Source organism: Callospermophilus lateralis, chromosome 6 (genome assembly GCF_048772815.1).
Source record: "Callospermophilus lateralis isolate mCalLat2 chromosome 6, mCalLat2.hap1, whole genome shotgun sequence".
Classification (NCBI taxonomy): Eukaryota; Metazoa; Chordata; class Mammalia; order Rodentia; family Sciuridae; genus Callospermophilus; species Callospermophilus lateralis.
In genome coordinates this window covers 158,313,957-158,386,045 of record NC_135310.1, presented here as the reverse complement: position 1 = coordinate 158,386,045, position 72,089 = coordinate 158,313,957, and positions in this window count along the sequence as shown.

Below are 72,089 nucleotides of genomic sequence, written 5' to 3'. Positions count from 1 at the left end.
GAAAGATGAAACGAGTTCAGTAGAAACAAGGTGAATCACCTGTATATTCCTATTTAAGGCATTTCTAAATTTAGGGGATGAGAAAGTGAAAAATATAGAGGATGTAGTGGAAAAAATGAGAGATACAAACCTGCTTTAGTCTTTCTTTTCACTTCCTGAAATCCATGTTCATTTTGTATTAATTGGCATTATATTAATCGTACATATTTATACAGCCCAATGTGATAATTTGATAAGTGTTTACAATATATAATGATCAAATCAGGGTAGTTAGCATTTCCATCTCTTTGAACATTTAAAAAGCATTTTGATTAACATGTAAAAATTATCATATTTATGAGGTAGAGTGCATTGCTTCCGTACAAGCACATGTTATATGCTGATCAAATTAGTAATTAATGTCTCCATTTCCTTATCCTCACTTTGTGTTTGGAGCGCCTATATTCTTCATGTTCAATTTTAGAAAATATATAATAGCAATAAAATGACAGCATTAAGCAATCAAAAACAATGTTAACCACACTGGTGTATCAGAATAATTGTATTTCAATGCAGGAACATTTATTGATAGATTAGTATAACGAATGTTCTATGAATATCCACTATTAAATTAGTGCAGCAATGCTCTGTGACCAGAATTTGGACGATATCATGTGAGTGAACTCTCTTTTATTTAAATATTCCTTCAATACACAACTTATTGCAATATGTCTCTAAAATAAATACTAGTGTAACTAATGTCTTTGTTCATAATTCTGTGTGGCCGATCTGATTATTTCTTCACAGTTACCTCCTATAGTAGAGTTATTTGGTAAAACAAGAACAATATTTTAAAGACTTTTAAATGTCTAACATTCTTTCACAAAGGTTTCAACAATGTGTAATCTCAACCATATATGCTAATAACAGGCCTTAGTACTTTTTCACGTCTTGCTAGCCTAAAACCTTTTGATTATGCTAGTTTTACTTAGTTTGATTAACTGAAGATAAATGTTTTCTGTATTATGTCATTTTTTAGTTCTTTATAATTTTTCTATTCCGGTGATGTACAACAGAAATAAAAATAAAGACCCATATTTAATTTTACAATTTCTAGAAGTCACATTAAGAAGGATATAAAGAAATATGGGATCATAATATTAGTAATATAGTCCATTTAGCACAATCATCATTTCCACATGTAATCAATATAGAGCTTGTTAATGAAAGGATTCAAAAATGTTCCTACTCAGTGTTTGAAACCTGCTGCACATTTGACACCTGTAAACTTATCAGTTAACATTGCTCAGGCTTGCAGTGATGGGTAATCACCGTGCCCACGGGAGCCCTTACCGGCGAGGCAGCTCTTGAAGGGATCTCCTGTCTTCCTTAGAGTTGCCCTCTGAAGTCGAGGGTGTGTTCCCATGAACTCATTTTAAGTTGAAAATACCGTGAATTCTTTTAACACCCTAACCTACCAAGCATCAGAGCTGAGCCCAGCCCCACTGACACACCCCCCAGAACACTTCTGTTAGCCCACAGCTGGGCAGGTCACCTGCACAAACCTTCGTCATGGTGACCCCAGCTGTGCCTGTAACTGGCTGTGTACTGCCCTGGAGGGGAGGGTGGGTGGCCCTGGGTTTGCTTTTATGCCATCATAAGCCTAAACACCAGAAGCCAACCCCCCTGAGTCAGAGACAGCACAGCCAGTTCAGAAATGTCAAGACAGGAAGAGAAAAGTGAAGAACTGTGCTCAGCAGTTGTGAGCCCAGGATTTCCTTCCCCCATGCCAGCATGCTTGCTTGTTTCCAACTCATGGTCAGGACAGATTCCTCTCTCAGTAGAAGGATGGGGAGCTACCTTGCACAGAAGGTTGAAGATGGAACCATCACTAGAGAAGGCCTGGCTTGAGCTCTGGGTAGTGCATACACTCCCCTCAAAGCACCTGTTTAAAGTTCGCTTTTGCTCATTTTAGTTGTACATAATGTCAGAGTTTATTTTGGCATGATTATACAAGCATGGACTATAATTTGCTCCAATTCAGTCCCCAGGACATCCCTTCTCCTCCCTTCTCCCCTCCCCTTCCCCTCTCTCTTTCCTCCACTCTGATCTTTCTTCTATTTATAGCCTTTAATTAGTGCATCGTGGATGTGAAGGTGAAATTCTCTGTGGTCACTCCTACAAGTACCTAGGATCTTTCCTCATTACATTTACTAACCAGGGCAATTCAGCTCTCCAACGCACTAATCCATCCTGCACTCCCAAGGCATCCTGGATTAGGGGGTGGGGAAACCTTTAGCACAATCAATCCACTAACAAAAGCGTTTGGAGTTGTTCATAGAAGTAGCCTTTGCCTGTTTTGAATCACACTTGTCATCGGGGATTCTTAATTCTTTTTATCCACTTTGTTACATTTCATTGAAGTTCCTGTTGGGTTCTTTATATTGTCAAAACTAATGGAGTCATTTTCATTGAATTATGAGCACACTTATGCACTATATTGGAAGTCTCTGTACATATGCACATACATAAGAAAAATATATACATTAAATGTTTGTATGTTGATTTATGCATATGAAATATGTGAATACAATAAAAGTCTAGAGCTCTATCTATATAAATATGCACCTGTGTGAGAATAGGAACTTTGATCTCCATTTGAAGCTCTGCCACGTTCAACCTCCCTGGAAGGTTGATCTACTCTTTCCTGAAAGTTCACTTGCAAGATTCTTTGCATGTCAAAACAGTCACTTGAGAAATATGACAAGAGGAACAAAATTAAATAACAGTGTGCTGGGTGCAAGCCTCGGACCCCCTTATCTGATGCACGACCTGCTATTTCTAAACTGACATCCACAGCTCTGTGGACGGCAGAGGAGTCTTGCCTCACAGAGATGCGGCTGTGGATGAAGGCCCCATGTAGTCAATCTGAGCTTAGCCAGATGGGTGCCTCATTAAAAAAGAGCGACCCCTCTCTTGAGAATGCAATTCATACCCATGCTACAGTACAACATGGAAGAACCTTGTTGTATTGTAGCATGGGTATGATGATTGCTCTATGAATGTTTTCCTCATTATTCCCATCTACTTTCTAACCTTTTACAGGAATTCCTACCAGCCTTCTATATGCTATTAAAAATGACTAATGAGAACCACTTTCCTTGATGACTTTTGCATATCTACTTTATCTCCATATATCAGACAACCATATGACGACGGAGCTGTGATGTTCACAGCTTCACTGTCAAGGTTAAAAGGTGCTCAGGTTAAGACACCATGTTTTCTAACTTTGTTTCCTTTCACGTCCTTTCTTTTCCTATTTTCTACACCAGCAGCCACTGCAGAGACCCCCACACCTTGGGGACAGCCACTTCAAGCCCACACTCCCTCTTTCTACCCTTCCTTTACCTGAAGGGCTATCTGTAATCAGAGAAACTGCCTTAACTATCCCCCTGTGTCTTGTAGTGCCCTTTGTGGACTGATTACACACTCAGCTGGTGCTAAGGGCCCCAGATCCACAGGTGCAAAAACACCCTACAAATTTGGTGCAAAATAAGTTCCAGAAAAGAATTTCAAGGTGAGGAGAAGAACTAGGACAAATGTCCCATCCAATAGAGTCTCCAAAATGTCATTATCATCAAGAGAAGGCTGAAAAAGGCTGAAAGAAAGGAATTGAAGATATAAGAGCAACAAAATGGTATGGGATTCTACTGATTCAGGGTCCAGAGTGGCAGAAACTGGTCACATGTGGCTATTTTAATTGGAATTACATAAAACATAGATTTTGATTTCTCAGTTACAGTAGCCACATTCCAAGTGCCCAGGGTCCAGCTGTGGCTGGCATTCCCTGTTTCACACAGAGCAGGGGTGTCCATACATTCCTCACTTCGCTCTTGGAGTCTGGAACTCTGATGGAGGAATTCTTGGGCTTCGATGCCAGCTACTGAGGAAACACTTCATTCACCAACATGTCATTGTAGCTAAAATCTCCAGTTCTCAAACATTTTTTTCCTATACCTGCTAAATTTGCAAAGTCTACTCTTGTAAATATTTATATAAGAATGACTATATGTATTTCAGTGGTCTGTGAATGGTAAGGGATTTAAAAACACTGGGGGTTTTGACTGTAAAATGCAATTTTGCATACCACTTTAGCATGGACCCTTTAAACCGCTGAAAATCATTGGTTGGTGAGGAGGATAAATATCTTCCCAAATTCATCAGTTTGTTGGAATTTTGAAGTTATGGTTTATCAACAAAAATAGAATTTAAGTTTTATATTATTTAAGCCCTCCTGATATTCTTGAGTGTTTTCATAATATCAGTTTCTATGAAAGGATCTTGTTTTAGCAGGAAAACTAAGGAGCATCCGTAACTGAAAATGTGGAAACGCCCTTCCTGGGAGCGTGTTGAGAGCAGTGCTGTGCTCAGTGTTCCTGGGCCCAGAAGACTATGGTGGTGTTGTGCCAGCAAAGGGCCCCGGGGTTAATTTTGAGAAGTAATTTCCTTCCTCCCTTCTTTTCTTCCCTTTCTGCCTCTTCTTATCCTCCTTTTTTTCTGCTTCCTTCCTCTTCCTTTCCCATCCCCTTCGGTCCTTTCTCCCTCCCTTTCTTTCTTCCTTTTCTGGAGATTAAACCTAGGGTCTTGCACATAGTAAGCATGTTCCCCATGTTGAGCTACTCCTTCCACCAACTTGCTGAAAAGCAATTGCTCCTATGATGTCACCTCAGAGCCCAGCACAATGCGTACCTAGAGCTGTCGGTAACAGAGAAATAATTTATTTCACACATACACGAAAGAACTGGGGTAAAACTCAACAAAAATCAAAGCGATGTTGGTCTGGGCTTCAGGAGAGTGTACTTCTTCTGGCTGTGTCTCTTCAGCATTTTGAAGGTGGTTACTCTATTGGGTTCTTTGAGAGTTTCCTGACTAATGACCGAATATGCTTTGGGAGAACAGAGGAAGAGACCCCCATTATTGGGGGTACTGTATCATCCTGGTACAGTCAACTAGCTTTGTTCTAGTTCAGATTAAGCAAAATTTGTAGGGAGTTCAAACTGTCAGAAATCATGGATTTTAATTAGAATAATGGATTTGTTAATTAGGGGAAGGATACATTATTCCCTATCTTGGAGCCAACTGAATTTATTTTGGATGCTGTGTAGATTTCAACAGAGGTATGAATGGATTTTGATGGATTCTGCATTTTTTGTTGTTGGGCACCTAGTATTAAGCCTACCATATAATAGTTGCTCAGTAAATGTCAAATGTGCAAATAATGGATTTTTAAAAGTTTCCTTTGGGTTATTACAAATGCACTCAAACCTCCTCGTATGCCTGTAGTAGCAATTTCAGCACAATACCACACGATGGGGTTGCTAATCTATGAACAAGAACTTCTACAAGGACAAAGTCCCTGCCTCGTTCCTGAATAAGGTGGAACAACTTAAGGACCAAGAGGAAAAAAAATTAAAGTCTCAAAAAGGTCTACCTTCCTTTTTAAACAAAATGTTACACAATTATTTAAAAGGAGTTACTTTTAAAAATAAACTAGAGCAGTAGCTCTCAACTGTGGCTCAAATATAAGTTGCCCAGGGAGTAAAAAGAAATAACAGATTCTTCGTCCTCACTTTGGGTCTTCTGAATCAGAAATGCTCAGAGAACTTCAGAGGAACTGTTTTGGAAACCTAGGTGAATCCTCATTCTCAGTGAGAATCGGGACTTTAGGTTAGTGGGCATAGTAGCACGTTATTTAATCTTTGCCGATTTGAAACAGAGTGTTAGAAGGATGTGAGGAATTATTTGATATAAAAAAAAGAGGCTTCTATGAAACGAGAGACAAGAAGGAGGTGGCGAGAGCAGACACTAACAACTGATGGGGTCCACTGTGTGTGGGCCATCAGCTCTGCCTCGGCCCACGGTCCCTAAGATCGTATTTCTTTTAATGCACACTGCTTTTGTGGACATCTGCAATGTCTCCTCTTAGTCATTTGTTTCCAGAATGCTGTATAAATACACTCTCAGAGTTCCTTGTAAAAACAAAACCACCACCACCACCAATAAAAAAGAGACAGAGAAGCTTCCAGAGAAGAGTCCTCTCTTCTACCCTGTAGAGTTGTAATCACCGAGCGGCCTCTTGATAGTCCTTTGTCGGTGGAGCTTCTGGAGTAAATGGAGTCTGCGTTCGACTTCACGGTGTGTGTTCACACATCCAAATACGCACGGCAGGGTTTAGGTCTTGCTCATCTCGTTCCTTACTTTTCTTCATTTGGGCATTTTATTTAACACAATATTTCCCCCCACGTAGGCATTTGATTTGTTTGACTTCACGTTAAGTTCTGACAGCTAGAAAATTCACTCATGCCTAATTGTCCCAGAGTTGTCTAAGAATTGAGGCTTGTCCTCTGACTGTATCATGTTTTGTGAAGAGGAGAAGAGTTTGTGTGGAATGGCTTCCCGGGGAGGCGGGGGACTCCTGGCTCAGTGTCTTTACTGTGACTCAGTGGTATAGCTCCACACAGTAATCCTTGTCAACTAAAAAGAACAAAATATCTTCAGAATAAGTCAAAGAAGAGTTTTGGTGTTTGAGTCTAACCACAGCACTAGAGGACCATTTCCAGAAGTTCTCAGAGCAATCTGAATGGGGAAAAAAATGGTCGTCTTTCCAAATGCGTGAACCTAAGAGGAGTCACAGTGTGTAACGTTCTCCATGAGGGAATGGTACACTAACACTCTGAATTTTTGAGTGGAGCATTTTGGGTACAGTATTTTTACCCAGATAGAGAATCAAAAATATTTATTTTCATGATGATTTTCTCTCATTTTGCTTCTAAGGATATCAAAGTTGTGTGGAGACAGGGATTTCAGTCAGGTTTAACTTCTGTTGCAGACCATCCGTGCAGGAATTTTGCATGATTTGTGTCTGTCATATAATTAGCATTGGGAAAAGGGCACTGGGCAGGGGACAGAAGAAACGCATTCTGTTGGCTTATGGCTATTTTTTTTTCAGATGGTACAGGGTTGTACATTTTAGGTTCATTCCACCAATCTGTTATGTTGTAGACTAAACTTGTGATTGTTCAAATATTTTGTTTCATTGCCTTTAATTAGATCCTACTTTATGATAGTCTATTTGTCATGACCTCAAAATGTATAAGACAAAAATGATAGTGCTCATAAAACCAAAAGAGTAGAGGAAGGAGCGGGTGGGAAAGACGGAGAGGAGGGAGGGGGAGAGCAGAGGAATGGATTGGAGCAAATTATGTTATGCGCATGCATGAGTACGTCACCATGAACTTCAGTATTACACATGATTATAATGCACAGATAAAAACATGAAAAAGAAGAAGAAGATGCCTGCTTTTAAAACATTAGCATAGAAGCTGCAACATTGTAACAAACATTAGCAAATAAAGACACTGAACCATAATTTAAAACAAGTGAGTGTTACGGTTTAGATATGAGTTGTCTCCCAAAAGTTCATGTATAAGACAGTGCAGAAGTTCAGAGATGATTGAGAGATGACAGTTTCAGCCTAATGGGTACATTAATACCCTGATAGGGATCAACTGAGTGGTGACTCTAGGCATTTGGGGTGTGGTTGGAGGAGGTGGGTCATTGGGGATGTGCCTTTGGGGTGTAAATTTTGTGAGCTGAGCTTAGTCTCTCTCTGCTTCCTGATTCCATACCCCCAGCTGCCTTTCTCCACCTTGACCTTCCACCGTGGTGTTCTGCCTCACCTTGGGCCCCAAGGAATGAAGTCAGCCATCTAAAGACTGAGGCCTCTAAAACCGTGAGCCCCAGATAAACGTCTCCTCCTTAATTATTCTTGTAGGGTCATTTGGTCACAGCAGTGAAAAAGCTGGCTGACAGAGTGGAAACTGGTGAGCAAAGATGGCACCAAGATAGCCACACACCATGGTAGTGGTCTCAAGGATTTTTATCTCCTCTGAAATTTAGGTGGAATTCCCATATTTCCTGGATAATAGATACAATAGATTAATAGATACAAGTCACCATCTAAGTCTTTGACTCAGCCATATGTTCAATTTTTTTGCTGACTTTATATATATGCTTGTGATGTGTGAATTAAAAATGAAGTACTTTTCTGATATACCACAATCTATGAACTAAATAATTTTAATAGAGGGAGGACTCAGAACTACAGATAAGGTCATTGCAAGTGTATATACCTGCTGGGAATTCATAGGAAAACCTGGAAGATTGCCACCCAAAATTCTGGCACAGCCTTATTTAGCTCTCAATTTTAAGATAGATCAAAGTTTATATGACGGTTGTAATGACGTACAGTTACTACGATATCTAAAGACTACTCTCTCTATTGGGTCCTTCACATATGTTATCACACTTAGCTTTCAAAATGACATTCAGGAGAAGTAGATATTATTTTCTCTTTTAAACACAATGATCACCTAAATTGTCAAGGTAGAAGAACTTTATTTGAGGTGTTAGGAATTGTAGTTTGGGAGACCCAGGTTCAGATAGCTTCAAAAGTTTTCTGAGAAGGTAGGGGAAGCTCAGCTCGTGTGGGAAAGCAGCGCTGATTTATTAAAAATTGGTAAGAAACAGTTTGTGGGAATCTTCTTTGAGAAAGATCAGGAACTGCTGGCAGGTAGAAGATAAAGAATGTATATGCTTAGTGAAATTGTCCGTAAAACAAGAGCCCCACAACCCTTGGCGTGCATGTGGACCCCGACAGGAAGTGATTTCCTGGGCAGTTGCAGATGCTATAGTCAAAGTTCCCATTCCCAGGCAGCAGTCTGAGACGGGCCAAGTCCTGCTTCTGTAATGGCGTTCCATTCCATTGGAAGGCTCTTACAATGTGGCTTTCATTGGGATTTTTCCTTTTATTTTCACAGGCCAAGTTTTAAAAAATTAAGCCTGTTCAAACTCTCTCCTCACTCTTAAGATGCAGGTTTGAACCCCACTCTTCCTGATTTCTGAGCTATTCTTTTGTGTGTGCCATGCATATGCATTTATTTAGAGATCAAGATAACATGCATGTTTTAACTTGCAATTCTGACACAGCACTGGATAACAGAGCCAAAGCTTGTCTGGTGCAGGGCCTGTTGCACGCTGTGTGGTGAAGCCCAGCCCATAGGGGAACACGCCTTGGAGGTGGTGCCTGTCATCAGACCTCAAGATCACCTCCATGGCTTTGCAAATGAGCCTTGGCTTCCGTGGATAATGAGAGAGGGGCATGATTCGCGAATCTCCAGCCCATGGTCCAATTCCTCAGCTCTGTCTTGGGAGAGAGAGAAAAGATGTGGAGAGGAGGCAGCACATAAAATGATTGAGACACTGTTCAAAATTAATTTGATGGGCTAATTAAATATAATTAGATAAGTTGCCAGACACACCTCGAAATGAGCTTTTCCTTCTTTCCCGTCTCTCTGAACCTGCTCAGACATCCTCCTCAACAGCCCGGCCTCCCCTTGGCCACCGCAGCTCAGAGAGCTGCATTTAATGTATCACCGTGCTCCTTTGGCACTCTGTCTCTGAATTACGCTGCAGAAGGGCCACCAACGTTATAAAATCACAGTGAGAGGACCCTGGGGAGCTGGATCCTCACTGTCAGGGAAACATCACAAAACTGAATCTAGTTCACTTTTAAATTCAGTCACATCTCTCCAGATGTCAACTTTCCTCTGCTCTAAGACAATCACTTTGGACGTTCTGTCACCCAGGAATATTTTCAGTGTGTTTCTGTGACTATCTTCATACCTGCTTCTCATTGCCCTTGGATTTGTTATAGGTCTTCCAGAGTTAAGGCCCTAAAGACATGAATGACAGCTGTTAATCACCTCCGTGCAACACATAATGAAGTATTTTTTAATGTAAGAGCTTCTCTACAGATAATGCAAGAACGGCATTACCTCAGTGATTCTGTAGTTCTTGCTACAACAAGGTAACAAACTATCCCACAATCCAGACCCTTAATGCTAATCTCACCCTCCCACCTATAGTGGGGATGGGTGTTGGCTGGTCTGGCCTGGGTTTGTCTAGCTGGGCCTCCAAACTGCAGATGGCCTCAGGTTGGCCCCAGATGTCCCTCACCCTCCTGGGACCAGCAGGTACACCAAGGCATGTCCTCATGCAATGGAATCACAAGAGGTCAAGCCCTGGAATCCAAACACATTTCCCCAACAGTTCATCATAAAAAATTCAAACATATAAAGAGATGAAACAGGTGGACAATGAATACCCTGTATGTGCTACCTATACTATTAATATTTTTCTACACTGACTTTACCATATTTCTATCATCTGTCATCTACCTTTATTCAACCTCATACCTCTCTGTTCATTCATTAATCCATCTTCAAAGTAAGTTGCAGGTAGCAGTAACTTCACATTTAAATATGCCAGAATGCATATAATCAGTAAGTGCTTAATATTTGTTTACACTTTAAGTGCGATTTCCATGCAGTGAAATGCACAATGATTACACATTTTCTGAGTTTTGAGAAAAACAGACACTAGAGTAGCATAACCTTATCAAGTTAAAGATCATCATAATGCACACAGATGGTTCTCCCAGGCCACTTCTCAAATAGCCTCTCCTCCCAGCCACAGGAGACACCGTTGTCTTGATTTCATCACATAGAGCAGTTGAGCTGTTCTAGAGCTTCACATAACACAGATGCAGATGCAGGAGATCAACTGTGTGAGGCTTGTTTACTCTGCATAATATTTTTGGCTTTCTTACATATTTGCACAATCCATAGTCTCTATTGCTGAGCAGTATTACATTGTATGGACGTACCGTTGTGTCTATCCATTCTCCTCTTGATTAACCCCTAAGCTCTATTCCAGATTTGTTTTTTACTATTTTTTTATATTGATTTAAAAAAATAAATGACAGTGGAATGCATTACAATTCTTATTACACGTATACAGCACAATTTTTTATATCTCTGGTTGTATATAAAGTATGTTGACACCAATTTGTGTCTTCATACATGTACTTTGGATAATGATGTCTATCACATTCCACCATCCTTACTAATCCCCTGCCCGCTCCCTTTCCCTCCCACCCCTCTGTCTTATCTAGAATTCATCTATTCCCCCCATGCTCCCCCTCTATGAGTCAGCGTCCTTATATCAGAGAAAACATTTGGCATTTGGTTTTTTGGGGATTGGCTAACTTCACTTAGTATTATCTTCTCCAACTGCATCCATTTACCTGCAAATGTCATGGTTTTGTTCTTTTTTATTGCTAATATCTGTTTTTGTATACTTTCATTTGAGTAAAAATATAAGAGTAGTATAACTTTTCATATTTCCACAAATTCTTTACATTCTTTAAAAGAAAGAGACTAATTCTGAATCTTTTTAAAATTCCATTGTATATATATGCCACATTTTTTTAAATCCATCATCTATTGAAGGGCACCTAGGTTGGCTCCACAGTTCAGATATTGTGAATTGTGCTTCTATACATGGATGTGGCTGTGTCCCTGTAGTATGATGTTTTTAAGTCTTTTGGCTCTAGACTGAGGAGTGGGATAGCAGGGTCAAATGATAGTTCCATTCTCAGATTTCCAAGGAATCTCCACACTGCTTTCCATGTCAGTTGCACCAATTTGCAGTCCCACCAGCAGTGTGTGAGTGTATCTTTTTACCCACATCCTCTCCAACACTTATTGTTGTTTGTCTTCATAATAGCTGCCACTCTTATTGGAGTGAGATGATATCTTAGAGTAGTTTTAATTTGCATTTCTCTAATTGCTACAGATGATGAACATTTTCATGTATTTACTATTTTTAATAAAAAAACTAAACAGTTGCAGTCGATCTCAGAGATCTGTTTTTGTATACTTTCATTTGAGTAAAAATATAAGGGTAGTATAGCTCACCATATTTCCACAAATTCTTTATCTTCTTTAAAAGAAAGAGACGAATTCTGAATCTTTTAAGAATGGACAGGTCTTAGATTCCTGCTTCTAACAGATGTAATATCAGAGAAGAGAGATTGGATAATTTCAAGGTTAGTTCAGGATATACTCTGAAAGAGTACCACAGACTGGTGAATTATAAACCACAAAATTTCATTTCTCACCTTGCGGGAGGCTCATAGTTGAGATCTGGGTACAGCAGCGTCCCATATTGGTGAGGAGCTTCTTATGATAACCACTGCCTGTTCTCCTCGTATCTTCACATGGCACAAGGAGAGCCAGCTCTCTGTCGTGAGGACACCGTAGTACCTCTTCTGAAGGCTCCACCCTCACACTCCAGTTATTCCCCAGAGGCCTTGCCTCCTCATACCACATAAATTTGGGGGGGCACACACACATTCAGCCCATGACACATGGCCTCAAAGACTAAGTCGTAAAAACAGTGCTGTCACCGTGCACTTGCTCTTTCTCTCAAGTCACTCTGAGACAAATCCAGATGACACATTGTAGGGACACTCAAGTTCCACCTTTACGACCCCTTGCTTATAGGCCTGGGTATAGATTCAGGTCCAACAAGGCCCAGAAGGTGAGATTAAAGAACATAAGGATGTATACAACGAAGAATTGCATGGTTTTCTTGGGAAAAGAGAAACTTGGGAATAAGGATGTGAATGGATTTTAAGGGACTGAGAGTTGTTTTTAAGTCTCTTGTGGCTGGTAGAGTTTAATGAAGTGATTTTTATGTACTATACTTATGTCCTGCAACTTGGACAATCCGTTTACTCATTATAACCTCTTGAGCCAGTTCACAATCCCGAGTCCCTAGCAGGAAAGAGAGACCTGGTCCATTGAGGGAGGACCCCACCACACTGCCCAAAATGATGCTGCTTGTCCTCCTTCTCACCACTGAGGGGGAAGGGAACAGCCAGATTTCTGGGGCTCTCTGGATCAGGCTGGAGCATTGACGAACAACACGTTCCAGGGTGAAGGGGAAAGGGTCGGACTTTTCAGTCAGTGCTGGACACTGCTGTGGTTCATCCGTCAGAACGCTGACTTGCAGAGGTCAGGAGGCCACTGGAAATTTGACTCATATCCATCTGGAAGCAGGTGCGGGGGGTCCCTGATCCGTCCTCTGGGCATTGCTCCTGTCACTGAAGGTGCAGTTGGAACATTCATCCTAGCAACTGGCAGAATTGCAACATTTGTTCCTATCAAATTATGGCAGGAAAGGCCAATTAGAAGGAACTAGAAATGTTTCTACTTTCAAAAAGAGTAAACCCCAAATGAAACATTCCTGGGGGAATTTCAGAAATCGTGCCATCGTGAAGACACACTACTGGTAACCCCCACATGTCCCCATTCAGCTCAGCCCTTCACCCTGCGCAGAAGGCAGAAAGATGTTAGAGAGTAAAACGCACTCGGGTGGCAACTCCAATTACAGCCGCTGTTCCACAGGTGTCCCTGTAATTGGATCAGATCAACATATCCCCTAGCATCTTGTGTGCAGCGATTGGTATAATTAATTCTTTTCTCTTTATATCTATCAGGAAAGATGTCAGGACAGGTGAGCTACCAGGGCTATGACAACCCTTCAGTCCTGTGACATCTAGTCCCTGGGCCTGGTTACTTGTTACACATCAAATTAGATCACTATATGCTGATACTCTCCTATAGGATCCTGTAAGCAGCAAGTGGAAGCTCCTCTAGATGTCTGCATTCCACAAAACATTCTGGGGCTCATCACCTTATTGAAATTCTGAAAGTTCCAGCAATTTTGGGTATGGTGTAACATTCCTTCTGAGGTGAAAGTCAAGTTGTGTCATCGAACCTGTCCAATTATTTAGAAAGGGACGTCACTCTCAGATGACATCTGTGGATGTTGGAGGTAATGTATTTATGCTTTGAACATGGCATTCGGACTCAGTTCACAACTGATGCAAGAAGTTGCTAGCTTTGAGGGGGCCAGGACAAGAGAAGGCTCTTGGGCAGGTCCAGACCAGGATGCGAGCTGTTACGTCACTTGCATCATCGGACCCAGTGTTTCTGGTGGGTCCTGAACAGATCCTTGGTGACATGGTTCTGGCTTACTGTAGAATCTTACAGAAACTGAATGCTTGATGCAGATCACTAAGTTACCAGTCCCACATTTGATTTTTTTTTTTTAAAGAGAGAGTGAGAGAGGGAGGGAGAGAGAGAGAAGTTTTTAATATTTATTTTTTAGTTATTGGCGGACACAATACCTTTGTTTGTCCGTGGTGCTGAGGATGGAACCCGGGCCGCACGCATGCCAGGCGAGCGCGCTACTGCTTGAGCCACATCCCCAGCCCCCACATTTGATTTTTAAAGACAGTGTGAGAAGAATCTCAGTGTGTGAAGCAGAGTTGGTGGTGAGGGACAACTTCTGGAAGCAGGGATGGTGAGCACTGCACTCGGGCAAGAGAGCCCTGGGCCCAGAAGCAGGGCGCCACAGTAACGGGGGAGGCTGTGCAAAGAGGAGGACTGTGGAAGTGGCCTTCCTCACTGGCAGTCCCAATGAAGGTCAGAGCTCAAGATTAGGAACTGAGGGTGAGGCTGGAGTAAGGGGGTCAGTGTTTGCTTTTGTTTTTGCTGAAGAACGTATTGTCCCTCATTCTTCTTCCCAAATACATTGAAGATAGGATTGGGTTTTAATTTAGGGAACTATTCTGGCTGACCTGGGAAGAAGCGACTGCAGGTTGGGAGTAGCTGAGAGAGATGGTTGCTTTATGAAAAATCAATGGAAGAAATGGAAGAAAACTGTGGCTAGAGGAATGAAATTGCTAAGCTGTCTTTGGCAGCTCAGACATCAGGTGTCTGGAAACTTCTGGGCTAAAGATCAGAAAATCCCAAGGTAGTAATGATTTTTAAAAATGAAGATTAAATACCTTTGCACTTGGTGGAAAGAACTTCATTAAATTTCAGGTTTTGTGACCATTGAGGTCCTAATGGAGATCCCATTCTCCTCCATTCACCCTGAATTCTGCAAGATTCTTATGCGGTCATTTGTGCATCTTCAACTCATGAGAGCAACCGACCAGAAGGAGCAATCTTCTCAATGCCATTTGATGAAGTGCTACCTCTTTATACAGTGATGTATGTGAATTTAGTAGAGCAAGAAAGAAGATCGCATGTGTATCTTTGGTGGGGGGGTTGGGGTCACCCCAGAGGAAATGTTATTGCTCTTTTAATCAGGAAAGGCTTTCCTGTAGACAATCTGGCATCAGAATTTTGAACTCCATTTGAACTTGGTGGTGTATGAATTAGTTTCCCCTTGGTTATGTGTGACCACATTTTTCCCCAAGAAAAACAATCTGGAAGTCTTGGAAAAATGCTCCAAACCCTCTTGATATATCAAATAACCCTTACAAAATAACTCTTTGATGTTAAGTGTGAAGGTATCAGAAACATGGAGATTAAATTTCCTCCGGGGACATTTCCACATGAACGGAAAAAGGGCTTAGCAAAACACCTTTTGCCTATTCCCAAAAGCATTCTAAAAGGAAAACAGGAATTTAGCAAATCCGAGAGCAGCTGAATTTTTATACTTTTTACACAGACATATTATATTACTTAATTTCTTTTCCAAGTTCCTTTGGTTTGATCCTTTTAATATATTTGGATTTTTCTGAATTCTGTCTGAATTTTAGTTTTGGATGAATACTTTCAAATGAGACCAGCGAAATGGCGAGAGGCATTGGCAGCGCTGAGGCTCCTCCGAGGCATTCCTGAGTGGACGGTGTCATTTCCTCTCCCTGTTTACAGTCATACTGCCCTCGTTAAACAGAGGTCTCATGAGGTGGGGTCAAAGCCAGCTCTGAGCAAAACTGGGATGCAGTCAAGATCTGTCGGCTACAGGGAGTTTGGCCCCACGTGAAACGCGCCATGGGAATAGTCCACCTTTATGGAGGGATCAGTGCCTTTCCCCGAGTCCCATCATTGTTCAACAGCATTTTTTGGAAATTCTGTATTGGTTGATTCACTTTCCTCCTAGAGAATGTAAACATCCAGGAGGATAAAAGCTCACATGTATCGCTCGTCGGTTCTATATGCTGGGCTGAGCTGAGCTCTTTACGAACGTTACACCACTGTTCTCCTGGGCCTGGTGAGAGAAGAATCAGTGTCCATTCCTTAAAGAAGAAGAATGGGTTTCAAAGGGTTTATGCTCACACTGAGAAAGCAACGGAACTGAGCCGTGAAGTCAGTTCTTCTCTCCACTCACCATGTTGCTGAAGAGGGTTGTCCTCACATCTCTGCTGGGCCTTCCGGCACCTTGGTTGGCCCCTCTGCGGTCACCTCCAGTCCAGGATTAATGGAACCTAATACTTCTGCATGCATGATGCCTGCGCATCTGTGCCTTCTCCACCACACCCACCTGAGTCAGGCCTCCACCGGGTTAAAAGTAAGTTCACAAACCTTTATTTAAATATGTAGATCACATTGAAGAATCAGAATCTTTCCATCAGAATCCCCAAAGGGACCTATCAGCTATCCAACACTATGACTAGGAAGTTAAAATGGCCCTCTGCTCATATGTCAGTCTGACACACATGCAACGGCAGGTATACATCCTATTCAAGCACCTGCACTAACACCCTGATCTCACATTTTGTGGAAACATTTTACTTTGTGGCCAAATAGAGAAGAATTCCCTGAGATGAAAGGGCTCTGAATTTGTGCTTTTATCTTGGCATCTGCCCTCCTCTATTGCAGGCACACACACGTGCTTATAAATAACATGTGTTGTGATCTCTTTCATTGGAGCGGAGTCCTACAGAGCATCTTTCACCTGACACATGAGATTCTGCGGCAGGAGTCCAGCAGGGCATCCTCCAGGTGGCCGGATCTCCTGTGGACCAGCAGGAGAGAAAACCAGCTGGCAATTCACTTTCCCAGTCAGCATGTCTCCCTGTCAGCGTTCCGATCGTGTGGTCTCTTAAAATCTTGCACTGAACTTTCACTATGTTCTTGAATCATTCAGTTCCTCTGCTCTGTGTGATGGTCACACACAGAAAAGTTTCAACTGTAAAAAATGTGTTTCCGTTGGGGCCGTACTGCAGTATCCCACGGTGCTTCTGTGGCAGGTACACCTGGCCCGGTGAAAACAGAAGCAGGTGGAAAGCCTCCCCCGATCCCACACACGAAGCTCACCCTCCTCCTGGGAAATGGTCTCCACTGTTTCATCCCTGATGTGATTGGTAACTCTGTGTGTTAATGAAATTGTTTATGCAATAGAATTTAACAAAATAAAAAATAAGTATTATTGCTAATCCATCATGGGCTTTTTTGAGACTGATAAAAGTCATGAATATAGAGAAGAGTCAAAAAATTTCTCACTTTTAATGGCCTCAATGTTTAAATTATTTTCAGGTTATGGATAACCGGGTTAAGACCATCAACTATCTTTGCAAAAGAAACGCTCACTTTAAAATTGTTTTAAATTTACATAGAAATTACAAAGCTAGAACAGAGACCTTGTGTCCCTCCACATCCAGCTTCCCCTCGGTAGCATCCTACATTAGTGTGGGACACATTTGTCAGATTAATGAACCCGCACAGATCCATTATTATTAAGTCAAGTCCACACTGATTCAGATTTCTTAGTGTCCTTCTCCCTGTCCAGAACTCCTCCAGTATACTCAGTGACACTTAGCTCTCCTGTGTCTTTAGAAGCCCTGCAGTGATTTTCCTTGTTTCGGATGACTTTGGAGCTTGGGGAGCACGGCGCAGGTGCTCTGTGCATGACTTCAGTGGCGTGGTGCCTTTCCGACGCCTCTGAGGGGGGATGGTTTGGACGTGGCGAGTTCTCATGGGGCCAGTTAAGGGTATGCAAGTCACGGGGACAGGTCCCTGCCCTTGCTGACCTAGATCACTGGCTGAGGCCAGGCCTGTCCGACATGATGGTGGTGGAGTGGCGCTCTTCTTGCTTCCTGGCGGAGTGTGCTCTCTGGAAGGACTGGCTGCACAGGGTGGCACGGACCGGAGGACAGACAGGAGCGGGGGGTTCACTGAGTGTCTCCTTCCTCGATGCTGTGTGCTCTTTTCAGCCTTGGTCACCCAGGGCGCTTTCAGGGGGTCCCGTTGGCCCTCCCCCCATTATTCTTTTCAAGGGTTCTTGCTGTTTCTGAGGCCTTTCCCACCTTGCTGCACAGAAGATGCCCCAGCCTCATCTTATGCATTTCTTCTCCATTCCTAGGAGAGCCACTCACCCCACTACGGGGGACAGTAGCATTAGAAATCAAGAACTGGTGTTACCGTGCTCCCTGGAACTGGGTTTCATTGTTTCTGGGCCCTTTCATGTGAAAGCAGGAGAGTAAATGTGAGTGTGAACACACATGTCTACAAATGGATGCTCCCCGTGCCGCTCTAGGAAGCTCCACACGGGGTCATACCCCCCTCCCAGCTCCGGCTCGTTGCCACACACCTTATCCACCTTCTTTCTCTGGCATGTCACCAACCCCTGCTCTGACCACAAGAATGCTGGCTGGGGTCCACTGCCATCGCTCAGTAAACCACCAGTTTCGGTATAGCGTACAGCGGTGTCAATACCGCTGACCTGGAAAATCTGGTCAACTAGCATAGCACGGGTGTATAGCCCCTCTCCATCCTGTCTTAGAGACTCCAAAGGTGCTCGCGTGAACACCCGTTCCCCTGCTCCTTCAGTGGGGATGCTTTTGCAGCTGAAAGTTAACAGTATTACATTTTGCTCACCACCTCCACATTGCCCGGCTTCCTAAATAATTATTATTTTTAATTTGCACTCATTAAGGGTCACTCTTTGCACTGTATATTTCAATAAGTTTTTGACAAATACCCGGTGTCTTATATCCATTATTCCATTATCATCAGAATAATTTCACTGCCCTAAAATTTCCCCTGTGCTTCACCTACCAACATTCCACCCCTGCAGTGAGGGTCCCTGGCAATGGCGTAAACAAGTCAGGATGGCGCCTGGCATTTTGCCAGAGAAATGTTAGAGTCTGTCAACAAGTCTGGATGGCGCCTGGCAAAATGCCAGAGGGAGTGGTTTGTGAAGTAACAAAAGCGAGCCATTAAGTGTGGAGATTCCTGATTGGTTGACTGCTGTATCTAGTTTATGCTAATTAAGATAAGCTGTGTGGAATGTATAAATACCTCTGTTGTCCTACAATAAACGGCTCCCTCTCCTGCTGTATCAAGGTACACAAGTTGTTCGTCACCCCCCAGTTATTTTGCCGCAGCCAAACTGCGGCACCATCTGGCTCCCATTTCTATAGTTTTACATTTTCCCGAGTGTCATGAGTGAAGTCAGAGAGTTCTAGCTTTGTAAGATGGGCTTTGTCACGCAGCACCTGAGCTTCACCCCGTCACTGCAGGGCTTCCTCGCTCACTCCTTCGTATTCCAGGATGTATTTCCTTTTTTGGATGCATGTCATTTGACCTATTGAAGGACCTCCTTGCTTCCTGATTTTGGTGATTGTCAATAAAGTGGATATGTACTTTCATATGCGATTTTCTGTAGGCACATACAATTAAAATCAATTGGTAATCCAGAAGCAAGAATGCTGGATTTTATCAAGACTATATAACTTACAGGAATTGCCAAACTCTTTCACAGGGGATGTCGCACTCTGTCTTCCACCAGCAAGGAGTGAGGGTTGCTAAGTTCTGCACCCCTGCCCGCCTTCAGCCTTGCCTTGTTTTTGGAATTTAGCCATTCTAGTAGGAGTGTCATGGTATCTCCTTGTTTTAATTTGCATTTCCTTAATGACAAACGATATTGAACACCTTTTAATACGTTCATGTGCCATCTGGATATCTTTTTTGGAAAAGTGTCTGCTGTGCCTTTTACCCACTCTTTAATTGGATTGAATTTTCTATCATTGAAAGTTAATATTTATTTTTTTAAGCAAAAATGATAATGTTTTATAGATTGTATTCTGTTAGTGTCTTATTCTTTACCCTCTTGGTCCAAGCACATATCCTTCAAGTCATACGAATCTTCACTGTGACTTTGTGACAAAACTCTTCTTTTTAAAATTTGTTCTAATTAGTTATACATGAAAGTAGAACGCATTTTGACCCATCATTCATAAATGGAGCATGAATTCTCATTCCTCTGGTTGTACATGATATAGACATCAGTCATGTAATCATATATGTATATAGGGTAATAACATGTGATTCATTCTACTATCCTTTCTATACCCCTCCCCTCCCTTTACTCACCTCTGCCTAATCCAAAGTACCTCTATTTTTCCTTAGCCCCTCCCCTTCTTATTGTGAATTAGCATCTGCATATCAGAGAAAATATTTGGACTTTTGTTTGGGGATTGGCTTATTTTGCTTAACATGATATTCTCTAGCTCCATCCATTTATCTGCAAATGCCATAATTTCATTCTTCTTCAAGGCTAAGTAACATTCCAGTGTTTGTATGTGTATGTGTGTATGAGTGTGTATGTGTGTGTGTGTGTGTGTGTGTGTGTCTATCACATTTTCTTTATCCATTTATTTGTTGGAGGGCATCTAGGCTGGTTTCATAGTTTGGCTATTGTGAATTGAGTTGCTGTAAACATTGATGTGGCTGTGTCACTGGAGTATGCTGATCTAAAGTCCTGTGGGTATAAACTGAGGAGCGTAATGGTGGTTCCATTCTAAGTTTTCTGAGGAATCTCCACACTGCTTTCCATAATGGCTGCACCAGTTTGCAGTCCCCCAGCAATGTAGGGTGAACCTTTTCCCCCGCATCCTCACCAACATTTATTTATTGTTGCTTGCATTTTTGATAATTGCCATTCTGACTGGCATGAGATGAAATGTTACAGTAGTTTTGATTTGCATTTCTCTAGTTTTAGAGATGTTGAACATTATTTCATATATTTGTTGATCTGTTATATTTCTTTTGTGAAATGTCTATTTATTGACTGGGTTATTTGTTTTATTGGTGTTGAGTTTTTTTCAGTTCTTTATCTATCCTGGATATTAATGTTCTGAGGTACATGTGGTGAAGATTCTCTCCCATTCTGTAGGCTCTCTCTTCACGTTATTGATAATTTCCACTACTGAGAAGACGTTTTCCAGTTTGGTTCCATCCCATTTATTAATTCTTGATTTTCTTGTGCTTTAGGAGTCTTGTTAAGGGAGTCAGATACTAGGCTGACATGATGAAGACTTGGGCCCACTTTTTCTTCTGTTAGGTGCAGGTCTCTGTTCTAGTGCCTAGTTTTTGATCCACTTTAAGTTCAGTTTTGTACATGGTGAGAGATAGGGATTTAATTTCATTTTGTTACAGATGGATTTCTAGTTTTCCCAGCACCATTAGTTGAAGAGGCCATCTTTTCTCCAATGAATGTTTGCGACACCTTTGTCTGGTGTGACATGGCCATATTTATGTGGGTTTGTCTCTGTGTCCTCTATTCTGCGCTGTTGGTCTATGTGTCTATTTCAGTGCCAATACCACACCATTTTTGTTACTATGGCTCTGTAGTACAGTTTAAGGTCGGTCTGGTATTGTGAGGTCTCTTGAGTCACTTTTCTTGCTAAGGATTGCTTTGGCTAATCTGGGTCTCTCTCTCTCTCTCTTTTTTTTTTTTCAAAATGAATTTTGTGATGGATTTTTCTATTTCTACGAAGAATGTCATTGGGATTCTAATAGTAATTGCATTAAATATGTATAGCACTTTTGGTGGTATGGCCATTTGGACAATATTAATTCTACCCATTCTTACCAATCAAAACTGAACAGATATTTTAAACCTTCTTTGGAGCTGGGAGAGGGTCATGCTCCTGCCCAGTAGGATGCAGCTGAAAGCATCGTTGGACACCCGCATAGCACCCTGTGTCCCCTTCTTCCTTCCATGGGCTGCAACATGGAGATGATGGCTGTAGCCTCAGCGGTCACCTTGGACCTGCAGATAGCTCACGAGGGTGGTGAGGACCAGTCAGGGGATCCTGACCCCCCAGAGGGTCCGCCCAGCACTGCTGCCCAGCTGCCCACCTTCAGGTCTGTTAGATGGCTCTCTGTGGCTGAGAAGAGTTAGCCCAGGAGAGTTGAGTGAATTCTCTTCTCAGGGCTCCAGAGGTTTCAGTCCTTGCCTGGTCGCTGGCCTCTGGGTCTGTGTGAGGCTGCCCAGCAGGTGGGGAGCACGAGGCGGAGGCGGAAGGCCTGTCACCCCACCTCACGGCTGCTGGGAGGGCACAGCCAGAGAGAGGGGCGTCCAGGGTTACAGGTGCCCTTCAAGGGCACCCTGTGACCTCACTTCCTCCCACCAGGCCCCGTAGGCGGAAGGCTCCCGACCTCCCAACAGCAGCACAGGCTGGGGACCAGCCTTCAACACAGAGGCCCCAGGCCAACGCCACTCCATCTGGAGCCGCAGAGGCTGCGAGGTCCCTGTCTCTGGCCTCACTGTCACTCCAGAGCTCTGCTGCTCGCAGCTCCCCTCCCCTCCTCCAGACTCGCCCTGGAGCCTCCACACTGGCGGAGCCCCCTCGCCTCCCATCAGCACTGTGCTCTTCCACCTGGTGCCCCAGTTGCTGTCTCCTTGTGACTTCTCGCTTTATCCTTCGATGGCTCCCTGGGCCGCAAGCTCCATGAAGAGCAGGACCCGCTGGCCATTTTTACTCTCAGATCCCAGGGTCTGGCCAGTGGTCGCCATTTTCTAAGTTTCCCAAGGCCCATCAGTGGCTCACTAAGTGACCATCGACAGACTCAACTTCTGACTCCACCTGACTTTTTTCTGCACATGTTCTCTCTTTTCAGGTTGTTTCGAGAGCCTCGAGGCAGAGACCAGGATTTCATCACAAAGACCAAAATGAATTTCCACTGGCTGCTACAGGATAGCACCAGAGAGCGACTGGAATCAATTTTAAGTTAGGAAGCTAGAGTAAGGTGCAGGCTGAGCTGGGAGACACCAGTACTAATAAATGATGCAACTCAAACAAACAAAAAAGACAGGAAACTTCATGGCTGCTGGGAAAGCAACGAAAATAAGACCAGAGGCTTGGCCTCGGAGAGATCCGCACTTGATGTAAGAATTTAACAAAATCACCGGGGCCCACACATGTGCATCTGTGTTTCAGGGAGAGAGGGGGGAACGGGCCATGCCATAGCTGGGAAATTATGGGGCACTGTGTGCTGAGAGCCCTGGTGGGGGCCAGGCCTTTGATGGGCGGGAAACAGCGAGGAGGAGGGGGTCTCGGGGGGGGGTTGGACTGTTCACGGCCTCTTCTTACTTTACAGCTGTTTTGGAAACTCCTTTAGAGCTTACGACCTGTGTGTTTTCTATGGGGAATAGCTAATTCATAATATTTCTGTTCTTCTGGTATAATTCATAGCAATTAAGGCTACTTTTCTCTGGTTTTGCAGTGTTTCCTAGCTGTAGATGCATTAAAAATAGATTTCTGATAGGGAAAATCTCCTCTGTTTCTCACCTATTGATACCAAAGTAGTCAATAACTCGTGAGCCCAAAATCTGTGCGAATTTCTTCTCAGGGACTCTGATCCTTCTCTCTTCAACCTGGCCCCTGGCATGTCCTGCTGTGGCAAGTTGCTGGACTTTGATGAAGAAGGCCAACTCCACAGCACCCTCACTACCTCTGCCCTCCCGACTGCCTGGCTGCTCTGAGCCTTCTCTCTCACCTGCACGACTGTCAGCTCAAAGGGGAGCAGACACCTGGGAGTTGGCCCAGAAACCTAGGTTCCTGTCAACAGATGCATGGATAAAGAAAATGTGGACATGAGTTCCACTCAGTCATAAAGAAGAATAAAATTTTGTCATTTGCTGGTAAATGGATGAAACTGGAGAACATCATACTAAGTTAAATAAGGCAGACTCAGAAAGTTAAGGCTGAATTTTTCTCTCCTGTGGAAGCTAGAGTGAGATGGAGAGTGAGAGGAAGACGGGGAGAGAGGGAGGAATAATATCTCATAAAAATAGACAGGAGATCAACAGAGAATGGGGATCGTGGGGGAGGGAGGAGTGAAGTATTGAGGAGTGAATCTACCAAATTATGTTATGTCCATATATGAGTTTACCACAATGAATCCTGCAATGTCTATATAATGATTACAATGCACTAATTAATATAGCAATAAAACCGAAGATAAGGAGAGTAGAACAGTCTCATCTGAGGAAGGGAAGGGGAAGGTCTTGGGGAATGAGATTGATCAACTTACGTTATGTCCATGCATGTACATGCAATAATCAGTCTGTTTTGTATAATTTCAAGACACCAATAAAAAATTAAATAAATAAATGTCCCAGAATTACCACATGGTATCATAGCAATAATCATATAAAAACCAGAACAACAATCCTGGGAATTAGGTAATTTTATCGCCTTTATTTTAGGGAGGAAAAAGCTGAGAAAGAGAAAAGGTAAAGTACTTGGTATTGATTACATGCAACTAGTGGTGGCCGGGGGATTCTCAACAGGGGATCTGATTACAAGGGTGGGCACCCATCCCTGCACCCTGCAGGCTCTCTGGAATCGGAGAACTATTCACACTGTCTATCTTCCCATCTGTTTACTTAGAACTCCTATTTTTTTTTTCCAGAGGCAGTTCTTAAGAGATTGATATTTCCGCACAGATTATTAGAAAATTTCCTGGGAAATTCACGATTGATCATCGTCAACCACATATTGTTCCCAAGAACGCTGAAGGTGGAGTGCCACTCCCACAGTCCCTGTGGGTCAGGGGCTGGGGTAGGTGGTGGGAAAGCTTGGGAGACGTGATATACTGGAAAACTTACAAGAGGTCCGTGCCTGCTCTAAGGACAGTCAGTGGTGACAGGCCACCAGAGGCACCTTTGTCCCAAGAGGGGCTTCGCCAAGCAGTGCCTGCTTTTGCTGAGTTTTCTCCCGTGGTGGCCAGCTGGCCCAGTAATGTGCACCTTTTCCGCAGTGCTAAGTCACACACCTGTCCCACCCAGATAGGGGTCGTATCTGTCTGACTGCACAAGTGGTGACACTGTCAGCATCAGCTTGCTTAGGCTGTTTGTGTCACCAGCATCTCGAGGAACAAGCGTCCCAGCGTCCCTGCAAGAGAGTGGCTTTCTACAGATGACTCCACCTGCCACAGTTCTCCATTGGCATAAGAGGCAGCCAGTGTCCTTCAAGATGGTATGTATCTGGACATGCTGCCCAGGCCCACCTCACTGTTCCCTTAACATGGCTGAGGGGTTTGGGAACAGAAAGGCAGCATTCAGGGACAAGGTGTGTTACTGTCCCCCCTTCCCTTCGGAGATTATACATGGTGCTCCTTGAAGTCTGCAGTTTGTATATCAAGGTGTCTTAAGAAGTAAGGACATTTCACCATGAGATTGGAGCACAAAGTTTGACTCAAGAGGCTAGATGGGATTGCTATTCATATTTACACTGGTAATGATTTTAGTAATAACAAAGAACATGGCCATTCAGTCAGCAAATATTTATTGAGCACTGATTGTCTTCTAGCCAATGACATCCTTGAAATACAGAGAGCCTTTTCCCCAAGGGACTTGCAGCAGAGGAGACTCACAGAGAGGTGAGTGGACGCAGCTTGGTTGCACGCTTTCAGGAAAATGAATTAGGGCCTATGTACAGAGACCACAGCTAACTGCACACCATAATGTGGTGGGGTCAGAAGAGGTGACCGCCGAGAAGAATCCTGAAAGATTAATTTGTCACTGTGCATCAGAGATGAACAATGGAGAGTTAACAATAGGAATATCTCTTATTTTAGAAAAGATGAATTGTTCACCAAGAACTGGAGAAAAGGGGGGAAGTAGAGAAATGAAGGAAATGAGGAAGGGAATCTAGGCAATGAGCAGGGACAGAAGTCATGGAGGGAGAAGGAATCTCTAGGGCCCGTGGAGAACTGTAAGGAATTTGGCAATATATGAATTAAGTCAGGAAATGGCCAGAGTTTAGGTCCAGAAGATTAGGCGGAGCACTGGTGATGAAATTCTGAGGTGACACGTAGAAGACCGTGTCGCTGAGCACAGGTGGTGGATCTCAAGGGAGAGGTTGGGGTTTCCAGATGTTATCATTACGTTATTCCCAAAGCCGACCCATTACATCAGCATTTGCCTTTGGCAGGTGAAGGGCAAAACAGAAACACATTTCTGAAAACGTTTGTTAAACCACAAACACCTCATATTCAATTGTAGATTCCATGAACACACCCCCCACATACCATATAATGAAGATTTTTTGCCCCAAACCATCCAGCAACGAGACGGAAGCAGGCATAGTCAAAAGGACGTTGAGAATACACATGGTGTAGTGCTTGGTTCTGGTGCCTCAGAGAACCTAGCCCTCTGCCCATCCCAAACTCAGGCTCATCTTGTTTCTTGAGAACTGACATGCCTGTCACATTCCGGTCCAAAGGCATGGGTTTTGTGGAGGTGGCCTGTTGAGGACGTGGAAACCTAACATTTGCATAGGCTCCAGGCTGGACTGAGGGAACCTGGATGAGCCCACAGGGCGTCCCCACTGCGACTCTGCTTCCCCACTGTGGGAAATGGGCAGGGTGCAGAGCCCTTACCTCCTCTGCACCGTCCTCTTACCTAGCCGTCAATCTGTTGTGGGTCCAGGTTATTTTACAACTAAATTACTCCAATAAATCAAGTTTCCATAAATTTGTCACTTCCTGAAATCATACTCTTAGGACCCTTTTTTTTTTTGGCTCCTTCAAGTCTAACTTTTGACTGGCAATTAAGATCTTTCCTTCTGTGACCTCATTTATCATATTAAACCTTATTCTGTATTCCATAATATGTAGTCTGTGCTTAATTAGAGGTGGAAATGCATGGGCACACGCACACACACACACACACAGATACACACAGACACTCAGACACATAGACACACACAAAGATATGCACACATGCACACAGATATACATACAGACTCATATACATGCGTACACACTTCCCCCACAAGTGAAATAATACTATAAATACAGATTTAGTATCAGCCAATAAATCAAAAGTAAATATCACACCTCCTTTGCATAATTTGACACGATTACAGTTTACTCACACTTGGAAGGAAATCAATTCATATTTGGATAGTCGTCAAGTAAGGATCGTAGAGATACCAAAGTAGATTTGGCTATCAAACCTCTGGGGGAGAAAAAAGCAACTGAGTATGAAATGCTGAAATTGTCCCGAGACGCTCCTCAAGTTGGGGTCTGGGTGGAGGCAGGAAGGGAAAGGAAGAGAAGAGGAAGGACGTCTAACTTCTGCGCACGGGGAGAGCGTCTCTGTGTCCCCCGGCACGTGGACGGGGACGTTCTGGGGAACCGCAGCCCCGCACCTTCCCTGCGGCCTCCGAAGGCTGACGTGGTCCAGGAAGCCAGAGGCTGGGGGCCTCCAGTGCCCATCCATTGCCCAGGTGTCGCTGCCAGCAGAGGGGCCCCGCTGAGGAAGAGGACAGTGCGTCCTCCTGAGCCCTGGGCGCGGAGGACCGGCTCGGTGGGTCCCCTGGGCCGCAGCTGACCTGCGCGGGGGTGTAGAGCCAGCCACTGCCGCCACCTCCCCATCTCGCGTGCCTCGGATCCCCTGCAGTAATTAATGTGCCACCATCTTCATTAGCAGCTAATTATGTCCCTTATTACGTGTCTCCCTTGCAGCTGTGTGGGAGATCCTGGGGGCAGGCTGCTCTCCACGGCCCGCCCTCCCGCGCTCACCACGGGCGGGACCCAGAGCGCGCCATATGTCCACGGATCCCATTCGGCACCTTCAGGCGAGCGGAGTCCAGCGAGCCTGGAAGGCACTTTACTGAGGCACGATTTTAATAGTGCCATCGTCAGTCATTCCGTTTTTATTTGAGGCAGTTAACTTTCCACCAGATAAAAATGATATTAATTGTGCACTTAGTATGTGTAAAGAGCTTCCGCATATGTTATTTAACTTAATTATCACTTCCAGAGCCAGACAAAGAGGCAGACCATCTGTGCCGGGCCCAGAGTCCCGTTCTGGCAGGCTGTGAACCCCGGCTTTGAACTTTCCCTGGAAGACAGAGGCTGGTGTCTGTTAGAAGCCTTCCTCCATCTTGATGCTCCACTCCACAGGGGGTTCAAAGAACAGCAGCCCAGGTAGGGGTCATCTGGGGGGTGGTCAGGAGTATGGAATCTTAGCACTGCTGCCCTGACCTCTTCAAGTTTGCATTTTAACAAGAAAGGAGGGACCATGTGGAAGTTTGAGACTCAGGCTCGGGCAGTGTGGATGTGGTTTTGTGACTTTTATACCTGGGGATAGGTCCTAAGAGAGATGCTCCAATAAAAGTAGGAAGCATCATCACTCCTGACGCTTTGGAGCCGTGGGTCTAGGGAAGTGCTGGGCTGGAGCTCAGGGCCACAGTGACAGAGCTCGTAACACAGCAGGCCTCGAGAACTGCCAGGATGTGGCTTTCAAGTGACAGTGGGCTCCCATGGTGTCCTGAGAGCCGTTTTAAACTGTTGGATGGCACCTCCGCGGGCTGATCAGGGGACCCCCCCACACCCAGCTGCTCCTGGGCCACTGCAATTGCCATTGCTCTTCTCGGGCTGTGCTTCCTCCAAGCCTGTGTGCCTGCTGCTGGAGACTTTGCCCCAGCCCTCTGTGAAGGAGCCCTGTGGCGTTCTCTACCTCTATCCCCGAGGGGACTTCTCTCTCTGCCCTCATTCCATCCCTGCCTGCCTTCCCCTGGGGATTGTTGGCTCCAGGAGAAGGTATTCTTCTCCACGGTTCAGTATCACACTCCCTGCACCTGGAACCCTGCACATGGTAGATACTCAGCAAATAGCTGCAGACTGAATCCCTCAGTAGACATCAGGGTCAGAACAGGTGTCCAGGTCCACATGGGAACAAGTGCTATTTTGATGAGTAATGAACTATCTAATGATCATCTTCATCTTCAAACCCAGACCGACTCTGCAGTGCCTTGTGAAGGGCACCATTTGAGAGACAAGATATATGTTATAAGCACAGGGCACAGACGAAGAGGGTCAACAAGAACGCTAGGCAATTACCAGTTGAGTGTTTTCAGTGTGACAAGCATCGGCCTGGGCACCTGGTTTGCCACCTGCTAATGCGTGACATTTTGCAAGTTACTAAACCTATTTAAACTTTAATTTCCTCATGTGTAGAATGACACTAATAATAGGATCTCCTTTATGGGGATGTCCAGACTATGAATTGAGATAATGCACTGAACATGCGTATTACAGAGTCCAACGCACAGTAAGCGTTCAATATATCAATACCAGTTAAGGAAAATTTAGAGCTGGGAAGGTTGAAGAATCTTTCTGACAGAACTAATAGTGGCTGTGCACAGTGGCACATGCCTGTAATCCCAGCAGCTTGGGAGGCTGAGGCAGGAGGATCACAAGTTCAAAGCCAGCCCCAGCAAGTTAGCGAAACCCTGTCTCTAAACAAAATATTAAAAAGGGCTGGTAATGTGGCTCGGTGGTTAAGCGCACCTTATTATACATTGTGATAAACAGTAATGATAGATGGCATTCACAAATAATCCAAACTATGTTTCAAAGTACGCTTACCACTTTCTCTTTTGTTACTGTAATGCATTTCCTTCAATATGTATTCAGAGAGAAAATAAATGTGTGTCTACGGAATTCCTTTTAATCTTACCCTGCTGCATTCCTGTGCTGTATTATGATACACTACAAATAGGGTATTCTATGGAGGATAGTCTCCTGTTTTGTTGCCATTTCTGTTAAGACATAATGTACAGGATATAAACAGATATAGTGCCCAGCTTCATTCAAGTTTGCATACAAAGACACAGAATTTGTGTGGTTTCACTTATAGACACCCAGATCAGAACACGGGGCAGAACCAGAGCCCAGAATCCCATCCCCTGGTACCCAGTGTCAGCATCTTCCTTCCTTCTCTCCTGGATATCTTGCTGCTCGTTGGGTTTCCTGCACAATATCTTGTCAACTCAATGCGTCACCACTTGTTTACCCAGCCAAGGATTTGACGAGCGTGTGCAGAGGCAGGTAGCGTTTCTCCAGGACTAAGGATGGAGATGATGCTCTCTTGTATTTAGGGACCAAATCTACATCCTCTTCAGTGAAGAAGAAAGTATTCAAAATCCTTGGCATTTTTTGAAGTGGGTTTTTCTGCCTTTAGTGATTTGGGAATCGTATGTATTTTGTATGTAAATGTTGGTTGAATGAATGTCTTGAAGATGCCTCCTTTCGTGCCATGCCTCCTGGCATTTCCCTCCTTACGGGAGGTTTGGGTGGAGTGAAGGTCCTCTCTTTGATGCCGCCACCAGCCATTTCGTTCATGATTCCTGCACCGTGGGCCTGGGTGAGAAATCTCTGCCTGCCCAAGAACACCGTGACTTTCTTGGGTTTGAGTCTATGAACGTTGTTGGCTTTATCTTCCACATTTCTTCTCTTTCAAACGATGTATCATCAGCTGTTATAGATCTATCGTTTTAACATAGCTCATTAAAGCTGCCATTCTACTAACCTCTGGCTTTGATGGTTTTAGGTGAAGAATCCACTGTGTCTGGTCATTACTCCTCTGGAGGAAATATTTATTTTATTTTGGGATATGCATTTAATTTTTTTTTCTCTTTTGTTTTTCATTGGTCTGAGTGTAATGGGCCTTTGTGGTTTCACTTATATTTTTTCCTGCTTGGGGTTTATAAATATTTTTTGGAAGTAGTGATAGATGTCTTGAGTTGGTTTGGAAAATTGCTTCCAATGCCGCTTTCTTTCACCTCTTGAAAGGCCTGCTTCTGTCCCTCCTGTCTCCTGTACCCACATGCGAGCCTCCTGATCTGGCTCTGTTTCTGTGTTTATCTCTGGGTATATCTCTACCTGTCACTACCTACATCATCCTCATCCACCCCTCGATCTGCACTTACATGTCTGTCTGGGCATTTCTGCACTTTACTTGGATGTTTTATGACTTTTTTGAGGAGGTAGCTCTGGGGGACTCCAGTTCTGTGTCCTGCCCTAGACTCTGCAGGACCAACTGGCTTCTAGAACCACTTGAACCCTGCACACCTGATGATTAGTTGATACTCTATAATACTGATGGAGGGAGAGAGACGAAGGGTTTGAAGGAGTGAGACATTGTGTGGTGAGGGTCCCATACTGGGAAACTGTGCTCCCATCTCAGGGCTGAGAATGCTCCCCACGGACAGCCAGCGAGAAAACAGGGACTGGAACCCACGTGGGCAAGGACATGGATTCTGCCCATCACCCAGAGGCAGCTGGCAGCAGACCTTTCCCAGCCGAGCCTCTGACCCCAGCCCCACTCCCACTCCAGTTGCGGTTGTGGGGACTCTGAGCAAGATAGCACCTAAAGAAACTGTAGGCTGGGGACTGTGTGCTGGCTTTCTTTTAATCTATTTTATTTGTTGGTTCTTTTTAGTTATACATGACAGCAGAATCCAGTCTGATATAATTATATAAGCATGGACTGACTATATTTTATTCTAGTTGGGCTCTTATGCTCATGCATGTCCATGATGGTGGGATTCACTGTGGTGTTTTCATATATAACCAGATCCACCTGCTGTCTTCCCTTTTCCTATCCCCCTTCCCTTCGTTCCCCGTTGTCTAATCTGCTGCGCGTCGATGACTGTGTGCTGTTTTCACACTAAAGTCTGTGACAGCTTGTCCCCTAATCCAAGCCCTGACCCACTGCACAACGTGCATATGTACATAATCCTCTCTTCTTATGTTTATGTGGTAGACATTATTCCATTTGTAGGCTCAATATTAATTTTAGCCGTTCATTTTTCAGCCTCGGGACTTAATTAAAAGTTTTCCTATGATTATTTTTAGTAAAATTATCCATTTTTAATAAATGATCTTGAACAAATTCATCATAGTTTAAAGTCTTAGCAATCTCCCACATTTCTCTTGCCTTTAATTTTTGGTAATTTTTTTTTATGGCAACACTGAGACTTTTTATGTTTCTATCAGTGCATTCAAGTTGTTTGTAATGTTGGGGTTCCTTTGGACATAACCGTGCAGGCATGGAATGTAACTGGTCACTGAGTCCCTGGTGCTTTTCCTTCCTGTCCTGGTCTTCCTTCTGTCATTCATAGACTTTTAAATTGTGCTTCACAGGTGTACATAATGGTGACATCCACTGTGGCATGTTCAGATACGTATGCAGCATAATTTTATTCAGTGTCCAATACGGTTCAGAAAAGTGACCGACATCTCTTCCAGACATGACAGAGCAATTAGAAATATGGACTGGATGTATGAAGACAGTGTTTCCTGAATTGAACCCCAGCAGGGAAGTATTGTGGTATTTTGAGGAAAGAAGAGCAGAGGAGATGAGTTCTTAGATGATGCTTGCTGAGCCTGGGGGTGTTGCTTCAGGTCACGGTACAGAAAGGGAGACCAAGGAGAACGTGGTGGCTTTGGCTGAGACAGAGATTGGGTTTTGGGTGTTGTAAAACAGTGAGAATTTACAAAAAAAAAGGATAGTTGTACAGAAAAAGGAGTGTAGGATTACGCCTAGGTGTCCTCTTCAAACTGGCTGAAAACCAAGTTGTATAAATGTGGGGCAAAACTCCCTGGGGCCAGCTGAAAAGAACTGGCAGGAGCTCACACACCAGGAGGGACAAGTCCACGTTCCAATGTAGGAACAAAGATTGGAGCAGTCATCCATTATAAAAGGGCTCAAAATTCAAAGGAGAATGTGAAAATAGTGAGGGGGGAAAATGGAAAACATAAGGAACAACCAAATGAAAATTCTGGAACTGAAAAAAATATAGAATCTTTAAATTATAAGCATTAAACTGCACAGATTAGAAGAATAAACCTAGAGGTCAGGAGGCTTAATGATCATCACACAGGAAATCATGAAACCACAACAAGGCACGCTGGAATGAAGTTGCTAAAAATAAGCAAAAAATAGAAAGTCTTAATGAGAAGAAAAAGATCTGTTACATGAACAATTTCAAAGTGAATGGTAATTATTGTTGACTTCCTTTCAGAAATAATTCAAATCAGAGGAAAATGGAATATCTTTAAAGGTCTAAAAAACCAAGACTGTTTATATAGAACACTGTATCCACCAAAGCCATTCTTCACAAATGAGGGCAAGACAAAGACACTTTCAAGCAAAAATAACATCAAGTGCAGTGGAGACTGTGCCTGTCTAGCACACAAACACACAGACACAGAGTGAAATGCTAAAGAAAATTCTTCAGCTTCAGTAAAAATTATAACAAATAGAAACTTGGACCTAACAAACAAACCAAGAGCTCTGGGCTGGTCAAGATGTGTGAAAATACTTTAAAAAAATGTATTTCCTTATATTTTAATTTTCTTGAAGGAAAATTTGCTTTTAATTAAAAATTTACAACAAAGTATTATGACATTTATAGCAATTGCAGAAAAAAATATGGATGACAAAATGACATAAATTGATAGAAAAAAGTAGACAGGACAGAAAGTGAGGAAAATAGAAAGGACATATTCATCTTGAGCAGCCTGGATCTGCCTGAAATCTGTAGACCACTGAACCCCACAGAAGCAGAAGAGACATTCTATGCACAAGAAAGAATTTAAAAACAAATGCGTGAATGTACGCAAGCTGACCATGGCAGACTTAAAATGAAAACAATTACAAAATATGGAAAAAAATCCCCCCCATTTGAAAATTAACCAGCTGTCATTTAAATAATTTAGAGTCAAAGAAGAAAATACAACGGCAATCAGAAAATATTTTAATGGAATAAAGTTAAACAATAATATAAAATTCGTGTTTTGAATCTAAAACAGAGCTTAAGGGAAAAGTATAGTTTAAATTTCTATATTAGAAAAACAACAGCTCTAAAAATTAATGATGTAAAAATAGAAGAGAAAAATTAAACCCAAACTTAATAGAGACGAGAAATGCTAAGCAGCAAACACCAGCAAAATAGGAACTGCCCAAAAATAGGTAGAAATGAATTAAATTCAAAATGGATTATTTGAAAAGATGGAAAGTTGACAAAACTTGAGCTACAGTAATCAGTTAAAAATAAATTGAAGAACTACCTTCCCAATATCAGGGATGAAAGTGGTGTCCTGGCATGAGACATTAAGGGAAGTAACTTCACGCGTGTAACATCACCAAGATTCAAAACTGCGTAAAAGCTCTATGTGGAAACGGTAGACGAAGGTATTTCATGATACACAAATACAAAGATTCTTAAGAAGATATTAGCAAATTGAGTACAGAAATATATAAAGAAAAGTGTGACCAAAGTGAGTTTATTTTAAGTATGCAAGATTAGTTTAGCATTAAAGGATCAATCAATGTAATTTATTATATCAAGAAAGAAAGGGAGAAAAAAACATAATCTTATTAAAGTCATAAGAGACAGTTTACAAAATTCACACCTACTTGTAGTAAAAATGTTCAGAAATTAGGAATCAAAAGCCATTTGCTTAATTTGGTAAATGCACCTTTTTATCTTCATTGAGAAATACAAAATGATGCTGAGGGAGATTAAAGGAGACCCTATTTGAGTAGAGAGCATATCGTGCTCCTGGATTGGTGGATTCAATATGAAGATATCAGTTTTTCTCAAAATTAATCTGTCAGTTCAACATGATCACAAGCGAAATTTAAAAATCTTTTTAAAATTTGAAATTTATAAGCTGATTTTAAAGCTTAGTTGGAAATATAAAAGACCTGGTATTGTCAAACAAATTTTGAAAAAGCAATAAGCAAGAGTGAAAAAGGTCTAAAGGTCATGCACTGTTTTCAGGATTTAAAATAAGGTATCAGGACAGTGCAGTATTGTAAAGGGATAGATGTCTGCATCACTGGAACAGAATAGAGCCTCACACGTACCCACACGTGGGCAGCGAGTTGATTTTCAGCAGATGGTTGTGGTTTGAATCTGGGAATGTCCCCATGAGCTCATGTTTTGAGGGCATGATCCCAATGCAGCCAGGGTCAGAAGTGGGGCCTTTGGGCAATGTAGATCATGATAACTGACCTCATCAGAGGGTTAATCTGCTGGATAGACTGGCAATTTGAAAGAACTGGGTGGTAACTGTAGGCCTGTGGGTGTGGCTGAAGGAGGCAGATCACTGGCCTTGGACTCTTTGTCCCCTTTCTCTCCCCGTCCCTGTGTCCTGGCTGCCTAAGCTGCACAGCACTCCTACGCTATGATGTTCTGCCTCAAGAGGCCGAGAGCAATGGAGTTGGCTAGCCATGGGCTGAGACCTCTGAAACGGAGCCCAGAATACATTTTCCTTCTCTAAGTTGTCCTCTTCAGTTATTTTGGTCACAATGATGAAAAACTGACCAACAGTCACTAAGGTCATTTAGTGAGGAAAAGAAGTAGTTTTCAACATATTCAAATGAAAAAGAGAAAGCTCAGTCCTTAACTCACACCAGACACAAAATCATGGTTAAATGATTATAGATCTTAACTAATGGCTACAATCTAAAACTTTGGGAGAAAGTGTAGGAAAAAAATTGTGACTGTGGTATAAGCAAAGGTGTTTTTTTAGACAGAAGCTGTAAGTACCAGCCATCAAAGAAAAATATTGATAAATTAAACTTCATTAAAATTTTAAACTCCTGCTTCTTCTTGAAAGACACATTGAGAAAATTATAAAAAAAAAAAAGAACAGGGAGAAAACAGTCTTGAAATACATATTTTATAAGGAGCTTTCACAAACAATTAGGAGTCAAACAAAAAAAAATTGGGAAAGAAAGCCCATCAGAATAGAAACAACATGAAGCACCAATAAATGCTCAAAATCGTCAGTCCTTGGAAAATGCAAAGCAAGGCCACAGTAAAATAGCAGTCACCGAATGGCTAAAATGAAAAGAGCATTGCAATATCAGGCTTCGGCAAGGATGTGGAACAGCTGGATCTACCATCTGTTGCTGACTGAGAGCATGCAGTACTCTGGGGAAATATTTTACTGGTTTCCTCTATAGTTAGATGTAGCCTTACCAGGTGACAGCAATTCCACTCCCAGGAATCTACCCACGAGAGATAAAAGTGCAAGACTGACATGTGGATGTGGCCAGCTGCTCTCCTTACAACAGATGCGGCCTAGGAAGGACCACAAGGTCCAGCAACAATTGAACAGAAAAGCACCTCATGGGGCCACGCTGCAATAAGAAAGGAGCACAGGAACAAAGGTCAGAGCAGGGTGAGCCCAAGAAATTCCAGAACAGGGCAAACCAATCTGCTACGGCAGAATGCATCCAGGGGTTGGTGGGAAGTGGGTGGGGGTGGAAGTTTCCACAGAGCATCTGGAAGGAACGCCATGGCCAGATGGACATGTCCCTTTTCCTGACATCATGATGTTTATATGAGTGTCTACATTTATCTGAAGAAACCTCATCGAGTGGAACAATAGAATCATGTGATTTCATTGCTATATTCAATTATGTGATGTAAATGATGGAAAGTTCCGGCTCCTTTGGTTGTTTTCAATCAACTTTGGACCCACATTGTATGGGTACCTACAATGTCCCCGGCACTCTGGGGGGTCCTGTAGAATGAAACAAAATGTTGTCCTCTGCTTAAATTGGCTGGGCAGAGTTCACCGAGAAGCCATGGTGGAAGATAAGCTCTAAAACTAGAGAACAATTGAGGAACAACTCAATGAGTTCATCATAAAAGGCTGAATTTAACACTGTCCATGGGAGGCACTGGGGCACATGAGTGCCGGCTGGGTTACAGAAGAGACTTGTTGGAGGTGGTGCCGGTTGAGCTGGACCTGGACAAGGAAGGGGACTCTGTAGTTGGGTCAAGTGTGGGGCCAGCAGGGGGCGGTAGAGAACCCGAGAAGCCAGACCTGCTTCCTGCTCAGAGCCAGTGCGTGCCTGGGGATCAGCTCCATAGAGTCACAGAGTGGAGAGATAGAGTCCCTCTGTCCATGGTCGGCCACACAAGCTGGTTAGATGTCTCGCCCCTGTTGGCTTATTTCATGGCAGGTTCAGGGCTGAAGCAAAAGTTCCTGATTTTGCTCCAGTGTTCCTTCTCCATGGGCACTTTTTCTGGGGTCTAGGAAGAGATTTATGACTTTTTTTTTTTTTTTTTTTTTTTTTACCTGAAAATTTGAAAGGAAATAGCGCCTGGCTCCAAATCAGTGGACTCCTGTGGGGAAGGTACAGAGAAGAGCTGCTGACCTGTTTGGGGAGTGTGGCGTGGACGACTCTGGCCTGACTGGGTGTACTGGTGAGTGAACACAGCACTCTCCAGAGGGGACCGCGTGAAGAGGGACATGGATCCCCACTCAGGCCTGGCCTAATGCCCTGTTCAGCAGACACCTGTGGGCTCTGTGTGCGCACGTCAGCTGCCTTCAGAGGCTCGGAAATACCCCGTGGCAACACTCTCCTCAGTTCCTTGAGCTCAGGGCCTTTTTAATCTACCTTTGCATTTCCAGGTCTCATAAAAGACCTTGTCAATGGTTGGTTTTGCTGAAGTGTTGGCTGAATTGAATTAAGTTTATGTGGTTCTACAGGCTGATAGAAGAGAGGCACACAATGAACAGTGAGTGTGCATTTTCATATATCACTGCTAATGATATACATTGGTTCAATGCTTTTGGAAAGATATTTGGCAATGGACATAAAAAGCCATAAAATTACATAGACTCCTTTAAGCTATTAAAATCCAACTTCTAGACTTCTATCCTAAGGAAATAATTAAAAGAAGAAAAGAATAACTTTTATTAACATTTTCACTAAAGTTGTTGGAAATGAAAATAAAAAGTCGTAATAACTAGAAGCAGCCATAACGTCTAGCAATAGGGAAACGTGGAAGAAAACATGCAGCTTAAATAACAGGAAGATACAACCATGCATCAAATGAAAAGTTGGCATGTAGTAGATAGGTGTCCCAAACCACAGCTCTTTAAAGCAGATAAATAAAGGAGAGCCCTGGAAATACAAGGTAATAGTTGTGTCAAATGGATGATTTCTTGCTTTGGGTGGACGCTGAGTGGGCCCTGGTGCAGGGAGAAGCTGGTGAACCTCAGAGTGTTGGTGTGGCTTGTGGGTGACAGGAGAGGAACCGGGCTCCCAGAACAAGCTCCGGCTTTGCAAAGTGGAGTTCAGTGGTCAGCAGGAAATCCCGGAGCCTCCTTAGGCAAGATATGCCAGGGACCTGACCTAACTCATGTTTGGAAAAAGGTCAGCCTGAAAAATGAGGCCAGCTGGAAGCCGGCCTCAGTGATTTAGCGAGGCCCTGTCTCAAAAGGAAAAGGAAAAGGATACGGCTCAGTGATTAAACGCCCCTGGGTTCAATCCCTAGTATAAAAAAAAAATTTAAAAAATGGGCCAGCAGATCTAGAAACTGAAGAATGACGCCAATCTCGAGGCAGGGGCTATGGATATGAACATTTATCATCATTGTCACCGCAGTTCACACCAGTGACTAGTGCCATTGAACCCCGAAGGTCTTCAATACTGAGGACCCTGCTCTCAGCAAGCATGTAAGAAGGGTGGGCGTGACTTTCAATGTTCACACAGTGGCAATGGATAGCAGTACCCAGAAGTGGGGGAAATTAGACCCAGGGCCAACGTTCCCCTTGAGGAACACACAGGTTGATTCTGTGCTGCTTGAACACCTTGCTCGGTCCCAGAGAATCAGCCTTCACCCCGTGAGCACCCCCCCTCGGATATGGGCCTCCAGTTAGCGTCTGCTAATCTTTCACTTTCTCTCCTAGGAAATTGTGTTCCAAGTTCCCCGGTCTAAAAATAATTACTACATTTATACATGTGCTGCTACATAGCTACTTCATTTCCTCCCTACATTACTTGTGCCTTTAGGTGATACACTTACCGGAACAAGGGCTGTTCCTTGTTTTGTCAGAGTGTGTCCTACTTTCAGGAGCTGGTTATAGAATTCTAGCAAAGCCAAATGCTGGAAATGGGAACACAGGATGGAAATAACCCCAAACCTCCCAGGAGAATGCGAACTTCGTAATGTATTTTGAAGGCTATAAAATTAGATTGTAGCTAAAGAGAACTAAACTGCATTTCTTGTTTAACCTTTGGCTTTCCCAGGACCTCTAAAAAAATCACCTGCATTCTACAGAGTGCACTGGTGCGGCACTTCCGCTGTCCAGCAGGGGACGCTGTTGTCTCACCTGCTGTGAGTGGGCAGGAGCTCTCTCCCAGCTCCTAATGGCTTCCACTGGATGACTCCATCTTCAGGAATTTGTCCTCAGTCTTTCTTAAAATAGTCAAAAGGCCTGCCTACCCCATTTCTTGATGTAATACATTCTAAGGCTTAATTTTTTTGGTATTTTCTTTCACTCATCCAAAATATGTCTCTCCAGTTCTCAGAGTCCCTTTCCTGTCATTCAGACAATGACCATTTCATAGAAGCTCAGGTACACGTGACGTAATAAACCATCCTGGGCAAGAGCTTCGCAAGCCCTTTCAGATCCATCCCTCATCGGTGCCATGTAGGGAAATTGCTTCTAGAAGAGTCTGTAAAAGCAATTCAACCAACACTGGTGTCCCAACCTACCTTTATGACTGTATTCCTTCCGACTCGGGCTTATTTGGTGTTTCAGTTGTCACGACACTTGGAGAGTTGATGGTATTGTTCATACGTGGGACCTTTGTTCTTATGGGATGTGGAAACGCACACTGGTGAGGCCTGTGAGAAACAAGGGAAGACCCTTTAGGAGACTTCTGCAGGAGACACCGCCATGTTGGATTGATACGCTGGATCCCAGCATGAGACTCAGTGGGGAAGACTCGGACGAGGTCACCTTGGTGAAGGCACACAGCAAGCACAGGTCTCTGGGAAGGACAGCTGGGGCGCGTGCAGCGTTGGCGGGCAGCCTCAGGACGGGTGGGCTCTTTCACAGGAACCCGTGCAGGGCTCCCCTCAGCACCAGCATGTGGCTGGAGGGTCTCATGGAACGTTCATATTTCTGACTTGAGGACACTGATGCTTATTCCTGGGCCATCTCAATGTCACCGCTTTAATCATAGATCAGATGAGAATGACGACGTGCACAGCCGCCATCTAAGATCCTCCTGTAGTTCTGCAGGGAAGTGGACGGCTCTAGAGGGCTTTAAAATCGCAGCTGGTTTGGAAACCCCCCAGATGTACCCCCACTCTTCTTCCTTAGGCCTCCTCCTCGGGAGCCAGAGTCACCTGTGCATCTGAGATTCCATTTTGTCCCAAGACGCCGGGGAATCTGAAGGAAGCCGACCTTCTCCATGGTTGACCGTGGAGACCCTTAATCGTGGTGGAAGCTGATTCTGCGTTACCTTTCTGTCATATTTGCCACGGAGAGTCCAGTGGCCTTTCAGCGTGTCCCTTGGAAGCACCGTCAATCACCTGCATGTAGACCTCTGCATGTCTTCTCTGCACCTGAATCCAGATACAGGTTCTCCAGTGAGACACCCACAGCATTCACTCCACTCCCAGAGGCCAGAGGGCACTAGACACCCATAACCCCCCAGGACCCACCCATGACGGCTTAGTGGGTGGACTCCAAGAATGGGACTGGACTAAATCTAGACTGTGACCTCTTCCAGGACATGGTTTTTGGGAAAGCCACTTATCTTTCAAGCCACATAGATCAAGATACTCACTGGAGGGAAAACTACAAGCAACCTGAAGTTCTTGGACTGTATTTTGCAACATGAGTCATGAAGATTTTAAATATGCTCACATTAGAGTTTTCTCCCTCTTGGTGATGAGCCCCAGATGGGATAATAACCAGCTTGGAGTTTGCAGTTCCATCATATAGCCTTTGCCAGAGACAAATACAGCGTTCTGTGAAAAAGCTTCTGTGTTGGACATCCATCATCTCTCCCTTGATCCAGAGTAAGTTAATCTGCCAAGTCCTTCATTAAGGTAGTGTTGGCACAAGCCACACCAATAACAGTGAGTCAGCTTTCTGTCACTATGACAAAACACTTCAGTCAATGAAGTTATAAAGAAAGAAGATTTATTTTGGCTCATGACTCTAGAGAGTCCAGTCCAAGATCAGGCGATATGATTTCTTTGGGCCTCTTGCAATCATGGCAGAAGACTGTGGGAGATCAAAATACTCATTTTACCAGTCAGGAAGCAAAAGAGAGAAAGAGAGTAGCACACTCTGATGACCTAAGGGCCTTGCACTGGTCCCCTCCCCCTTAAGGTGTATGGCACTCTAGTAGCACCTGCCTGGCACCAACCATCTAGCACATGGGCCTTTGGGAGACACCCACTCAAGGCCAACAGCTGTAATCTTACTCTGGTGCGGGGAACATCTGTTTTTCCTTAAGAAAATTCAGAATCAACTGACCCTTGGGGAGTGGCCTCACCTGACATGGAACCAAGAGGAGTGGGGATGCACATTGAGCGTACGTCTGGGTGCGATGTGACTCCGGCCGTCATGGTGACAGTGGCTCCAGTCTTTCCTCGAGTTCCTTAGAATGCATTTGAGCTGTAGTTAGGCCATACGTTATCTTTGTGTTTACAAGTTTAAGAAGTAAACAGTTGGGACAGCCTAAACAGTCCAACGGCAGACGACGGGAAAGTATGGGTCTGCTGGTTCATCAGTTCATCCGTCCACTCAACGAATCATGCTCAAGAACTGGCTCTGTCCTAGCTGCTCCTATAGGCTCAGGCTGACTCAGCCTAGTGAGTCTGAGGCTCCTCAATGCACCTTGCTCCCCCAAGTGAATCATGGTCTTCCCTAGAAAGATCTCCTAATCCAAGATGGCTGACTGAATCATAATATCGTGTGTCACCCAGCTTTTCGCCACAGTGACTAAAGCCCCTGGCAAGAAGAAGTGAGAGGAAGAAAAGCTTATTTTGGTCAGAGCTCCTGAGCTTAGTTCATGTGGGCGGATTCCATGGCTCTGGGTCCAAGATGAGGCAGCACATCATGGCGGAAGGGTGTGGTGGAGGAGCGTGGCTCCATTCATGGCAGCTGAGAAGCAGAGAGAGGGAAGGGGAAGGAGGACACAGCGGGAGGAATCCTTCCAGGACTCGTCCCCAGGGGCCCGCCTCCTCCAGACACACCACACCTGCCTGCAGTCACCCTCCGGTCAATCCAACGGGCTGGGAAGAACGGATCAGGTCACAGCGCACACATTCCAGTGGTAGTAGCTCTCAGGGGACATATCAAAACCATATCAAGTTCTTCTTTCATATTATAGAGTTGTTCATTCACCAAAAGGAAAACAAAACCAAATAAACTGCCTTCTATCTATAAAAGATAGTGGAGAATACTATCTCAAAGCCAAGGTAGGTTTCATTTGATTTTTTTTATGAAGTTTCATGATTTACATTTTAACAAGGTCACTGGTTGTAAGAGATACAAAGGGAACCCTGGTATTAAAAATAACATGGACTATGGTATTAGAGTTGAAACTGACTCTTCCATTTGTTGATTGTATGAATCAAGGTGAGTTATTTAGATTCGCCGGGTCTCCATTGTCCGACTTGGTCAATTGAAGGTAATATCACCTTGAGGAAGTGGTAGAGTCAGATGTGGATGACTCCCTGGAACCTGACCTGGGCATCCTGTTCAAGGCTGGTTCTTTCCTTTCCTGTGGAAGCTGACATGCTGAAGAAGCAGCCTCTGGGGAGTGGGCTCACCTCGCCACGGAGCCTCAGGAGGGCAGTGCAGTCACACTGTCACACTGCAGCCATGTTGGTCTTGGGTCCCTGCTCACCCCGGCCACCTCTGGGAGTGCCGGGTCTCTGGGTTTCTTGATGTCTTCCTGCCCTTTCTCCTTTCTGCAGTTCCACATGACAGCTGAGGGATGTGAGTCTGCTCACCCCCGCTCACTGCCCCAGGGCTGCCTGGATCAGCAGTGATCAGAAAAGCCCCCTCCACTGTGAATACACACGGGAGGGCAGGTGTCCCTTCAGCATGCTGCCTTCCTGTCTTTGTGTACATCCTGATGAACAGGAAAAGATCCTGCAGTACACAGGCTCAACGGAACACTACTCAGTCACCAAAGGATGGGATTCTGCCAGTGGCAGCTGCACAGATGGAACTGAAACCATTGTGTGAAGTCAAATGAGTGTGGCTCAGAGAGACACGGCCTGACTCAGGTGGAATGGAGAAAAGGGTTGACGTCATGGAAGTTGAGAGTACAGTGGTGGTCACCAGAGGCAGGGTAGGGAGCAGGGAGTGCTGGGGAAGGGTTGAGTAATGGGTCAGATAGGAGGAAGTTCTGCTGTGCTATTCCACAGCAGGGTGACAACATACAGGGATAATATACTGTCTAAGTTAGAAGAAAGGATGTTGAAAAGCAATAGAAATGATCAAAATTTGAACAGATAGGTATATATAACTTGATTGAAACATTACACAATATTTAACGTATTCAAACATCACATGGTACCCAAAATATTTATACAATTTTTGAGTTTTTTATGCATCAGTAAAAAAATCTAATTTGAATTGAACAAAAAAGAGAGAGAGAGAGAGAAAGAAAACAAATAAAAGGAAAGTTCTCCTTTGTGACCAGTTACTTCTTAAATTCCCTCCTTCTCTGCCATCCCCTGAGTTCTGTGGAAGGGTGGCCATTTGGCCCTCCACACCCCTGTCCATCAGGACCAGGAAGCAGTAGTGGATTGTGCCCTGGGTTTTGTTGCTGGCTGGATATTGCTCCTTCTGCTCCTCTCAACAGCCATCTCTGCTCCTCTGAAGCTTGAATCTGCCACGCACTACCTGGGTGCACTGATCCAAGCACCCCCTGACCTCTTGCCCTCATTGGAATTGTTGAGAAGAGACAGCCAAAGGGTAGTCTTCTCTTACGAATATGAACAACTACAAAAAAACTACTGTGGAACCCATATCTACGCCCACCACCCATCCGTTTGTCAGCTCCTCTTTATAGCAACCTTACCAAAATAATGGTGCGCACCCATCTTCACTCTCTGAGAGATGAGGAGAGGTATTGTGGCAGGTCCTTTATTCTTTATTCTGCATAACGGATCTGTTCTTATCATGGTCCCAACTCCCACTCCTCCTCTCTGAAGAAGTAAAAGGTGGAACTGGGTTTATGAGGTTAAAGTTGGGAAACTCTGGTGAAAAATCATAATGCTCTGCTATAGAAACTTCACCATCCTATAAATCCACTAAAAATTAATCTAAAAACGTAACTATGGGAAAATGGCAGAAAGACCAACAGAGGGAAGGGAGTAGCGGGTGGGGAAAGGGTGGGGAAGGAGAGTTACTCAGGCCTGAATTAGAACAAGATATATTCCTTGCTTGTATAATTATATCAAACGGATTCTACTGTCATGTATGACTTAAAAGAACCAATAATATTATTTTAACAAGGAACTTCGGATTTTCCTCAATGCCTTTGTATAAGTGTCAGACTTCTAGTTCCTCCCTTCTGTCCCCTCTAAGGAGTGGCTGGTTGTGCACAGGGCTCTGCATGTCCGCCTAGCTTTGGAGGAAAAAGGCTCCAAGACCAGTGTTGGTCCTGGAGTGTGCCCGTCTGACAGCTGCTAATCCATGCTGGGCCACCCTGAGTCTGATTGTGCTGCTGATGTGTGCAGCTGTCTGCAGCTGGGGAGTTTATAGAGTGCTCGGTTCTGCTGTAAAGCTTGTTTGGAAAGCACAGTTGATATATTAGGGATCCACTGGAGCATAAATCCTGCTCCTTTTGTTTATGCTCAATTTCTTAAGCAAGGAACTCTAGGGGGAGACTGGAGACTACCCAGCAGAATCACGCCCTCCGTGAATACACAAATGCGCTAGTGTGCACAACTCCAGCACCGCCAGCTGCCTCGGTTTCCCTGCGAGCCGTTCCCATTGTCCCCTGGTGTGCACTTCCATCCGCCCCGTGCTTCCCACAGCCACCAGCTCTGTGGTCCCACGCTCAGGTCCATGGGCCCGTTCAGCTCTGCCTGTAGGTGAGATATTTACGTGGCTCTTGACCTTGTAACATGACCTTGTAACTGCCTCTACTTCATCGGGGCTCATCGTCTGTTTTTCCTTCGTGTGTCACCAATGAAGCTGTTGAGTGTGAGCTCCAACCTCATTTTCCCAGTTTCTCCCATGCCGCTTCACGTCGCCTGGTCGGTTTTAGGAACCTGTCCCACTACAGCAGAACCGACTCTTTAGGTGACGGGGCACTCGCTGGCCTTCCCTCCTTGGGTGCCTCTTTTCAGCTCTCAAAGGCCACAGACCCCTTGAAGTTTCTGATTCATTCTTTTCAAAAAAATTTTTTAAAAATATATGTGCATATTTTTAGTCACAGGTGGACATGATACCTTTATTTTAATGTGGCACTAAGGAACAAACCTAGTGCCACACACGTACTAGGAGAGCACTCTACCTCTGAGCCCCAGCCCCAGGCCTTCTGACCTCTTCTTTATCTGAACCCTCATCTAGACATGTGACCCTAGACAGGCTTCCTTTCAACCTCACTGACCCCAAGGCAGGTTTGCAGGCCCTGACCTCAGGCTGCCCAGCACACTGGGCTGAAGGAGACCCAGAGGCAACGGGGTCTTCTTGTCTGACACCTGCAACCTTGAAAGCTGCAGGGTCATGTGTCTCAGCAACCCTCTCCAAACCCCAAACATGTCTGGTGAAGTGCTCCTGCCTTAGGCCTTCCTTCTGCTCTCCGTCCAGGGCTTCAGAGACTAGACACCTGCCTCCATGCACCTCCCCACTTGCTCCTGTCTGCCTTCCCACTCTTGGTGCACATCACTCTGTTTTTCCACCCTAACATTCTCCTGAAGCTGCTAAGACTAAGAATGAAACCACCACATGACACAGCTGTCCCACTCCTTGGTATTTATCCAAAAGAAGTAAAATCAGCACACTACAGTGATAATATGCCCATGTTTACAGCAGCACAATTCATAATAGCCAAACTGAAATTTGCCCAGGTGCCTGTCCATAGACCTATGGACGAAGAAAAGGTGGTCCATGTACACCATGGAGTTCTACTCAGCCATAGAGAAGATGAGATTATGGCATTTGCTGTTAATGGATGGAGCTGGAGAACATCAGGCTAAGTGCCAATAGGCCAGACCCAGAAAGCCAAGGGTCGAATGCTTTCTCAGATGCGCAGAAGGTAGAGCAAACTAAGGAAGTAAGTGTTGGGGGAGTTTGCTTCCATGAAAAAGATCAGTGAAGTAGAAGAAGGCAAGAGAGGGGAAGAGAGGAAGGGAGGGACAAGGGAGGAACTGCCAAGTGAGACTGACCAAGGCATACCGTGCACACGCAGGAATACAGCACAGTGGAGGTCACCTCTATGTGCGTCTGTAAAGCACCGATTTAAAAAAACAATAAGTAAATACAAGGAAGACAGTAGAATACAGGGAGGGGAACGGGGGGGGGGGGGGGAGGGAGAAGAGGAGGAGAAGAGGAAGAACTGGTGACCTTCAAGTAAATATCGACTGGGAAATGGACAAATTTATGAGCGAAGAGAGAAATGTTTTCTTTCTAAAAGAGCAGAGAAATATTTTTTAAAAATGGTGCTCTCTGAAATCCAAACAAATATTCTATGATACGTTTTATATCTGCATGGAAGTGATTTTAATCAACTTAATTTAGAAACATGTTATACACAGGTGCATTTTTTACAGAGTGGGTATTTTATGTTTGGAATATGCATGATGCAGGGCATGCTTTGAGATAAGACAGCAGGCTAGAGAAATTTCAAATCAAGCTTCCCTACATGTTACTGCATTCCTTAAAGCTCAGAGGGAAGAAATGTTGCTCACCGTTCTAGACTATTTCTTTCTGCCCGTAGAATTGCATTTTCTAAATAATAGTAGCTTAAAAGAAGATCAAGAGTTGAGATTAAACTGGATCTGAAATGTCAGATATTTTCCCAAACCTCTAGGAAATCGATGAGATATTTTTGTCTGAAGGCTGCGACCAAACATGACCTCATCCACAGCGGGAGAATCACTAGCCGACACTCAGGGGCTTCCTGACCTCCAAGAAGGTGAGTGACCCTTAATGAGCGTGGTCAGTAAACGTCCAGCTGCGGCACGGCATTGGCTAAGAACCCAAAGTGGAAGAAATAACACATGACGTTTCCTGGCTGTCACCCTTATCCTGAAAACAGCGCTCATGTTGGAGATGCATGTTTACAGGAAGACCTCCTTCCTAACCTAGCAATACAAACAAAATTTGCTTCTAATTAATATCTTAGTATTATTCCAGTTAATAATTTGCTATGTCTAGAAGCAATAGTGTAATAGCCCAAAATTAGAATCATAACACCTGGCAAAGCATTTCCTCAGGCAGACAATTCAATCCATAGAGTATCTAAGTGGAAAGAAACCCAAATAGAAGCTGAACAGATGCATCTGAACCCCTACTCTGCTCTCTAGCTATGCAGCCTTAGACAAGCTACATAGCCTGCATGGACTTTGTTCATCTGTAAAACTGAAAACATAAAATCTGTTCATTATATGGTGTGGCAACTAAATTCAAAAACATACACGGAATACCTTGCATCTAACAGGACCTGTGCCACAACATCGGCATAGGACAGGAGTGTGGCAGAAGATTGTAGATGCACGCTTAGTTCCTTTAGGGTGAATGCAATTAGAGGTGATCAGTAAAATGGGAGGATTATTAAGGATATGAACTTAACTAGAATTGTTCGTTTTTGTCTTGTTTTTTGCAAGTCAAAATATCTGCTTAAACCCCCCCCCAAAAAAATTATTTAGAATAATAAAAATTACCTGAGAGAATGGGTAGGAAGACTGGAGAACCAGGCCTGGAAATTAGTCAGGCACTGCAGATGCCAACCTGGCTCGAGGTATCTGGCCTCACTGCAGAACCACCAGTCGCAGACTGGATTCCATCTTCAACAGGAGGAATCCACTTTGCCACTCTGTTTTTCCCATCCCATGGGACTCAGCAATTCAGCTCAAGGGGCTCCAGAGGAAGGTGTGATGGGCGTGGCTTGCGGTTCCTGACCATCTTCCCATGTGTGGGAGGCAGGCACCTTGATTTTTGTCCTGGTCCACATGACCTACAAGGGAGTGATTCCTCAAACCAAAGCCCAAGCTGACCAAAATTAAAATTAATCAATTAAAATGCAATTAAGTGCTAAAAGTTAAATTAATCAATTAAAATTAAAATGTCACTACAGATTTCCAAGGGACCCACACTGGCTCCAACATAAAATGGTAAAACGTTGAATAAAATTATGTACGAGACAAGATGAAGCTGCGGTTTCTCAGCAGAGAAGTGGGAGGGTGTTGATGTAGGAGTAACTCGACCATGTCCAGCTGAGGCCCAGCCTTCCTTAGAGACCGCATGGAGGTGGCTGACCAGGGAGGTCAACTCAATAACGCCCCATTCAACCGGCTCAGTCTGCTTTATTATTGTTATTTTAAAATGTAATGGGATTCCATCGAAGATTTCAGCTTTCTTAAAAAAGTTCTGCTGTTAAAACAGAGATGTAGGAACAACAATAACCCGACAACCGTTCAAAACTGCAGAAGGAAGGAGTGGCATCCTGCCGGGGGGGCCTGCCTGTTCCACGTCATCTCTGATGCTGTGGAGGAGTCAGGGTGGGGGTGGGGGAGGGGAAGGTCAGCTTTGGGTCTCACTCTGGCATCCAGTGGTGTTGTAGAGGTGACAGTGAGCTCCAAGCCGTAAACTTGGCATTCCACTGGGACCGCATTTCTCAGCTCTGCGAAGACCTGCATTAAGCCTCAGCGCATCTGATTTTCACACTCATCCTATGTGGAAGGCAAAGAATCTAGTATCTCAGAGACAATCTCAGATTCCAGCTGCCCCGACTGAATATGGAAGCTATTATCCCACAACAATATTTTCTGTTTCTTAAATTAGTTGCATATTTTTAGCCTGGAACAATATTAATGGGATCACAATGTTTGAACAGGGAGAGTGGAGCTGTGAGGTTGAGTTGGTTGGGGGGGGGCTCCACTCCGTCCCCCAGCTTGCCCTCCCCTGAATCTGTGCAGGACCAGACACACCTCTGAGAAGAGGGGGCTCTGGGTTTGCAGAAGAAGATCTGTTGCCGAGGCCCTGCCATCCCCGGGTGCCCAGGTGCGCCCTCCGTCCTTCCTCCTCCTCATCTGATGCTTGCTCTCTCAGGCTGGCTCTGAGAGTCCACCCCAGCTAGGGGAACAGCCCAGGTGGTCCCACAGGAACAGAGTGGGCAAGAGCAGGCACAGCCCTCTGGGTCTCTTCCTGGCATTGACGTGGTGTCAGGTGAGTCCAGGGCTTGCCGTGGGTGGGCACCACCACAAATCAGAAAAGCAAGAGCAGGAGCCCTGGGGATCCCACACTCAGCCTTCACATTGTTGGCCCCTGGGAAAGTCCCTGACCCACTGCTGGGGCTGAACATAAGGAATGAGCGACTCTCTCCCCCTCTTAAATTACAATGCGCCATTAAAAACCGCCTCCTGTGATTGGTCCTGGGCTCAGGGAAGGTATCGAGAAGAGCCATGTGTCCTTCTGAGAAGGGTAACCAAGTGCAGTTGTCAGCCGGCCGTCTCCAGCCAGGTGATGGCTTCTTTTAGCTCAGGAAGAGACTGTCCCTTGGTCTTGCCTTGGACTTGGCTGCACCCTGCCCAAGCAGCTTGTCAGAGTAAGAAATCAAAAAAGCCCCAGTGGCTTTTACAGGTTTTTTTTTTTTTTTTTTTTTTTGAGGAGGAAAAAGCACACGTCAGGCCAAGCAGGGCAGGGCGACTCCCCAGGTACTGGCCTTGGCTCTTAGGCCAGCAAGCCAGAGTCCCCTCAGAGTGCAGGGACTCCCCGGTGCTGGCGACAGGAGGACGTGTGAGGTGAGAGGAATCGAGACAGCCACCTCGCAGCTCCTTCTCTGGTTTCTCTTGGACGCTCTTTCACTCATCTGTCTTAATTTTCTCATTTTCCGTTTCACATGTGTTAAACCGAATGACAGAAGTGTCGTGGGAAAACCCTGCCTGGGCCCCTCCCTTCATCCTGAGGCACCCGCTCCCGGGTGCTCGGCACCCTCAACAGCCCCCTGTGCTGGTGACAGTGCGGGGTTCTGCCTTGTGCGAAGCTGATGTTTTTCAGGATTTTGTTTTGGGGTACCTGGGGGAGTGGCCAGCAGCGGCACTGAGCATGGCCTATCCTGCTTCTTGCGGTGGTTTGTGCAGGAGCTTGACGGAAGTCCACTTCCTTGGCTGACCTAAGTCCCTCAGTGTGTGAGCAGAACCCACTAGTTGAAGCCGAGGCCTGTTGGCTCCTCTCTGCCTTCTCCCTGGCTGGTCTCTGTATGGCCACTGCCCACCTGACACTAACGCAGTCCTGAGGCTGCTGCCAGTCAGCTCAGCCTGGCCCTCCTCTCCCAGTTGCCATTTCTTGGCATCTTCTGGGTTAAATGAAGCCTGCTTGCCTACTCCTCCAGAGGTGAGCCGACTCTGGGGCTCACGGGTTTCCTTCCGGGCAAGCTGCCAGGGGTGTCAGGGATGAAGGATGGGAGGCTGTAAGTGAAGGCGGGTGTGCGCTGGGAAGGGGTGAATCTCCAAGTTTCTGGTTGGTGCACATCCAGGATTTTTAAGGACATGAGTAATTCTGTGTCTTTTAAAGGGCAACCTATAAACATAGACGTTTCTGGCAATTCCAGGGTGGAAATCATGAAGCCCGAACCGTGATTTGTTGCCTCCATATGATAAGGAGAGCAGGATTCCACTGTCGCCCCAGTAAGTGTATTTCTTAGGAATAAGTTGAGGGTGCTTCAGGGTTTGCGGGAAGATGGTTCCCAGAGGTCAGGCATAGGGTTGGGGGAGTTAGAGTGCTGGAGGCGTGGCCGAATCTTGTGTTTTCTTAGCTCTCCCAGCCACACCCTACTGTTAGCATTATTGCTCTCATTTTATACATGAGAAAGTCAAGGTCATGCAGGGGGAGGGGCTTACTACCCACAGCAAGTAAGCGGCAGGCCTAGAATTCATATGCTGTTGTCTGACCTCAAAGTCCAACGCTCTGTGCCACACTCTTAATCTTTGCCCGACTAAAAGGGATTTGTCCCTCCAGTTGCATCTTCTGGGTTCAGGGGTAATCTCCGCCTCTGGAGTAAACATGTGATTGGCTGGGAAACCTACAAATGATTAACCGCATCAGCATCCAGCCTGTTGGCTCTGCCACCCTGCCCTAGTTGGGTAAGCTCCAAGTCATCCTGTGGATGAGGTCAGAGGGTCAGTAGGTCACTAGGACATACAGCCTAGCTTGGCCATGCTCAGTTACCCATTTCTTATCAAGCTACAAAAACCCACAGTTGAGACAATGATTTCATTCTGCATTAACATTAAACTAAACATAAAACTTTAAAAACAAACCCCCGTGTCTGCCCCGCCCCGAGCACAGACCAAGATGTTTCTGCTGTAGTTACGCTGCAGTACGTGCTGCATGACAGTATTTCTTTTCAAGTTTTCAGCATGAGTGTAAAATGCATCTAGTATTGATAACCGAGTTTCCATCCCAGTGGCCAGTGCCCCATGTCATCCCAAAGTAGTTCTGTTGACAAATTAAGATAGGGTGAACGAGTGTGCCAAGACTGTTTTTGTGTTTAATTCCTAGAGAATTTTTGGAAAACAGTTACATATTAGTTTCCATAAAGAAAGCAAGACTGGAAATTCGGTACAATTAAATAAATATCCATAAGTGCCATCGAAGAACACAAAACCCAATAAGGCTGTCTTTCTTTAGGGAATGCAGAATCTACGAGGAAGAATAAATAACTGCCCTCCTGTGTAAATTTTGCCAAGCTTGCCAGGAGTTGTTGCATATGTTATAAAAGGGAAAATTATATTTTATTGCCCCAAAGAGGAGAAGCAGATGAGTAAAGGACAGGTAGCATCAGAAAGCAAGTCCTGGTGGGAAAGCCGGTGGACCCATGTGATGGAGACCATGGAGCAAAGAGAGGAGAATGCATGGCAGGAGGTGGCACTGAAAGGCAGGTGTCTGGGACCCCTCGTGTACTCATCTCTATAGATATGCACATTTCTTTCTTTAATTTTTTCTCATCTTTCTCTGCTTCAATCAGCTTTTGGGTTGCCGTGATCAATACACCAGACGATGTACCAGAAGGAACAGTTTATTTTGGCTCACGATTTCAGAGGTTCAGTCCCTGGCCAGCTGGCTCCATAGCTCTGTGTCTGAGGTGAGGCAGAGCATCATGGTGGACGGGTATGGAGGACGAAAGCAGCTCTGGACAAGGCAGCCAGGAAGCAGAGAGAAAGAACTCTGTTCACCAGGGACCAAATACAAACCCCAAAGTCACACGCCCAGCAATCCATCTTCTCCAGCCACATGCTCCCTGCCCACAGCTACCACCCGGTTCATCAACACCATTGGGTCAACTACTGGTCAGGTCTCACCTCCCATAATCTAATCATTTCACCTCAGAACACTCTTGCATTGCTTCACACATGAGCTTTGGGGAACACCTCATTTCTAACCCATAACATCCTCCTCTTCCACTTCCTCTGTTTCTCTCTGTTAGCTATCTGTAATAATAATATTATTAATGTTAGTAATAATAATAGTTTTTATTTTGGTTATGTCTAAATGTCAGTTATTTTTGGAAAGCTTCATATGAAATATCTCATTAGATCTAATGGTTCAAAAAATACATAGCAAAACACACACACACACACACACACACACACACACACAAACACCTGTGAAACAAACAAGCTGAACTCATGAGAAGCAGAAAGGAGTCAGCAGAAAGCAAATCTGTGTATTGGCAACACATAAGGCATGAAGCTTCTGACTTTAGGTGAAGTGTCTTGTGTAAAGCATGACCAGGTGTGGAAATTCACAACTGCATCTGGGTGTGGCAGAGGTGGGTCAGAACAGGCCTCTCCATTCAGAGGCAAAGCCCACCCCTTCTCCTCCTTGCTTCTCCTTCCAGCTTCCTCAGCTGACCACACGGAAGTTAAAGGATGGAGCTTCCAGAGACTGGGGGTCAGTTCTGTGTTTGGCAATTGATTTTAGAGCACATCTCTTTGTGTTGTGTTTTAAAAGTAGGAACAACTTTTAAACTTTTGTGGATGACAATTAGTAAAGAAGAATGACTTGAAACAATGTTGGAGATAGGTTACAAGCCAAAGAGCGGAGGAAAAATTATTTTATTGGTTTTGAAAGGTTCCTGATTTGCAGAACTCATCCTCTGTAAGTGAGAGTCCTAGAAGATTTCTAGGAAGAAACAGGATTTGCTTTTCTAAAAACAGGGATTTGACAAAATGCCTTGGGAATGCCCATGAAGCTGTTATAACCTTGGACCTCTGGTTCATTAACTTCAAAAGCCCTCAGAAATGAATGAACCATCCCGACTTCCAGATAACCTTACTGCGGAGAAATTTTATGATAGATGGGTCGTGCAGAATGACCCTGCAGACTGAACTGCTCTGTGACTGCCCTGCATGTTTATAGTTCTCTACAGTTTACAAAATCGCACAAATGCATAATTTAATCTCCCTAAAATTCCAAAAAATCTCCAAAGAAAGACTGTGGGGGTTAATAGGTCTTTGTAAAGAGACTCAGTACCCATTTAAAAGGGCTCAACAAGAATCTTTTATGTTGCAAATCAAAATAAAACCAACCACACTTATTTTCTTATGATTTGTGCTTGACACTAGAAATAAGAAGCAAGTTAATTTACAGCAAATCAATTCCCTGAAAATCAATTTGCTAAATGACCAATTTGCTGATTTTTATCAAACACAGCAATTAAGTTTTTTTCATTTAAATGTTTTAAGAAGAATAGAGCTAAAATAAGAAATATGTTGTATAAAACATTAACAAAAACAATGTTCATATACTGTTAGAGAAATTGGTCAAAGGGTTGTTTAAAAAATGTGCCACTGGTCAGCAGTTTCATGAAAAATTCCCACAACTGATACTATTTCTCCTACTTATATTTTAATATTTATAGGGAATAGAAATAGTTAGGGTGTTTCTAGTAAATTAAAATTTAATGTAATTATAGAATACAGAATTTACATATCTGAAAGAAATCAGAATTCACAGTCAATTCAATGTAAATTAAAAATGTCAAGGGATTAACACAGCTCTCTGGGGTTACAATTAACAGGCTTGCTGTCATCTTTCATGGCACTATTAGTCTAGTGGGATAGGTAGGTCTTTGTCACACGACCACACTCATGACTCTGTGGATACCAGGGGAGGAAAGTAGCACAGAATGCAAAGATCAAAGAGTATTCAGAAAGGTCCCCTGCATGAACAACAGAAACAGAGGTCCGAAGCCATGTTAAAGTTCATCAAGGAAGCTGGGCACAGCGGCACACACCTGTAGTCCCAGGGACTCAGGAGGCTGAGGCAGGAGGTTCTCAAGTTTGAGGCTAGCCTCAGCAATTTAGTGATACCCTGTCTCAAAATAAAGAATCAAAAGGGTTGAGGTGTATCTGAACTGTAAAACACACCTGGGTTTAATCTCTACCCTCACCCCCTAAAAAAAGTCATTCAAGGACATCTAGAAATAAATCCATAGCATGGACTTTACTCTTTGTCACTCCCATTTGCAGGATCTGGACTCTTCCACGCCACTTTTATTTGCCTTTATACCAAATGAGGCTCTTTACGGCCAATGTCACCTGTTTGCCTATCTGCTTTTCACCCAGGGACAGAAAATATAAATCAAGGAACTATTGTAGGAATTATTTGCTTTTCCATCTGTAGATTTCTCGGTTCTGTGGTTGCTTGTTTGGCAGGGCTTCTGTCAGCCAGAGCAGGCAGACTGGGTGTATCCTGTTCAGGCTGCTGATCAGGATGGGGATCCAATAAGGGTAAGCAAGGGGCTGAACTGGACCCTGGAGGTGCTCAGAACAGGCTCCACTGCTGTTGGCCTGGAACCATTCTTGACTTTCATTTGAAGAGTAGAGTTGAATACATTTCCTTCGTGTTCTCAATAGGACATTCCAGTCTTTGATAGTCAAATTCTCAAATATTTTAATCATGGAAAGAATGGAATGACTTTCTAATTTAACAGTTGAAAACTGAACTTTTAAAAAAAAAATCCCCCCAAGTTCTAGGAACCCCAAACAAAAAAGAGGAATGGCAACCCAAGTATATTATTAAATTGTTCCATTTGGCAGAAACGCTGGTTCTCTTTTTAGCCTTTTCCTAAAGCTAAGTTGTCTTTAAGTTAATCATCCTTTCTTTGGCAAGTTTAATGCACACTGAGATTTCCAAATTTTATATGTTCACAGTACGAGCAAAAACTTTCTTTTCAGAAAGATGTTAGTAGAATTACACAAAATACATTATCCTGTTAAAGTATGTTATTTTCTAAAATTGCTTTGTTTTGACTTTATTCTCTAGATTTTTAACATTTATGAATGTTTCTTTAACTAGAATGAAATGATAACATTTCCATAATTTTCATGATATGGAAATTTTAATTCAAAACATGACTATTGAGTTTTGATATATTTCTTGATTTTCATCTCACAGTGAGGTTTGAAATTTTACCTCACATCCTTTATTTCTGTAAATAAAGAACATTCCTGACAACAGCCAGAAGGCCCAGAGCTTCCTGTTACCAATAGCCAGCGATTATCAGTGCCGCAGGGAGAGCATACAGGAAAGGACCAGCCTGCTGCATAAATGCTGAAATTTAAATGCTGAGATTTTTAAGTAAAGAAGATCAATGGGAATTGCTGGGAGAGTGGTTAAAATGGAAAGGACTGTTTACTGTGAATAATACTGTAATATTTTTACCACTGTTGGAATCATTTAACAAAAATGTTCCATAAAAATCCCGCCACAGTATCGAGATGCTAATGCTAGACCTCATTTATTGCCAGCATATTCAGTGACATTTTATAATGTACATCTGTCAGCCAGAGATACAAATGAATGAGGTGAACCATACAATTTGCCCTCCGGAAGTTCCATTAGAGCCCCCAGTGTATAATATTTATGAGGTCAGAATCAATTAATCAGATGGCTGTATTGGCTCTTCAGCTCAGCGGGTCTCCTGCTCTACCAAACTGTTGCATTTGAAAATCTTTCCTTTTTAGCAAAAGAGGGAGTTTGTGTATGTGTGTGCTACATAAAAGCTATTTTGTAAATTGATGACTATAGTAACAGGGATGTATCCAGCAATAATTCAGGGCGTTAAGTGAAAAGAATACAAAATATGTCCTTTCCAAAATGTTTGAGTCCTAAATGTTTTCCATGAGCTCAGGTGGTCTGCCCACCCCACAGTTGACCAGGGGAAAGGCAGCTGTGTGGGAAATGTGGGTCTGGTCATGTTCAGCTGGGCTGCCCAAGCTCTGGGTGTGGGAGGGTCCTGAGGAGATGGTGGCTGGAGCAGAGCCCACGCCGGCTGCTATCAAGAGCAACCCCAGTGCTCACCGGGCAGAAATGGAAAAGGGCCATGAGAATCCCACGGTAGGAATGGCCACTGTGCTGATGGAGAAGGTGATGTGTAGTTAACCCCAGAGGACGTAAGAAATGACACTTGCTGTGTTATTTGCACTGGGCTGATCCCTTCTCTGCCCAGAAAGCAGCCTCAGAGCAATTGTAGAAATGGATGACGAGTTGGAGGAATCCTCATGGTAAAAGTATAATCTCTCTTTCTGTATTTTTGGCATCAGAGAAGGAAGAATAGAGACTGTGAAGGTTGACACTCTATTAATAAAAGTCCTGGTAGCCAATCTTCTTGTGATGCATCATGCTGGACCACAAAGGAAATTATGGCCAAAGACCGTCAGTAACACAAAATTCCAGTCCAGAGACAGTGTACTCATTACAGCAAGGTCAGAATTTACATTCATCTCTAATTATTTGCTCCATGAGCCCCCGGTATGGAGCTCATGTGGGCAGAGATTACAGATCTGTAATTGGGCACAGGGAATCCGTGGTCACAATGGGCCATGGATTCACTTTGCATGTGTCACATGATGGGCAAGTGGGGTTGTTGTCACTTGACGTGATGTTGCATGAAGGAAGTCAACAGAGTGACATCCTAAGACAGCAAAATAACAACCTTTCCTTTCTGAAACCAGCTAGAAACAGTTAAAAGGAAAAAAAAAACTTCTTTGGTGAAAGTAGGAAATGGTGAAGTGTTGTTGCTATTAGAAAATTTAAATTTCCCAAGGAGTGAGAGATTTGAGATCTGCTGTTGCTGGGTTCACCAGTGTCCCAGCAGCTGGCACAGTGGTCAGGAGGCTTCTGCCCCACGAATGGGTCAGTTCTGAATAGCGTCACAGGGTCTTTGACATCGCTGCATTCAACTAAGTTGGAGGGAAAAATATAGGATTTGCTTTTCCTTCTTCAAAAGGAACCCCTCCCACTTCTCCTATGTTACTGGGTCGAACCGGCTGGGCACCGGCTTCCTTGTTCTCCCCACCCCACCATGGCCCTTCAAACGCGGCCTCTGTTCCATTTTCTAAGAGAAAAGAGGGCGAATCCAAAAAGCTGCAGAGAGGATCCAAGGGTGGAGCGTGCTCTCAGGTCAGCGACAGGAAGGTGCTCCTGGCCTGGGAGGCCCCTGAGATCCGGCCTAGTGTTTCCTGAGGTGCTGCCTAGGACACCTGGTCACTGGACACTCCAGTCCACCCTGGAGACCGGGCAGAGTCTGACAGGCCCAAGGGTGGGCAGCATGGTTGGAAGTCCCGAAGGAAGGACTAAGGGCGGGTGAGCCGTGTGCGGAGTCCCCAGGCAGGCTGAGCGCTGGCCACCAGGGTGAGCGGAGGCACTGCCCAGCCTGGGTCCAAGTGCTGCCCGAGGGCACCCAGCAGGGGAGAGGGCACCACCCCCGCACGGCACACGGCACACACACGCACACACACAGGGCACACAGCACACATACACGCACACATGGCACACACACAGTACACACACGGCACAAACACGGCACACACACATGGCACACACACATGGCACACACACGGCACACACACACGGCACACACACACAGCACACATACACAGCACACACCACACACACAGGGCACATGGCACACACATACACACACAGCACACACAGTACACACATACATAGCACACACCACACACACATACCCAGCACACACATACTATACACAGCACACACATATACACATAGTACACACAGACACACACAGCACTCACATACAAACACAGCACACATACATACACATAGCACATTCTACACATACAGCACACACACTACACACATCCACACAGCTCACATAACACACGCCACACACATACAATACCACACACAACATGCACACAGCACACAGCACAGATATACACACATGCACATCACACATACAGCACACACACAACACATATACACACACAACACACATAATCACACACACCACACACACATACACACACCATACACACACAAAAACACATACCACACACAGCATACAGCATATACCCCCACACACACACCACATATACCAACACATACACAGCACACATACATATCATATACACACCACACACACACTATACCACACACACACCCCACACATAATACACACATCACATACACATACCACACACACACTCTACTCACACCACACACACTCCATACACACCACACATACCACTCACACCACCATACACACCACACACACCACATACATGCACAGCACACACACCACACACCCACACCGTCAACTAGACGCCATGTGCACTCTGGTGATCCAAGCTGACGCCTGCCCTGGGCCAAGCCATGCACAGCTGCATGACTGAGGGACACATGAACCCCAGGCCCCTTGTTTCGATCCAGCTCAGGCTTGGCCCATTTCCATTCCAAGGGAGACCGGGGTCCAGACAGCGCTCATGGGAAACATGTACCCCAAACCATCTTCTCTGCACTAACAGAGTCTGACCTTGGATGGCATTGATTTCCCCAAATGTCTTCAAGTTACTTGGTGTCAAAATGATTAGCTTTTAGCTTGCCAGTGTTTACTCAGGGACAACATGAGTTCCCTTGACAAGCGAGGCTACATTTTAATACCTTTTGTTCTTCTAGGATGACTGAGTGTTTTATTTCTTCAGCAGGTATGCATTTACCCCGGCTTTGGCAGGTCCTAATCCATGACAAAATGCGTGTGTTCATACTGAGTTCTCAGTGCTATCACATTCTGGATTCCTTTTGTTAGGACACAGTGAAGAGAAAACATCTGGTGATGGGCTGTGTGTATCTGAAACTACTTGTCATGGGGATGGCCGGTATCTAAATAAAGGCAAATGTAGAGTTGCAACTGGACTGATCTCAATGATCAAAATACAAGTGACGAAGTAATAAAAGAAGAAAAAACAGAAGCAATGGGAAAGATGTGACGCTTGAAGGAGAAGACCTGGGGTGTCGTGTTTGACGCATTCCCGGCTGTCCCTCCTTGGGTTCCATCCATGGAGAGTGTTGGACTCGTTTGATATCTCATAGGCTGTTCCAGGATGCTTGGCTGAAAGTCAGCGGGAAAGACAGGAATATCTTTCTGGGGAATAGCAGGGAAAGAGAATAAAAGGTGCCAGTCACAAGGGTGAGTACTGCCTTGGGAAGCCTTACAGTGCAAGAAGTCAAATGGAAAAGCCAACGAGGGTAGCATTTTGAAATTGTCACCATGAACTCGTGGCCACAGGACCTGTCCTCCCTATCATTTTTTGAGTTACTCTGGCTACTTCAAGTGCTCAGTGGGAACGATTTTCATGCTTCTCTTGACCCCAGTTTTTGAGCACCAGTATAATCTACTAAGGCAATGAGAACTCCTAGGAGAATTGCTAACGCCACGTTTTGAGGCAGAACAAACGAATACAGACCTGAAATATTTTATTGTAAGAAAGCAAACATAGTCAGAGATGTTTGCAGTTGCGGTTGTATTGGAAAAAGCACAGAGGCCGATGTTAAGAAAAGAGCTGTTGGTGGCTGTGGTGTTAAAATGGGGCATGAGAAAGATAAAAATTACAGGCAATTGGAATGAGACACGGTTGTTGAAGAAGCCACACATCTATGATCATGCTGACACAGGAAAGTCACAGACTGCTGAACAGTGTTAGAAATGTTCTTGAGTTTCTAATATCACCTGCAGGTAATGCTATATTTATTGTGTAACTCGAATAACTTGTATGCTACCAGGTTATTTTAGTCAACACAAAGGATTATACAGTATAGAGAGGGATTTTGAAGTTGAAAATGATGTGGGAATTTTGCGTAAAGTGTTTGGCTTTCCCCACATTTTCTGTAACCACGATACCATGGCTCCTTTTGGTGGACTAAGATAGTAACTTATCCTTTTGCGACCCAGCCTGTGAAATTGTGGTAGTCCTCTCTGTGAGTCCAAATTTAATAGTACCATGAAATGTCATGTGGTTGTCTGGAAAAGAATGTTTATGTAGTGAACTGGACCCAGGATTCTGTTGTGGCCAGATCACAGCAATCAGGGAGGGTGGATGGAACGCTTACCCCTTTTGCAGGGAAAGATTAAGTGTCTTTCAGATATTTATGCCGGGAACTGGAGCGTTGGTGCTAAACAGCAATCTCTAGTTGCTGCAACCTCAAGACTTCCCTCAGGGGCATGTTTGGTTTGGGTATGCCTTGTGGCTGAGATTCATTGGAATTGGTCCCCATGGAAAATTACAGGATTTTGTTGGGAAGGAGGGTTTGGTAGGACATGGACAAGGTCCTTATTCCACTTTCCTGATGTTTCCTTCTGCATGGAAGGATGCACTCTTGCTGAACATTCCTGGCCTCTATTTATACTTCAGTCATTCTTTGTCTGGGGCAGCTACGGGTTTGTCTGCAGCTCAGCCCAGCCTCCTCTTACTGCTGGGCTAAGGAGTGGGTAGACAGAAAGGTAAAGGTGATCACTTCTAATGCCACAAGTTAACCTGGCTGCACTGGCCCTCTTGCCCCAGGGACACCTGTGTTAGAGTCTGTAAACAAGTCAAGATGGCGCCTGGCAAAATGCCAGAGGGAGTGGTTTGTGAAGTCACGCCAGCGAGCCATTAAGTGTGGAGATTCCTGATTGGTTGACTGCTGTATCTAGTTTATGCTAATTAAGAGAAACTGTGTGGAATGTATAAATACCCCTCCTGTCCTACAATAAACGGCTCCCACTCCTGCTGTATCAATGTACATAAGTTGTTCGTCACCCCCCCACTAGTTTGCTGCAGATGGACTGCGCACCTGCTCCAGGCCCATCTTGCCTGAGGCTGCATGCACATCTGGCTTGGTGACTCTGTGTTAGTAGGACATGGCAATTGTTCTCACAGGTGGAAAATGGTGTCCTGCAGCCTGACCTTTGTCAGGAGGACAGGGACGAGCACATTTCAATACCTGTCATGCATTTTTCAAATTTTTATTTCTGTAAGTGCAGAATGTCTTAGACTCTGGGAGATATCAGAGTTTTTGAGATATAATAACATAATTTTGTTTTCTCATCTGCTAATTCTGTATTTATCTTCACATTTCATTCAGAAATTGAATAGGAAAGAAGACTACTAGTTATCGGGCCCCTGAAGATTCCAACATGTATGTAAAGATGATGGAAAATTCTAATCAGAGAATCCAGACTGTTAATCTCCAGGGTATTTCTAATTCTACCCAAGATCACTCCAAATTGAGAACCACATTCAGGAATCAAATAGCGTGGAAGCATGAATTTATTTCTGGCAGGACAATGAAAAACACATTGGCAAACACTGAAGGAATGGGGTGCAGTTAGATGAAGAACAGAGGAGTGGGTCCAGTCCACAGGGTTTATCCAGCATCACTTCCCAGCGCAGCTCGCGGGGTTTGTTAGGAGTGAACTGAGCTTTGGAAGAGCAAATGGGGAGCCGCTATCTTTAAAAGCTGATATTTCACGTAACATTTTCTTTTGTGTATGTTGTAAGGAAATTATAATAGCAGAGTATCTTTATCTTCTATTAGCATTTAGCTAACATAGAAAAGTTATAAGGAGAAAAAAAGAAATGAAGCCAAAAATGCATGCAGGAAAATCACAATATACTTTTTTATGGGGAGAGAGAATGAAGAGTAAAAGGGTATTTTCCGACATTGAGTCATGTTGAGTTAAGATAACTGATCAGGAATGAAATTCAGAAGTGGATATATTTTATTCAAGAAATGAATTATTAGCAAGTGAAAATAAAAAAAATAAAGGTCATGAATAGATTTGGGAGAACTACAGAGTTCAGTCTCACCTTGAGGAAAAATAGAGGTGAAAAACAAAATATGAGCCTCGACAAGACTTACATCAATAACAGTGATGCCCACTCCCACCACAGCCACGGGAACAAGAAGGAAAACCAGGAAGCCAGGCAGAATATTGATGTTCTTCTGATCAAAGCACTTAATTAATCCAGAAATACAGTGGGAGTTGGGGAAGGCGACATTTCCAGCAATCTGTGTTGGAGGGACCCAGGGAGGGTGCCTGGCAACAGTCATCTTCCCCTCAGGATAAGAGAAGAGCAGAGATCAGAGTCACACAGGGGCTCCCCAGGCCCCCCAGCAGAAGGTGGTTGGCATTGGGGATGAATTTGTGCCCCCAACAAAGGGTGCTGTCAGGAAGGAGAGAGGTGCTTGGGAAGGAACCCAGCTCTGAATGTGCTGGCAGGCTAGGGAAAGAGCACCGGCTCAGCAGGAGGGGCAGAGGACCATCCGGCTGGAGGAGACAGGCAACAGTGGACGGATGCCTGATGACCCTCCAAAGGCGCCTGCAGGGGCGTGGGCGCTTCGTGCTGGGTTAACTCTGCCTCGGGTGTGATCAGCAAACCCAGCTGCCCACAAGCCACACGTTGGCATCTGGTGTTGAGACGGAAATCTGACGTGACACAGACACCCACTCTGACTGGTCTAAGAGAAAGGAGTCGCTTACAGGACTGGACATTCACAGAACCCCAGAGGCCAGGGAGCCTGGCTCCGAGGAGGCCGCATAAGAGCACTGCCCCAGGGGACACCAGGACCCGTGGGAGCCACCCCTTTCCCAGGGTTTGCCTGTTTTCCATTGGGTTCTCTTTCTTTCATTTTAAAGTTGACTTGTATATGCACTTGAAATGATATGGATAGCAATTCTTAACGGACTCTATGTGGCAACTCTTGCTATCATGCTGCCACCCTTTTAAATTTCCTTTTAAAAATACTCTTTATTCAGGAATTAATTATATCAAGTTTGGTAATTGTGCTTTCCAAATTTTCTGTATCCATTTGACTGTTTTTGAGGTCTTACTAATTGCTAAGAGCGATGTGGTGAATTCTGTCACTTCAAGTGAGGATTTGTCTATTCCCCCTCGAACTTTCATTGGTTTCTTTTTATATTATTGAACACTCACAAACTTATCATTGCTCTTTCTGGCAAATTGATCATTTCATTATGAGTGGATATCTTCACCTGTATACTTGTGGATTTTCAAAGTATGTTTTATCTGGTAATACTATGCCAGCTGCTATTGAAATACAAGATTATTTTGGTCAAAATTTTCCTTGCATATATATTCCTGTGATTTTATTTTCAACTTTCTGGGTTTTCTCTCTCTCTCTCTCTCTCTCTCTCTCTCTTCTTTTTTTAATAGATATGTCTCTCATAATGGCATAGGTGTGTGAAATCTAGGTGGAGAGTCTTTAGTCTTGGACTTTAATTGGAGCACTTAGTCTGGGCATGTTCCTATAAAAACAAATTTATTCAGAGCTCCATCAGGTACCCCCAGTGCTCCAGTTTCACAACTTGATTATGGGTCAAGGTGTTGAGGGCCACAGCCGAGTTGGGATGACACATGGCATTTTTGCCGGAAGTAGTGGTTGAGAGGTGACGCCAGCAAACCATTAAGATGATGACTTTTGGGCTGGGGATGTGGCTCAAGCAGTGGTGCGCTCACCTGGCATGCGTGTGGCCTGGGTTCGATTCTCAGCACCACATGCAAACAAAGATGTTGTGTCCGCCGAGAACTAAAAAATAAATATTAAAATTCTCTCTCTCTCTCTCTCTTCTCTCTTAAAAAAAAAAAAAAAAAAAGATGATGACTTTTGAGCTCTCGCGGGGATTCCTGAAGAGTTCGTGTTGGTTGGTGAAGTTCTGGTGGTGGGAGTTCCGGTTGGTGTGTGGTGTGTTCCTGGAGGAGGGGCGTGGGTGGTGTTCAGGAGAGTTCCCAGGGAGTGTGCTGGTGGAGTTTGGAAATAAAGTTTGTTCCTGCTGGAGTGGCTTGTGATTTGTGCCCAGCCACACTGCGGCATCAAGGTATGCTATGGCTCTTTATTTCATCCTCTTTTTATTATTATCCTCCTGGGTTGATTATTCTCATTCCGTTTCCATCTTCTCCTAATCTCTGGGCTTTACATACTTTCTTTTCATTTGGTGGTTCTCCTGAATCACACATACACATTTAACATCAAAGTATCCAAAGTTAATAATACCAAGGATCACATCACACGTTAAACGTACTTTCCTCCTACATTAAATGCCTCTGCCTTAGTGTATTTTAACTCTATCTCATTTATAAATTGAGAGATTATTATTTTTAATGCATTATAACTTGAGGTTTCTTGTCTGTCATTGTTTCTGGTGTGAATTGCCAGCAGTTGGATGTATGTCTTTGAAATTTCCTTTCATGAGAGTCTTCTTTTTTTTTTTTATTGGTTGTTCAAAACATTACAAAGCTCATGACATATCATCTTTCATACATTTGACTCAAGTGGGTTATGAACTCCCATTTTTACCCCAAATACAAATTGCAGAATCACATTGGTTACACATTCACATTTTTACATAATCCCATATTAGTGACTGTTGTATTCTGCTACCTTTCCTATCCCCCACTATCCCCCCTCCCCTCCCCTCCCATCTTCCCTCTCTACCCCATCATGAGAGTCTTCTGATGTTAGAGGTTGCACTTTTGTTTTTCTGTACTGTATATTTGCCCCATTCATGAAGTCAGTTATTCTGTTGGCCTTGGTTCTCTGTGACACTGAAGATCACCTCCTCGTTCCCTCTGTAGCGTGGCCTGGAGAGGCGGTCCGAGGACTGAGTTTCTTTGAAGGTAATCTGTCTGTCATTTGCAGGCTCCTGAGAATTTTTCTCAGTATCTGGGCATTTTTTAGCATGGTGATAATAAACCATGCTGTGGATTTAATTTTTTTTAATCTCCTACTGAAGATGGACTGGTTTCTATGAATCTAGGGGTTCAAGTCTTTCCTAAGTTATTATCCAGTGTTATTACTATGTTACCATGTTGCCTCTGCATCACCCACTCATTTCTTTCAAGGCTTTATTAAATACAGACCTCACCTGCATACTCCATCCTTCACGTCTTCCCTTCTCTTCTCCTTTTTATCTTCCCATTGCTGCTTATTGAATAACTTCCCACTAAGCCCACATTCCAGTTTACTAATTCTGTCTTCAGCTTGATCTAAAGGGTCTATTTTGTTAAAGTCTAAGATTATCTTAAGTTCGTGTTTTATTCCTTCAAAAATTATCTATTAAGGGGCTGAGGCTGTGGCTCAGCAGTAGCATACTTACCTGGTATGCGTGAGGCACTGAGTTCAATTGTCAGCACCACATATAAATAAATAAAATAAAGATCTATCAATAATTTAAAAAAATTTAAAATGATCAATTAAAATAGCTCTTTATTTTCTGCATCCTTATTCCAACAGTCTGAATCTTTGGAAGACTTCCTTTGGTCTATTGTTTTGCTGCCTCTCTGTCAAGGTGACTTTTTCTTCTTTTTTTTCTGATTTCTGAAGCAGAGGTGCTCATTTTCAGTGGGAAAAATTTTTTTTCCATTTCTTTTAGATCCAAGGGTATGTGTCTGCTGCAGATGACACATTCTGTCTGGTGCTTCAGGGCAGTAAAAGCTCTAGAGTACCTTTGACTTAGTGATTTGAGATTATCTGGGATGACCCAGGTAATGTAATTGGGGACTACAAATCTCTTTGAGAGCCAGCTCATAATTACAACCTTTAGGACCTTTTCTCTGAGAACTCACTTCTGTCCTTGACCAAGGCATTTATTTTTGGTGTTTCCTGAGAATGGAGCCTGATTTGGATTAGCTTGTGCCTCATTTTCCTGTGTAGGGTTCAGCCCTCCAGGATCTCAGCTTTATTATCATGGGATTTCCTGTTAGAAGCGCTCGTTGGAGGGCAGTAGACTTCATCTTCTCTCTAGGTGCTACTAGGACTATGAACACAGGAACTAAATTTATGTAGGTTTGAAAAAAAACTCTTAGGGAATAATTGACTTCAGAAATTTACTTATTTCTTTGAATTTCCAGTCATTATTTTTGGCATTTTCTTTATTCATTTATCTATTGATGAGCACCTGAGCTGGTTCCATAACTTGGCCCTTATGAATTATGCTCTATAAATATTGATATGCAATAATCATTGTACTCTGCTGATTTTAGTTCTTTTCAAATACCAACAACTGGATTATATGGTGATTCTATTCATTAGTCTTTGAGGAATCTCCATACTGCTTTCCATAGAGGTTGTATTAATTTTTGGTCCCACCAACAATGTACAAGTATATTTTTCTGGTGTGAATTGCCAGCAGCTGGATGTATGTCTTTGAAATTTCCTTTCATGAGAGTCTTCTGATGTTAGATGTTTCACTTTTGTTTTTCTATACTTTATAATTGCCCCATTCATGAAGTCAATAATTTTTTTCAATAATTTTTGTTATTTGTATTCTTGATTACTGCAATCTAACTGGAATGAGATAAAATTTCAGTCTAATTTTGATTTGCATTTCCCTTGTTGCTAGGGATGTGGAACAATTTTTCATATATTTTTTAGACATTTGTATTTATTCTTTTGAGAAATATCCTGTTTAGATTATTTGCTCATTTGTTGGTAGGGTTAAAAGACCCCCAAATTGCCAAAGCAATTCTGAGCAATAAGAGCAATGCTAGAAGCATCACAATATCTGACCTCAAATTATACTGCAGAGCAATAGTTATAAAAATAATATGGTATTGGCATCAAAACAGACATGAAGATCAGCAGAATAGAATAGAAAACATAGAAACAAATCTGCATAGATACACTCATCTGATCTGATGCCAAAAACACAGGTTGGAGGAAAGATAGCCTTTTTAATGAAGGGTGCTGGGAAAACTGGATGCACATTTACAGCAGGATGCAACTAGAGTCCTGTATCTCCCGCTGCACAAAAATCAGCTCACAGTGGATCAAAGACCTAGGACTAGACCAGAAACACTGCAGTTGCGAGGAGAAAACATAGTGGCAATACTTCAACATATTGGCACAGGCACTGACTTCCTTAACAAGACCCAGAAAGCTCAAGAAATAAAACCCCAAATCAGTAAGTGAGATGGCATTAAATTAAGAAGCTTCTGCACAGCAAAGGAAATGAGTGTGAAGAGAGCGACTATGGGATTGGAGAAAACCACTCCTCCTCCAACAGGGGATGCATATTTAGAATAGATAAAGAACTTATGCTGTATTCTGATCTGTCAGTCAAAAGGAGATCACAAACCCTCCCTAGAGGGTAAGTTTCCAGATAGCATAGGACAGTATGGCCCATAAAGAGACCTTAGTTGTCATGAAGTTCCTTTTTATGATTATCAATATTTGTGTGTGTGTAGGGGGGCAGTTAGTGAGTACCTCAGTTAAAGAGAAAGCTATCTAATATTTATTTATTTATGTAAAGCATTTGCTCAGAATCTCTGGAACTCAGATTGGTTTCTCTGTCCCTTATGACTTTCTGCAAAGTTGCTCATTTTGGCTGCGGCATTTATTTCTGTAACGTGCATGTCTCCATGTCTCCGACTCATTTAACACACAGCCTGGACACCGTGGGTATTTTCTACTAAAATTTAACTGCTTGTATTCTGGTGGTCAGTACCATTGCATTCTTGTCCTTAATTTGTTTTTATGAAGGAATTAACCTGAAGTGGATTTATTCACTTTGTTATTCATACTGAATATCACAGTAACATGTTGCAGAGAACGAACAATGATATTTGATATGTGTCACTCACTTGTCACTTGAATTTGTTATTCATTTAGTCTCAAAAGTTTGGGTCATTTCACTGGCTTTCTCCTTCTGTCTGTCATATTGCTGGTTTCTTATTTGCATGCTAGGTATTAGTTTCCTACAGCTGCTGTAACAAATCCTCTCAAATTTGGTGACTTAAAATAACATGCTTTTTGTTCTTGTTGTTGTTCTGGTGGATTGAAGTCTGCAATCAGTTTTCTGGTTTAAAATTAAAGTGCTCCCCCTGGAGGCTCTTTTCTTGCCTCTTCCACCTTCTAGAGTTGTGTTCTTGCACTCCTTGACCCTGAACACCTTTTCTGCTTTTAAAGTCAGAAGCCTAAGGTTGCCTTCCACTATTATCTGATCTCTTTTGTTTCTTTTTCTTTTCCTTTTTATTTATTTATTTATTTATTTATTTATTTATTTATTATTTATTTTGGAGCAGGGATTGAGCCCAAGAGTGCTTAACCACTGAGTCACATCCCCAGCCTTTTTTTTTTTTTTTTCTTAAGACAAGGACTTGCTAAATTGCCAAGCCTTGCCTCCAACTTGGATCCTCCTGCCTGGGCCTGGATCGAAGGCATGTACCACAACACCTGACTCTTATGATTGCACGTAGGCCCACCTGGATAATCCAGGATGGTCCCTACCCCAAAATAGTTTATATGCTCCTGTCTGCAAAGTTCCTTTTGCCACATGAGGTCACCCTGACTATTTCAGGGTTTACATTCTGGGTATCTGCAGGGGCCACTATTGATCCACCCTCTAGAGGTTTCAACTGTGCTAATCCTTTCAATTGCCTTGAAAGAAGCAAAAGGATTCACACACCTGTCTAGCTGAACCAAGGGTGATACCTCATTTCCTTTTACATCTCTTCTAAAGGCACTTTTTTCTTTTGTCAGATCTTATAATTTCATAATGGACTTATAATTTTATAATGAACAGACTTCACAAAATTAAAGCCATGAGTGTCACCACTCCCTGTCACTGTCTCTAAATCCATTGTTATCTAATAGTAAGAATTAGGTTCAGAAAAATCCAGCTGTTGTGCTAGTTATTCCCTTAACTTGTATTCCTGGTCATTTTGTGTACTCCTGTGCAACTAGCCCAGCACATACAGGCTGTAGTGTGTGGGGATGTGTGGGGTAGGGTGGAGTGGGGCAGGATGTTGTTAGTGGCAGAAAATCAGTCAGTAAGCTGATATGAGCCTCATCAATTCCCATTGTCTGACAATAACATGTACATGATTGGATGCTGAGGTGCAAATTAATGACATTCAAATGATCTAGGTGCTTAGTGCTCTGGGTCACACAGCAAAACACAAAAGCAACAGACAATGTGGCTTCCCAAAATGCAGGTCTTTCACCCCAAAGCCCAGCAAGTCATTGGCAAACTGAACAAGTTTGCAAAATTCTCTGATTTAATAAAATGCAAGTCTTCAGCCATATGTTTTGGTTTGGGAGCATCAGTGTGGGGGCCATTCAGATGCACAGTTCTCATGCAAGGCCTGCGTCTCACAAGGGCTCATGCTCCACATCTGTGCTGAGAATTCTGTGAAGAGCTGTCCTTGTAGTTGTTTTTTGTTGAGGACATTTGACCTTCCAAAACATGACATGACCCAAGTAGCTGTCATTTGATTTCCTTTTTCTAATATGTAAGAAACTCTCCAGTTGGTACTTTGCTTTTTCCAAATAAAGATAATATTTCCCAAACACAGAACACTATGAGTAAATTATGGTTGCACAGAGAAGTATGGTGTTATTCTAACATTGTAAAGCTCCTTAATGCCAAAGTCAAGGGTAGAACTAAGCTGCTGGCTTAGAAACTCTACAGTATTCTGTCCCCAATTTCCTAAAATCAAAAATTCAAAAATTTGTAACTTCCAAATATCAAATGTTAAATAAAATGGTGATATTCACTGCCTGCATTGATGTCCTACTATGAAGATAGAATGTTGGAAAACAGAAAGGAAGGCATTTGGCCTGCTGCCATGCAAACCCCTGAAAGCAATATTTTGGGGTGGAATGTGAATTAATCCTGTGTTTTCTTATCTTTGATTTACACACTTTTCATCACCAGCATTTCATTTATATATGGAACATTTTATGTGGTCTTCCAATATTCTTTGCATAATATCTGTACTTATTCCTATAAGCAGCCACATAATGAGTGAATAGGTTCTAGTAAGCATTTTTGTGTGTGTGTGTAGCCAGAGACACTGCTTTTCTAGCTGGAAAACTTGTATTAGCAATGGTCACCAGTGCTGGATTACCAGGTCGATGGTTTGCTCAAAAGTGTGAGTCTAAAGGGAAGAAAGATGTGTGTGCCGTTCACTTTACTTGGCTCCCACAGACACTTAAAAGCTAAAAGCAAGTGAAAACCTTCCAACTTCAACTCCTGGAAATGATTACTTTTCTAAGTTAGAGGAGCCGGTACTAGGAATGGAGTTTAATGAATTTTTATACTTCCTTGATTTCATTTTTTTTCTGAATAACTCATAATAATAATAAAAGAAAATAACTAAGAAACTCTGCATCATATCTAGTAAGCATGTATTACCAAAGTGATATGCTACGCATCTAGGTGAACTATATCAAAACATGAAAACAGACTTCACTTTTTTAGGGAGATTATGGATAAATAAATCATCGCCAATTCATCACTGCCATTAAAACATAAATGAATGTTGAAGGGGATTCACTTTGCTGTTATTTTTATAAAATGTAATTATTCCTTCTTTTCATTAAATAAAAAGAGTGTAACAATTTAAGATTGAAATGTTTAGTTTTTAAGATAGTAAACAATTTATCTAACAGTACTTGGCAGCTTACTTAAGGATCTTCTAAAATAATGCCTTAACTTTCTTAGTATTTTTTTTTACTCCTAATCAGTATTTTCCCAGTATACTTTCTTTCTTTTAGTACTTTTTTAGTTGTAGTTGGACACAATGCCTTTATTTATTTATTTTTATGTGGTGCTGAGGATGGAACCCAGCACCTCGCACATGCTAGATGAGCACTGTACCGCTCAGCCACAATTCCATTTGCCTCTAGTCCAATATTCCTTTCACTAGATGGTGATTTTGCAAAGACACAGGTTTTGGGTAGACCAAATGGAAGTTTAAATTTTCTCAGGGGGATTTGAAAAATGTGTTTGCATTTCACTGAAAGATAAAATTCTGATAGCTATGGGCCTTAAATGTCTTTTTAATTTTAGTCTCAGCTACCTAAAGGCATGCTTAAGAGAGAAATATTAGTAGACAGTTTCTTGAGATGTATATTAAGATTCTGTCTTCAAAATCTGACACAGTAAGAAAATTACATACAGCATGGTGTCTATTCCAAATGTGTCTCTATTTAAAGAAGAGAATAATTGCATATTATAATTCAAAACCATCTCAAAGTCATTTAATTTTCCTGAGGCCTATTAATATTGAATCACATGCCTGTGCATATAAGCCCATCAGTAGTGGAGCTGGGAGTAAATCTCAAGTTGTCTCATCTTTAATGCTGTCCTTTGCTGTGTAGGGTGTGTCCCTAAGTTGATACGGGTACACAACAACGAACAGGTTCTGACAAATGTGTTGCCTGAGTATTATGCTTACAGAGAAGGCCCTCACACAAACGAAGAGTGCTGTGGCATCTCCAGGTGACGTGGTCTCATGGACCTTGCCTCACATGCAGTCTTTCCTTGGCCAAACTACCATTATGTGGAAACGTGACGGCATTTATGTAGTTAGCATTGTGAGATGATGGAGTCTGTCTCATCAGAAACCTGTCCTCACCCACATGAGAGATGCGGAAGAAAGTGGAGTTCTGTAGGGACAGGTATGGAGTAGATTAAAATGCTCTAGCAACACATTTGGCTCAGAGTACATTGGCAGCCTCAGTGGAGAGAGCGGTTACTTTGAATTACACCTCCTTTCTTCCAGGAATGGAATTAGTTGATTCCACCCGAGCCCTGTCATCTAATTTTCACAAGCACCACACAAGGTAAGCACAATCGCAGTTTCGCATATGATGAAACAACTTCAGAGAGGCTAACTTAGTTGTCAGTTACTCCCCCTGGACCCACGCTGATCCCCAACACTAATGAGTAACACCAAGATTTGAACACCAGCAGGTCTGGGGTGAGTGCTGGAAGTTTCTGCAAGGGGTCCCCTAGACAGTCAACTTATGCCCAAGTTTCAGATAGTTACAAACAACATAGATTTTTTGTAACTTAGACCTTATAGATCTACGTGCTCTTATTTTTGATGCTGTTTTGAATACTACGATGAGATGCTTATTCTTTAAATTCATTACAGAATTTCTAATATTTTTTTCAGGGTGACCCTTTCCACC